The sequence below is a fragment of the Arachis ipaensis genome, chromosome B7 (genome assembly GCF_059453495.1).
Source record: "Arachis ipaensis isolate K30076 ecotype BB chromosome B7, ASM5945349v1, whole genome shotgun sequence".
NCBI classification, from domain to species: domain Eukaryota; kingdom Viridiplantae; phylum Streptophyta; class Magnoliopsida; order Fabales; family Fabaceae; genus Arachis; species Arachis ipaensis.
Window position 1 is genome coordinate 38,758,514 of NC_142442.1, and position 72,089 is coordinate 38,830,602.

Sequence of the window (72,089 nt, forward strand, 5' to 3'; positions counted from 1 at the left end):
AGGGTCATACTTCCGTTCCACCCAAATTCATAAGATAAAGAGAGAAAACAATTCTTAAATTATAAATCCATACATGAATTAAAATAGAAAAAGAAATAAAATTAATCCATACAAATAGACAGAGCTCCTAACCTTAACAATGGAGGTTTAGTTGCTCATGGTTCAGAGTAGAAAACTAGGATTATGGAATGTAAATTGGTATAGAATTGGGAGTCCTCATTTGGGAAGAAAAGTTTCTTCCTTTTATATCTAATCCTAATAATTTAAAATCTAATATCTAAAACTAAAAAAATAATATCTTTTCCTAAAAATATTATTTGAATTTAAATTAGAATTAGTTAACAAGTCTTTAGTTGATGGGTGGGGACCACTAGTTTTGTCCATTCTGCAGCTTCTAATATGTGTTTTCTGGGCTGGAAACTGGGTCAAAACACCCCAAAAATCGTCCCGAGCATTTTTCTACGTTTTCTGTACGTGGCGCATGTCACGCGTACGCGTCAGTCACGCGTACGCGTCGATGGTCTTCTTCGCGAGTCACGCGGACGCGTCGGTCACGCGCACGCGTCGCTATGCAAATCTTCAAATCACGCGTATGCGTTAGTCACGCGCACGCGTCGCCATGGAAAGCTCCTATTCATGCGCACGTGTCAGTCATGCGTACGCGTCAGTCACGCGAACGCGTCGCTCCTCGCTGCCATCTTCTTCAATTCTTGTGCTGCAGAAACTCTATTAAATCCCGCCGAATGTTACCTAAAATAAATAAAATTACAAAAGACTCAAAGTAGCATCCATATTGGCTAAAAGATAATTAATTCTTTATTAAACTCAACAATTTTGATACAAATTCACTAGGAAAAGATGGGAAAAATGCTTACGCATCAGCCACACATGCAAAGACATACAAAGATGGAAGTACTAATGAATATGACCCGATGTGCATCTTCAAAGCTCAAGATCGATTCATTTTTGTCAAAAATTCACTTTGCATCTCTGAAAGCTGCTACACATATAGAAGCTGAGATAATATTAGAATAACATTAATAATTTTATCATGAAATGTAACTGCAATGTTGATTCATGTAAATTGATTTGGGTTTTTTTTTTCTAGATTGTCACTGACATGTGCCTGATCCTGAACCAACAAAACAATAAAAGATTTTAAGAAGAAATATACTGTCTTCCCCCTCATATTGTGGTATGCTGTACTTCAATGAAATTTGGGTGTATTTTTATAATCTTTTGGGTGTATTAGATATTTTATTTGGTGTTTCACAAATGTTGCAGAACATGACCATTGAAAATCATCCAGATGAAAAATTCTTACAGCCTAAAACTAGAAAGCCATTTAAAGTCCAAGACTACCCAATATTTATACCCTTTTTGGACCTCAAAAAATTAGCATCACATCGATATGAAAGTTTTCGTTTCTAAAACTTCTTATCACAATTCTTTGGTTATGTGCCAATTAAACTAAAACACTGTTCAATGTGGACATGCTTCAGATTTTTGCACTTGTTTGCTATTCAGAGTATTGGTGGATATGGGTAGCTGACGTAAGAAAGAAAAATTTTATATACTTGACCCGTATCACAAGGAGTGTCCCTCCAAAGTCAAAATGAAGCTAAATACGTTTGTTGTAAGTTGTTTCTATATTTTGTGTTTTAATATTTGGGTGTATTTCTGTTCAAAATAAGGTGTAGTTTGTGATCCTTTGGGTGTATTTCTTTATTAAATTTATTCTTATATTTTGCTTTGTTTTTTGCTTTTAGGGATATGTAATTTTGAGAATGAGGGTATATGCTGGGGCACCTCTAAAAAAAAAGGATCATGAAATTGAACCACCATACATTAACATCTCAGGTCAAAAAACAAGGTATAAATCTTTCACTCTGAAAATTAACCTTTTCTATATTAATTTGCTAATTTATTTTTATTTTTCAGCTATGATTGTGCTATTTATGTAATGAAATGGCTTGAAATAATTCAACCTGAAAACATTAAAAGAAGGAAGTATGAGTGGGACAATTGGACTCAAGTAATTGTGTTTAAAACTATATAACTCTTTATTACTTTACTAAATTAATATAGTTTATTAAAAAGAATATTCTTTTAAATTGTAGGAGGAGATGGACCACTTTAGAGTAGAATTTGCTTCCCGGATTCTATTTCATGAAATGAATCAAGACAGAGCTGAAGCCATTAGGGGAAGTGAAGCAGTAAGATTGTCCAAGCCATCCTCACTATTATTGAGTCTATATTGTCAGATACATTCATATGATATTGACAATGATTAATCTAAGTGTTATGTATTCTTGGAATAGTTTGAACACTTGTTATAAACTTTTGCAAATATAAATTTTTTTTCCATAATTAAATGTCTCTGCTGTATTCAAAAGCTCTAAATTACAGGTTCTAAAAAAATGAAGGAAAACAACACCAAACCTGTTATACACACAAAAAATTGAATTTTACACCCAAATAATTTTACTATACATCCAAAATTCTATTCCCTAATGCTGGATCCCTAAAACCTAAACCCTAAACCCTTAAACCCCTAAACTGTAAAACCCTACATCATAAACCCTAAACCTTAAACTCCAAACTCTAAACCCTAAAATCTTAAACCCTAAACACTAAACTATAAAAACTAAACAAAACACTAATTTCTAACATAAATAGCAGCATCTGAAAAATATAAAAAAAATTTGATTTTTACATCCAAAAAATTGAATTTTACACTCAAATATTTTCATTATACACCCAAAATTCTATCCCCTGCTGCTGGATCCCTAAAATCCTACACCATAAACCCTAAACCCTAAAACCCTAAACCCTAAACCCTAAACCCTAAACCCTGAACCCTAAAACCCTAAACCCTAAATCCTAAACCCTAAAACCCTAAATTCTAAACCCTAAACCCTAAATCTTAAACCATCAAAACTAAACAAAACACTAATTTTTAACATAAACAGCAGCATATGAAAAATATAAAAAAAATGATTTTTACACAAAAAAATTGAATTTTACATCCAAATATTTTCATTATACAACCAAAATTCTATCCATTACTGTTGGATCCCTAAAACCCTACACCATAAACCCTAAACCCTAAAACCCTAAACCTCTAACCACTAAACTCCTAATCCCTAAACCCTAAACCCTAAACCCTAAAACCCTAAACCCTAAACCCTAAACCTTAAACCATAAAAACTAAACAAAACACTAATTTCTAACATAAACAGTAGCATCTGAAAAATATAAAAAAATTGAATTTTACACTCAAATATTTTCATTATACACCCAAAATTCTATCCCCTGCTGTTGGATCCCTAAAATCCTACACCATAAACCTTAAATCCTAAACACTAAAATCCTAAATCCTAAACCCTAAACCCTAAACCCTAAACCCTAAACTACTAAACCCTAAACTCTAAACCTTAAACCATAAAAACTAAACAAAACAATAATTTCTAACATAAACAGCAGCATCTAAAAAATATAAAAGTAAAATGTCAAACACAAAAAAATTCAGAAATACAACAAAAAAATTGAGCGTTACACCAATATCCTGTAATTATACACCCAAAAAACTATCCCCTACTGCTGGTTCCTTGAACTGATAATTCATAACATCTCTGTGATATTGGCTGGAATTTGGTCGCACCACTGATGCAGCATCAAAAAGGTTTAACTGGAAATAATAAACTCGCATATTAGCAAAACTATTACCAAAAAAATTAAACTCAATCACCACTTATTTAAAGAACATCATTTTTACCTCGTTTAGAGCTTTCATTTTCTTCTTCTTTGAGGCATTTGCAATATGTTTGTCTAATTTTAAACCTAGCCTATTTTTTGGACGTCCTCTTGTTTGAACCCTTGGAGGGCTTTGAAGCTTGTTAACGGATTCCAAGTTGGCATTTTCATGAGATAATGAACATGTCCCCTTCCTTTTGGCTTTCAGTTCTTCCATCTCAACCATGACGTTATCGTAGGCATGGTGCAGAATGGAAGTCAGCTCCTTGGATTCTGATGCATATTCGCATATATTTTGCGAACGAAACACCAATTCGTCAAACTTCTTGCTTCTTGCCTCCAATAGTGGCTCGTCGTGGCTGCTCTTGATGTGTGTGTGTCGCCTCTTTACCTTCTTGCTCCATCGTTCCAATATATATCTCAGTGACACTTGGGTTACTCGTTCAAAGCTTATCACGCTTAGGGTGTGATGGCACAATATCCCTCTTGACTCGAATAATAAGCACTGGCATTTCACTTGGGCTGCTACTGAGTCGTAAGTAACCGCAAACTTGTTGAATATTGAGCTGGAAACTTGTTTTCCAACTTTGTATACTGAATAGCCTAGAGCAGAGTTCATTAATCTTGTGATGCAATTCACCTTCCCTCTAAATTGTACTTGGACTTCCCTAAACTTTTGGTGAATGTACACATGTTGAAACTGAGCTTCTATGGAGGATTTTGTTGCACATGGTATAACGGTGTGAAAATCTACAGCATCGGATTCTCTCTCTCTTTGCTCCCTGCTTTCGAGGCAATTATCGTATTATTTGAGAAATTAGATAAGTGAGCTGTTCTGGGTAATGAACTTGTTAAAAAATGAATGCATGCTCTCACTCCTTTGTGTGCTTCTCATCCCGGCCCAGAAGTGGTGATCCAGATAATTAGAACCCATATATGACGGTCTTCGTAAAGATCTGCAAAATACACCCAAATCAGACTATATTACACCCAAAAACATGCAATTTACACCTCTGCTATAGATTTTAAACATCATCACCTAAAAGCTACTTGTTGTCCACAAGACCATACTTCAGTAAACAATCATTCCAATTCCTATCAAATGACTCTTTGGTATGAGAGTTTCAAACAACTTAGCTCATTTCTTGTTCGATTTCTGTGTGTCCCTTGTAGCTGTTTAATTTGCTTGGAATCTTCTTCGTGATGTGCCAAATACACCAACGGTGAATTGTTGTAGGCATACAAGCCTCTATAGCCCTTTTCATTGACGCGCATTGATCAGTGAGAATCCCTTTCGAAGCATTTCCTCCCATGCAACGAAGCCAACATTGAAATAACCATTTGAATGATTCAATATCTTCATTTTTCATCAAAGCGCATCCAAGAAGTGTTGACTAACCGTGGTGATTCACCCCGACAAAAGAACCACAAACTAAATTATACCTGATACAAATTACGAGGAAACATAATTAAAATCATTACATACACCCAAATAATGATTTTATACACCCAAAAACATCCAATATACACCTTTGCAGTAAATTCATAAAACAACACACAAAACAGAATTAAAATCATTAAATACACCCAAATAATAATTTTATTCACCCAAAAACATCCAATATACACCTCTGTAGCAGATTCATAAAACAACATTAATTTAGCATGTTACCTGTTTGTATTGTAGGTGGTGTCGAATGAAATAACATCTTTGAAATACTCAAAGGCAGCTCTGCTCCTTGCATCGGCCCAAAAAGCCAGCTTAATCGACTGATCGTCCTCGAGTTCGAGCTCAAAAAAGAAATTCCGATTCTTCTCTTTCATTCTTAATAAGTATTTCCCGAATTCTTTTGCATCTTCTTGTTCCGAAATATTCCGTCCGCACTTCTCTCGTGATGTAATTCCTCATGTCTTTTTCGATAAAATTTAACTCGCGGTGACCCCCAGCTGCCGCAACAAATGATTGATAAGTTTTGCTTGGTCTGATACTAACTTTCTCGTTATTCTTTATTGTACGACGAACAAACATGCTTAGTTCTCTGTGCTGTTTGAGTATCTCTGCTTGAGTTGGACAACAAGAATGTGAATGATGCAACACGACCTTCGAAATAATCCAAGCACCAACATCCTTCAATGTGTGTATATAAATTCTTGTAGGACAATTTAAACCAGCTATGGGATTTGTCTTCTCGGTCAGAGATATTTTGGATTTCCATTTTCCCTCCCTGCTACATGTAATCAATTGATTATTAATTTCGTTTCCCTTTTTATTTGTGCTCCGAACTCTTGTAGAAAAATCTGCAGCCTTCGCATAGTCCTTATAAAAATTTTTAGCATCTTCAAGGGTATTAAAAGTCATTCCAACCTTGGGAACAAAGTAGTCATCAACAACACAGAGGGGCTGCAAAATACACCCAAAAATACACCATGTTAAAAACAAGGATATACTATAGAGTTTCTGCACGTCATAAAAAATAATAATTCAACTAAAATACACCCAAATATTCTTGATCTACACCCGAATGACAACAACTCAACTAAAATAATAAGAAAAGGCATAAACTGTAAATACACCCAAACTTCTCTAAAATACACCCAAATAGTTCTGATCTATACCCGAACGTCTGGTATAAAATACACAAAATTAATAAAAACTAATACATTAGATTCAATTCACAGTCAATGTTCATGCATTAATTTCACAATCAATGTTCATGCATTATTCAGCTAGACAATCATAAATGACTAACTGCATCAAATTCATATTCAATAATTAACTGAAAATAAATCACACCTCAGGAACTTCATTCGATTCAAATTCAAAATCCACTTCGCCCTAGTTCAGCTGATAATCTGAAGTTGAATCATCTATTATCTTCAAAACGATTTCAAAGTTTGATTTCAGAAATCATGGAAATCGAGAAAAACGAAGCAAGAAAACAGAAAGAGAAACGCACGTAAATGACGAAAGAGAAACCAGTGAAAAATGCACGTAAACAACGAATGAAAAGGCAAAGAGAAACGCACGAACGAGATCGAACAAAGAAGGCAAAAAATTCGAAAAAGAAACTGAAATTCTTTGAAAAAAGAAAGTTATATATTCGCGCGTTAATTAATTTAAAAGTCTGTTAAAAAGGCGTGTGAAACACATATGTCACAAGAGGCGTGTTTGAGGATATATATATATATATATATATATATATATATATATATATGAATGAGAAGATGATAGAACAGAAAGAGAAGGAGGAAGATAAAAATAGAAGAAAAAAATAATGAGGATAATGAGAACGACAACCATGATAATAGAAAAAAAAGAAAAACAAAAGATTTAGTTATATAAAATGTTTAATTGTTTATAGTCAGGGACGAACATACAGGGCGAGTGGAGGCCTCGGCCCTCCAATTTTTTTAAAAAAAGATTAATAGTAATAAATTATTAAGTATGATTTAATTTTTTTAAATGTATTTAATATTCAGTCTAATATAAATAAAAGTCCAGCCTGACTTAAATATTAATGATTTTTAATATCTAAAAAAGTAAGTAATAATATTTAAAAAATCTGAAAAGATATTGTTACTAATATTTTTTAATTAAATAAAATTTTTTAAATCACATAAAGTAGATTTTTTTTCTTTTTATGTGCATCCTTTTTGATTCATTTGGTGTTAATTCTCTCTGTTTCAACTATTACAATTGAGAGATCTTTTTCAGCAATAAATATTGTGAAGAATAACTCATAAACAAAATGAAATGTTAATTTCTTGCTAATTGTCTTTTAATTATATTGAAAAGAAAATTGCTGAAAATTTGACACAGATTCTATTATCAATAAATTTTATGATACGAAGAATCGACCACTTCGTTAATAAAAAGTACATACATATTTTTTGTACTTTAAAATATATTCTCTATCGATATATTTTTTGTAATATATTTTATATTATATAATTTTTTGTATAATTTTTTAATATTATATATGTTATTACCCTCCAGAATAATATTTCTGGATCCGTCCCTGTCTATAGTATTTACTTATCTAATATTTTTATTAAATTAAATACATCGATAATAATTTTTTTTTCACAATCATTTATAATTTTTTTAAATAATTATTTTTTTTTAAAATAACTACTTTAGAAACACGACAATATATAATTTGATCAAAATCAAACTTACTAAAATATTAATTTTTTTTTAATTTCTAAAATTTAAACAGAAAATTATTGATTTAGGAGACCAAATTATTATATTGGGATTTAGAATTTTTAAATTTTGAATTCTACTTTAGAGAATAAAATATGATGTATCATTATTTATTTTATAGATGAAATTAAAAAAAATATAAAAAAATATTTAATAATAAGAGATCTCACTTTATTTTCTAAAATAAAAATCTAAAATTTAGACGATCCAAATTTATTATCTTAAACAATCTTACTCTTGTAAGTTGTAACTAGAAGTTATTAGTTATTACACACATCTTGAAAAGAAGAAAAAAAAAAAAAAAAAGAAAAATGAAACACCCACACAATCTACGGCGTACACATGTCGCACATCATCTTGATTTACATTTTGTTTCTCATGCACTACCAAAAGACAAGTATGATAGCAGCATGAATATGCATATGCTTCTTTTTCATGTCCTTTGATCATCAACCACCTAATGGATCGGATCTTAACCATAACACTGCAACGCTCTCCTAATGCCACGCTTTTCAAGACTCAATCCCCTTTCCTCATACGCAATCCCTTCTTTTCAAACAAATTCTAAGCACTTCAATTTTAAGTGTTTCTTCTTCTCCTTTCATCAATAGACACATGATTTTTCCCTTTCGTCAAAAATGGAAGTTACTCCTGCTAATTTCGTGATTGCGTTCTTCTCATTTTGTTTTACAGCGTTTTTCACGTTTTTGTAAGTACTCCCGAACAATGTTTTAATTTATATTTTGAATATTAATTTTTTCAGTTATTGTTCCTTTTTTATGCCTTTGTGCTATGAATGCAAGGTTTACAAATTTTTAATGGATTGAATTAAATTCAAATTCTTGTTGCACGTTTTAAAATTGGGGAATCAATTTAACTGATAAATTTGTTGCTAGTAAGTGTGCATGTGTGTAAGCAATGATTGTTCCTCATTGGCATGAAATGGATTATGGGAAGGAAAATCCATGTGATTTTTAGGCTTAATGATGGTCCTTTTTTTCTTGTTGAAGAGACTTCCTACAATTGAAGGGAAAGATTGTTATTAGTTTTTGGGAATCAAAGTTTGGATTGGTGGAAAGTGAAGATATTGCATATGGAAAAGTGAAAATGGATGTGTAAAATTTACATGCATAAGACTCTGTACTAAGCTGATTGCAGTAGATATCTGGGTTACTTTGGTCTTCCCATGGCTTAACAAGATTTACATTGAGAGACGAAGTTTTCTTTTCCCTACAAAGTATTTTTTTTCTCTTGATAGTTGGAACAAAATTCTGAAGATTTGAAAGAGTGGTTTTGTTGGAAAAAGAAGAATTTGACAAGGAGTTTGAGCAGTCATGTGTTTAATTAATAGGATCATTGCTTGTTTTATGAAGTTGTCTGAACATTGTCCTTCATAAGGTCTTCCATTTCATGTATCAAATTCCTTGTACAAGAGTCTTTAAAGTTCGTAGAGATTCATGAATCATGACTAATTGATCATGTAGGCCTGGGAATTTCTTTATTTTCTTAAATAGTTATGCATCAATTTACATACTAGGCTTCAAGGTTTAATATTGAACGTTCAAATGTCATTATGTTGTTTATCTTGTAATTAGTGTTTCATGCAAGGACCATGTTGTTACCTGATTATGATGATGCATCCACTGCAGATTTGTTTGTGCATTCTCGGTTTGGATTGTGAGTAAGATTTTGGGTGCAAGAGTTGGATTTCGTGTTGGTGGATGTAATCGTATAAGAGACATTGTCGTGAGGTTTAATAAGGTTATTCTTCTTCGCCTTAACTCACTAGCTTATTATCATAGTAACAATTTTGATGCCAAGGGTAATTGATGTATATTGACTGAAGAAATTAAATAACATTTTCCTCTAATCTCTCCAAGTTTCATCTGAAATGTAATATTTCCTAGGCTATCAAATCTTTGATGAAATAGCTATGATGAGCTTAGTTCCTATTTGGCCAAGATTCTTCCTTCTATTAACTAATTTTTTATAAAACAGTGTGCAATAAAAGTTGGTTTTGCTGCATTTTGTATAGAATTAATTTCTAATTATCATCATCTAAGTAATTAAAAATCATATCCTAAAACAAAGCACTTTCCTGTGGAACTATTAAATTTTTTTATTTTTATTTATAACTCATTCATGTCTCGACACTCCATGAGTGGAGAATTATTACAATAATTGGACTCATCAGTTGATACTAAGAGAAGACAGATAAATTCACATTTTCAAAAATTAAAAACTCTAAAATAAAACAAAGAAATGTAGTATTTTACTCAAAAAAATACCAAACTCTTAAATAATTCTGACTTTAGTTCGTGACATTCCTTCTAACTAATGTTTTTGTTGTGTGACATAGATTGAGAATACTACCACTGAAAGTGGTTCTAAACTTCTAATTATCCCTTCCCAAATTTATTCATACATGGAGTATTGTGCAATGTCCATCCTTATTATGAGACGCTTGGCTCAATTGATTTGTTTTAATTATTCTCCAAATCCTAAATTATGCTTCTTTTATTCTAATGATTTATTTTATTTTATTTTACCTTTTTTTTTGAACCAGAATTGTGTCTACAAAATCTGATGCATTATTATGTTGATTTATGACATGAACAGGGTGCTGTGGAATCTGTATATGTTAGTGAAATTAAAATCATCTTGCGTCATTCCTTGGTTGAACATGTTGCCGGTGTTAGTTCTTTGGATCCAAAATTGCAACTATCAATATGCAAGTTAGAAGTTGTTACGAGACCTTCTATTAAAAGCCCTGCAAAGAAGAAAACTCAGAAGTCCCGTGCTCGTAGTTCAAGCAAGGGAAAGGGAAAGGGAAAGGGGAATAAAAAGTGGATAATGATAAGCAACATTGCCAAATATTTGTCTGTTTGTGTGACAGATATAGTTCTAAAGGTATGCATTTATATCATTACAATTTCCTTTTAGTTTGCCCAAATTCATGTTGACTGTAGTATTTTTAACACTGCTGTGTGTGTATATATCAAAATTTATTAGTAGAATTATTTTCTTTGCCAGGTAAAATAAAATTTTAAAATATCATGTGTACTTTTATATTTAAACTTGCTTGTATTTTTTTTGTTTAGACCTTTTTAGACGCTTGTCTTTGGGTCACTCAGAGTCTCTTTTAAATGACACAGACACCTAAATTTGCACTTGAGATAAGGGAGTTGAATGTGGATATATCTAAAGATCAAGGGTCTGAAACAAAATTGTTTGTTAGGGTAAACATTTTGCCCATTGGTGTTCGTATTCATGGGCCTCAAATGGGTGATCAATTGTCCAATCCTACAAGAAAAGGGTACATAGCTCCTAACCAAGCATCTGCTACAGCTGCAGAAAAGTCTTCTGGTTCTTTTATGTGTGAAAAATTCAACGTTTCATGTGAATTTGATCATAATAGGTACTATTCTTTCCGATATACTTTTTAATAGAAAATATTAATCTTTCACTTCTTGGATATGTGGATGAAAAATAGGAAGTGGACTTGTGTGTAAGACAAGAACAAGTTGATATGAAAGGAGATCAAAGGGAAAAAGTAATAGTTTCTTTTTTTTCAAATAAATGTTCTACAAGGGTCTACAACATATAACATAGAGAAACTATTACCTAATAAACATTAATTTACTTGATGATTGTTTGCCTGAACTTTGGTTTAAATATTGTTATCATATATTTTCTTAGATATATTATTCTTAGTTTGCAAGTCTTTAAACTATTTTTGTGAGGACATTAAGTTAACTCATTTGTCAATTCTAATATGAAAATGTTTTACTTGATAAAGTATCAATCAATTTCAATATCCTTGGTTTTGTTATATTGCAATGGATTCTGACTATGAACAATGCTAGTTGTTGATTTTGTTGTCAGATAAATATTGATGGGAGCTTCATATTTTAGTCTTGGGGTCATCTAATATGGTTTTTAAGTACTTCATATTCTTGGGAGTTTCAATTTGTTAGCAAATGAATTTTGAGTGCTTTTTCAAGAGGATGAGCATGTTTTGAAACGCCTCATATTGACTAGAATTGCATACACCAATGAGTACCAGTTTGAGTGCTACTCATTAAAAAAACAAAGTCCAGCTTTTTCAGATGTTGCCATTGTAGTGAGCTTATTTAATTTTATATTTAAATACTTTAATTTTTCTTTTTTCTTAATATTTAATTTTATCCATCCATTGCTCCTTAACTATTCTCTTTCTTTTATCCTTTGGAGACAGTGAAGTAGGTACCATTATTAAGAATGTGGATATTTCTATTGGAGAGATCATGGTGAATTTGAATGAGGGGATTCTGGTTAAGAAAAAGAGTTCTTTGGAATCTCACTCTACCCCTGATATAAGTACAACACCAAGTGAAGATTCTATAAGCATACAAGAGCCATTAAGTAAGCAGCAAAAACTTGCGGCCAACATTTCTAAATTTCCTGAGAAGGTTTGGTTTTGATTTTTTTTTTTATACTTATTTGGTAACCTTTTTGCATTTTTTTTTAAATCACGATGTGCATTTCTAAGCCTTATATACTAGAAGAAAATATATATAAGTTTGATAAACAACTTCTCTGTTTATGTGGGGTAGAATTCTTGCAACTATCCTCAGATAATAAAAAAGACAAAAACATATTAAAATCTTAGAGAATACATCAATATATAATATATGAGGTGCATTTTACTTCAACTATCCTTACTTTAACAATTTCTTTAATTATCATTCATGTTTAAATATTTCATTATTATCTACCTTGCCAAAATATCTAGAGATTAGAGAGCTGGAAAATGTATTATCCTCCCTGTGGACAATCATTAGTTCATATTTTTTATTTAAACCTATGATCATTTTTTGTACTCTTCTTTTTCCATTTATTAAAAGTAAAATTTAGTTGGTATCTTGAAGTGAGTGTTGGGTTTGCCTTATAACCATAGATTATTCTATGATTACAAGTTATAGGAAAAGAAAAGAAGCTAATTGTTTGTGGAAGTCTGCTATATAGCTTTGGTTGTAGTATAATTCTCACACCTAAATGATTTGTTATTCATAAAAGTTTAACATGTTTAACATAGGGAAATAGTAAAAAGTCTTTTAGAGGAACCTTACTTTTAAATATGTTGATATTAGAGGCTTTGATTCATTAATAGTTCTTTTTGGTTTGTTCTTGCATTTAAAATGTAGATATCATGTTTTGGATATCTTTTCTTAGCTTGAGACAAGTCTTCGGTCTTTTCACCATAAACATCTTTTTGATATAGTCTCTCTTTCAAAATATGCTAGATGTTTTCTAGGTTATTTAGTTTCACCATATTATTATATCTAGTAGTAGCTCATCATGTTTTTCATGAAAGGGTAAATAACACATAGACTATTTGGTTAGAAATCTCAACTAGTTACAAAGTTGTATTTTTTGAAAATACGAGTTGTAGGTTGTCCCTTCTTCTAACTAAACATTTTTTCCTAGTTGTATTGTGTTGGCTCTGTATTTTTGAAAATGCCAAACATTGTCTCTCTTAGGTGCTTTGGCTTGACTCTTAGTATGGTTTTGTTTTTTTCTATTCTATCAACTCACATATAAGCCTGAATGCGGGTGTAACTATTTTATGGAATTTGCGCCTTTTCTTTGGTTCTTCCCTTCTTGTTTTTGTCGTTCCAAATAGTAGAATAAATGAACTATTAAACTCCTAACCGTTTTTTCTCATTAAAAAGTTCTCTTGTTTATGACAAACAATTCCATAGACTTCGATTTTTCTTTTCTGTTTTTTTGCCCTTCTTTTATGTTGAATTGCATGGGTAATTTTTTTTTGGCCTTTTGACAACTTGCTCAAACATTATACTTCTTCTATCCATCTATAAGTGTCTTCTTTAGGCAAATTAAGTCAATTTTTTCTGTTTGAGGCCATTTCGTGATCAATCTTGATTCAAAAACTTTAAAAGACATTATACATAGACAATGTGAATACATTCTTTATTAGTTGCCATGCTGTGGATAACTCTAATTTTTATGGTTGTCTAATTTCCCCCAAAACAAGAGACATTTCCTTTTTAAACACTGATTTTGCTTAGGGAAAAATGTGAATTCTTGCAAGTTACTCAAAATAACCTTTTTTATTGTAAGATATAAAAACATTTATGTTTCTTTAATTAAAATTTTTTAGAGAATTAATCTTGGCCAAGATATTAGAGCCTTTATGATTAAGTAGTCTTGAGTTGGGTTCTTGTTCCCCTAGTTCTTCTAAATAAAAGTTAAATATCGAAACTAGGGAAGATAGTTCTTGGCCTTTGGTACTTCATGCCTAATAAGTTTTTGCAATTGGGATGTGTTTAAATATAAATGCATGTGTATACCTTTACCTAATAACTCATGCCTTGGTATCTTGCTTTTGTTTATTTCGTTAATTTAATTTGGCAATTTTAGACCCTCTTGAAAGTAAGAGCACTTGTTTGCTTTACCATCTATCAATTTTTGTTTTAAAAAATTATATATAGTGGTTATTAAAATAATTTTAATGTCAATTATTGAATTATAATGTCATTGATAGGTCAGCTTCAACCTGCCAAAAGTGGATGTAAAATTTACCCATCGGGAACATGGTATTTTAGTTGAAAACAGTATCACGAGTATCCAATTGAACATCAACAAATTTCGATCCATTGAGGATGTTGGCGAGATCACACAAGTTGATGTCCAACTGGTGTTTACTGAAATTCATGTATGGAGTATGTTTATTAATTATTAAAGTTCTTGTGATATGATTTTTCTCTTTTCATCTTGTTTCTGGCTAACAGTTTTCTTTTGTACGATTGATACTACAGCTACTTAGAGAAGCTGGTTCTTCAATGTTGGAGATATCCAAGTTGGATCTAATATTTTTTGTGTATGTTCCAGTACAGGCAAGTAATTTGCACTCCACATAAGCATCTTCTGTGCTTGCAAAAATGGTACTTTTTTGTGTTTAATCAATCTATTAAGTAGAAGCACATGAAATTCCTACCAAGGTGAGAGTATGCTTCTAGGCTCTTTGAACATCTACAAAAGTACTTATAGGTCATCGACTAAAATGGCTCTCCCATTAATGGTAGGATTCAATATAGTCCTTTTGGTATGAAATATACTTCATAACAAAACCATAGTTTAGTCCCTAATAAAATTTTGTTCACCATATTAGTCTTCCAACAATGTTAGTCATAAAATTGGCCCTAAATTAATTGAAAACAATTATCACATTATTCATGTAAATAATATTTTTACCATATTAGTTATGGTTATGGATTAATGTGATAGAAATCTAATATTTGAATGTTACAAGATTAGAAAAGTTGATCTATTCACATGGATTGCCTTCAGTAAGTATCTATTAGTCTCTCTAAATTGAATGAAAAACATTATAATTTCCATAAGCATATTTTACCAAGGGTCAGGATTAGCTTACAATTACATTAAGTGTAAGTCTTGTTAACTTGTACCATTAAATAACTTTTGTTCTGTTTTTTTCCAAGAATTGTGAGTTTTATCAATCTAATATTTAAGTTAAGATATTTCACCACATAGATCAATTTAAAATTTTATAAAATTTGGAAGCTGTTTAATTTTCATCTTACCACTTTATTGATGTATAATCCAACACTAAAAGTTATTTTACTGTATAACTAAACAAAATTTACAATGAGAGTAAACAGATCCTTACCTTTTAAAATTTATATATGTACATAATTAATTACAAATCAAAATGAATAAACTAATTATCACGAAAGTACTACTACTTAATTTCCATTATGTTTATTCAAGTTTTGATCGATCTACTATGTTTATTTTATAACCATCCACTAACTGCTTTAAAATTAGCATATTTTAGTCTTTTATGAATTATAACTTATGTTTAATAGTAACAGACAAGAGCTTATTTAAACTTTATAACACACAAAAAAAAGGATTGTGAGGTTTATAAATCCTCTCACCTCATTTTTACTTAGAGGATTCTAACTTTATCAAAAGATTTCATATTTTGCATTTAACTACTCTATTGCCATAAAGTACAGACTAGTTCTTGCTGACTAGCCTCATTGGTTTTCTTAGAAGGAAGAAAGACAAAAAATGAGGGTATTTAACTGAAGCATAACTCTCTTGGTTTTAATGAAAAGCATTCTAATAAGGAAACTATAAAATATGTGATTCCGAATCATGGAGCATGATCACTTTAGGGGGATATTTATTTTTCTGATTGTTTTTTGTGTGTCTTTCTTTCTATAGGTTCTTGTTTTGCTAATTTTTTTAACAAGGATCATTCATCCTTCATATCTTTGCATACCCTTTCCTTTTTAATAATACTTATTATTGTTCTATTTGTAAACAAAAGTACATGTGTAATCTAATTCTTGCAACTTTTCCCTTTTGGGTTCCATGTGTTATGGTGTTGTTCAATATATATTATATATTGTAGATTTACGATTCTTTGTAGTTTTTGGGTACACTGATCCTTCAATTTGGTTTTTTTGTTTTTTTTTTTCAGTCATTGTCACCTATTAGAGCTGAAATTGAAATTAATCTCGAAGGTTTTCAATGCAATATCCTAACTAACAGGTTAAGGCATTGGTTGCTTCTCCATTTGTCCAAGAAGAAAAGAATGGTTCTTCAAGAAGATTCTTCTGTTGTAAAACCAAAACCAAAACCAAAAACAAAATCTACTGATAAAATGGCTATCAAGTGGAAATGTACGGTGTCAGTTCCTGAGGTGACAATAATGCTTTTTGATATGGCTGGATCTCCGGCGTACTATGTGAGTGCTTATGAATATGGTTATCACTATTTCATAAAATAGAAACTTTTTAAATGTTGAAACATTATCTTGAAAATTATTAGATTTCTCACATTTTGTAATTAACAACCAATTTCATTTCAAATATGACTTTTTGGATGTCTTGGGTGCGTTGGTCAGTCCTGAATTAAATGACTTGTTTAAGAAATAAAAAAGATTCGGATCAAGTATTATTGAGAACAATTCATGCATCGGGTACATAGATATAATTTGAGTTTTGTTGAGAACAATTCATGAATCTAAGTTTATTGAGCATGTGTTTAATGTGTGGCATTAGAAACATGAAGTCTTAGATAGACAAGTATACTTAATCATGAAAGTATGCGTGCAATATGTATATATTTTCTAATAACAACTATATAAATAGTGTTTCTAGTTTATTTACTCCAACAAGCAAGGGCTTATTCAACATAACACGATATAGCCAAAGGATCATTTTCTATTATTGTGAGCTTATTGCAGTTGTTGTTTTCCTTTTCATGTATTGCTCTACATTTTCAAGCTCCAAAGGATCATTTTCTGTTGCTGGATTTTAGTTTTCTTTAAAGGGCATTAATTGATAATTTTTATTGTAGGAAATTAAGTTACTCGGTGGTTTGTGTTTGATTTTTTTTTTTTTTTTACATTTATTTAGCTCCTTAAATCTCCACTAATGTTTATTCAAGATATGCTGTTTTGGATGACGTTATCTTTTAATACGTCTTAGCCATATTTGTTAGCTTAAAGATTTTTGTCAAAACATTCATTGGCAAGCATCCATTTACTATTTTCAAAATCTAGGGTTGCTTACAATCATCGCATCTAGTTGCAAACAACATTTCACATATGGGGACTACTGTACACTTTGAACTTGGTGAAATAAATCTTAGCTTGGATGATGAATATAAAAAGTGCCTGGAAGAAAGCTTTCTTGGCATGGAAACAAACTCTGGCTCCATTATGCAAATTACAAAGGTCAGTTTGGACTGGGACAAAATGGACACGAAATCCTCCGAAGAAGACAGTTCTAAGGGTATGCAAAGTTTATCAGTTACTATAAATAATGTGCGAGTTGTTGTATCTGTAAAGCGTGTAGAACCATTAATAGCAGTAGCAATGCCCTTGCAAGCATTATTAAAAAGCTTATCTGCTTCAAAGAAGAAATCAACTCAGATCACAAAGCCTCCTCCACCAAAACCTCCGTCTGGAAAGGGAGCTAAATTGGTGAAATGCAATCTGGAACAATGTTCACTGTATATATTTGGGGAGACCGAATTGGAAAATGCAGTTATTCCAGATCCCAAGCGAGTCAATTATGGTTCACAAGGTGGTAGGATTGTAATAACCGAATCAGCTGATGGTACCCTGCGCACTGCAAGCGTAATGTCCAATAGTGAATACCCAAAGCTTAAGTACTCTATCTCTCTTGAAATTGTTCATACAAAGTTGTGTTTAAATAAGGAAAAACAATCCACTCAAATAGAACTTGAAAGGACTCGATCCAATTATGAGGAATACATAGAGGAAAATGATAGGCCAGTGACAAAGGTGGCTTTATTTGATATGCAGAATGCCAAGTTTCTACAACGCTCAGGTGGCGTTAAAGAGAATAGTACCAGGTCACTTTTTAGTGTTACTGACATTACTGTGAGGTGGGAGCCCGATTTACAAATATCACTGATGGATTTTGTTCTTCGATTGAAATCTGTAATGCATAATAGCAAGCTTCAGGAGCAAGGTAATGAGAATGTTGAAGATTTGTCTAAAGCTAAAGATGCTCCAATACCAGAACCAAGACATGTTGAGAAGAAGAAGAAGAAAGAACAAATTTTTGCAGTTGATGTAGAAATGCTAAATATATCTGCTGGGTTGGGAGATGGAGTTGAAGCAACAGTTAAGGTGCAATCAATTTTCTCTGAGAATGCTCGCATAGGAGTGCTCCTCGAAGGACTTATGTTTGGTTTTAATGGGGCTAGAATCATCAAGAGTAGTCGAATGCAAATTTCACGAATTCCTAGTAAATCTATTAGCTCATCTATTGGCCCAACCTTGGATTGGGTAATTCAAGGACTTGATATCCAAATTTGTATGCCATATAGACTGCAACTCCGAGCTATTGATGATGCTCTTGAGGATATGTTGAGAGCTTTGAAGCTAATTATTGCTGCTAAGACTAGTATAATTTTTCCTGTGAAGAAAGAGAGTTCTAAAGTCAAGAAACCTAGTTCAGGGGTAAAGTTTGGATGCCTAAAGCTTTTCATACGCAAGCTAACTTTTGATATTGAGGAAGAACCTATCCAAGGATGGCTCGATGAACATTATCATCTGCTAAAAAGGGAAGTGGGCGAGCTAGCTGTTCGGATGAACTTCCTTGATGAATTTGTATCAAAGGCCAATCAAGGGTCGAAATCTAATAATGATGATACTACTACTGTTAATTCTTCTCAAGGAAAGAATGTTGATGGTAATGATATTGAAGTTAATGCAAGTGACTCTTCAACTATTAATTCTATGAGGGAAGAAATTTATAAACAATCATTCCAACAATACTATCAGGCATGTCAGAGCCTAGTGTTATCAGAAGGTTCAGGTGCTTATAAAGATGCTGGCTTTCAAGTTGGTTTCAAACCGAGTGCTTCAAGGATTTCCCTTTTGACGTTATCTGCATCAGACTTGGATGTAACCTTGACAAAAATTGATGGTGGAGAAGATGGGATGATTGAACTTCTAAAGAAGCTTGATCCTATCATTCTTAAACATAATATACCATTTTCGCGAATGTTTGGAGCAAACATTGTCTTACGCACTGCTTCTCTTGTCGCCCAGATTCGTGATTACACATATCCTCTTTTCTCTGGAAGTTCTGGCAGATGTGAAGGCAGCGTTGTCTTAGCTCAGCAGGTAATATTGACAATCCTGATTTCTTTCATCATTCTTTATATCTTTTTCATTAAGTTGATTTCATATTTTTACCACCAAGTTAAGGTTTAATAGGTTCTTTTAATGCTATTTCAACTAATAGCTTATGGTGTTTTACAAATTGGAACTTCTATAATAAATGGTCCAAAATTCAGTTCATACCATTCTCATCCTTCAAATAAAATGTGATTGGGGGATCTGTATATCTCACAAGTATATATAAAAATAATTTCAAAAATATAGTTAGAATACTTAGAAATAAATGACTATGTAACTAAATTAAAAATACTATTTATTTATGATAAATAAAAGAACCAACAATAGGAAAACAAAGATAAATAATTTATATTCAAACTTTATCAAAACCATATAAACTTGTAATAATATTTGAAAATTCTTCCATTTTAGTATATGGTTTTTATGTTTACTCTTTTTCATTATAGTGTTCACTATATTCATTAGCTACTTTCCTTTTCCTTCGCAAATAATCTCTTTATCTAGCATTCCTTTTTTTGTGATATTATTATGGTTGCGATTAAATAGACACTCAAAATTACAAACAACATACTCTTAACTGACAAAAAGTTTGAGTATTTATTTACCTTTAGCTTATTAACTTGGAATTTTATCTAGATATGAACTTTAAATATCATGCTATTGCTATTGTAGAATGCACTTCCTTAATTACATTAGGGATCACTAATGAGGCCAATTGACAGTTATGGAAAAATAGTAGTAGTCTCTATTTTTTGGAGCCTCAGACAAAATAATGTAGAGCAAGAGAACACCAACTTGAAATATAAAAGTGTCAATATTTAATGGCACATTTTTAATCTTAGAAATTGTATAATTGATAATTGATAAATGAATTATATAGGGATAAATATTGGAGCTCGATATTTAGTTATAAAGAAATTATGTCTTGTTGGAATAATAATGGTTATGAAATATGAAAAAATAAATAATTAACTAAAAAAACAAGATACTAGCTAGTTTAACCATTGTCTTTTTGTCCACATAACCATTAGTGCTCAATTGAACCCTCACAAAAATTAGTACAAATTTGCTAATAAATTGATATGTTTAGCTGCCAATATTTTATAGTGTAACTTTTTATTTGAAACTTTTAAATAAAATTTAAAATACTACAGAATATACGACATATTTGTGCATGATTTGCACTTCAAACTGATAGGACTTAAATGAGTGGGCATGTTAGATATAAAACATGTTCTTGTTCTTTCATAAACTTTTGGAAGAAGGATCCATGATAAAGGATCCTAATTATGTAATAAATATGAAAATGAAATATTGTTTCATATTACTTGCAACTGAAAAGAAATAAGTTTGCTACCACTTTAACTCAATATGATTTTCAGTTGGGAGATTGTCTACTTGATATTCAATCTGATCATATTTCTATTGTTTCAACTAGGCAACCTTCTTTCAACCTCAAATGCTTCAGGATGTTTACGTTGGAAAATGGAGAAAGGTTTCCATGCTTCGATCACTTACTGGTACTACTCCACCAATGAAGTCATATTTAAATTTGCCAATACATTTTCAAAAGGGTGAAGTGTCATTTGGTGTGGGTTATGAACCCGTTTTCGCTGATATTAGTTATGCTTTCACAGTAGTAATGCGAAGGGCTAATCTAAGTGTCATAAAACCTGGTCCACTTATTTTGCCACCAAAAAAAGAGAAGAGTTTACCGTGGTGGGATGACATGAGAAACTATATCCACGGAAAAGTCTCTTTAACGTTATCTGAAACAAAATTTCATCTTTTGGCAACTTCAAATCCTTATGAAAAGCTTGATAAACTTGAAATTGTAACAAGCTCTATGGAAATTCATCAGTCAGATGGTAAAATTTATGCTTCTGCCAAAGATTTCAAGGTTCTAGTGAGCAGTTTGGAAAACTTGGCAAGTAAGCAAGGTTCTGAAATTCCAGCAGGTGTGTCTGGTGCATTTTTGGAAGCTCCATTCTTTATTCTTGATGTTAGAATGGATTGGGATTGTGACTCTGGGGACCCCATGAATCATTTCTTATTTGCACTTCCAGCTGAGGGAAAGACTCGGGAGAAAGTATTTGACCCATTTAGATCCACCAATTGGTCCCTTCGGATGGACATATATTTCAGCTCCTTTCTTCCTTCGTTTGAGAAACAATCCTCATCCTCAATGGCTGGAACCAATACCCGTCCTTCTCATAATGTTTCACCTGCTTACACAATTATCAAACTTGGTGCTCATGATCTTGCATGGCTTGTGAAATTTGGTAACGTGATGTACCTCCCTCCACATAAGTTACGTTTGTTCTCGCGTTTCCCTCGTTTTGGAGTTCCAAGGATTCTTAGATCTGGTAATCTTGCAATGGATAAAGTGATGACTGAATTTATGATCCGTATAGATTCCACACCAACTTGCATAAAGAACATCCCTTTCCATGATGACGATCTGGCCAAAGGATTAACCCTCACGATGAATAAGATGAAGTTTGAAGTATGTTTTAGTAGGGGTAGGCAGAAGTATGATTTTGAAAGCATTCGTGACCTTTTGTCAATTGTTTATGAAGGTGTCGACTTACACATGCCCAAAGCTTTTATAGATAAAGAAAACTCCACTAGCATTGCTAAATTACTAAACATAATACCAAAAACCTCTCAACCTTCAGCTGCATCTAAGGACAAAGCTAACTCTAAAGAAGGTGACATTGTCATACAAAAGAATAATGATGACGGGTTCATATTATCTTGTGATTACTTCATTATAAGGAGGCAGTCTCCAAAGATTGATCCTGCTAGATTACTAGCCTGGCAAGAAGCAGGAAAAAAATATGTTCAGCCAACCAATGTTCGGGGTCAACCTGAAAAAAGAAATGAAAGTGATGAGCATGAGCAGTCTGACCCAAGCGATGATGATGGTTACAGTGTGATAATAGATGACAATTGTCGTCGTGTGTTTGTGTATTGCCTTAAGATTTTATGGAACATTGAAAACAGAGATGCTGTTTGCTCCTGGATTGCTTGTCTAGCTAAAGCTGCTGCACCTTCCAAACCTTCTCCATCTCGACAGTATGCACGGAGAAAGCTTCTTGAGAAAACCAAACAACATGATGTGAGTACTAATGCAAACCAACAAGATCAGGGGGCTGAAAACCAGCAAAATAATGGAGCGAAAACCCATCAAGATGCAGTTGGAGTAGTTGAAAGCAATAAAGAATCAGAAGCTGAAACCCATCATGATGCTGCGATTGGAACTAAAACTAATAAGGATGATAGAGTTCAAGAAAACCATCAAGAGGAGATTTCTAAATGCCCTCCCGCTAGTAATATATCAGACTCTTCCTCTTTTCAAACCACTGAGACTTCTGGATCACTTCCAAAGCCACCAGATTTGACTAAGGTGGACAACTTGACACCTGGTGAGTATCATATATATATTGCTGATAACCTTTTGCTTGAGTAATTATGTTATTTCACTAATTCATTTATTTCCAGCAAAAAAGGAAAATACAGAAGATTCAACAGAAGGGACTCGACATTTCATGGTGAATGTTATTGAGCCACAATTTAATCTGCACTCAGAGGATGCAAATGTAAGTCCCAATTATTTATGCATTTTGAATTGAGTTAAATGGCCAAAATTGGTTTGCTTAAGGAAAATTCATTCCCATGACTAGAAACTTTAATTGATATTAACACGATATATATTTTCTCTTTTATTTTTGATTATTTCGAAAGATCTTACTTTTAGAAGTAGCAGCCAACTCTGCTTTTTTGTTAAGATCTATTTGAATTTGGTTCGTGTAATATATTCAATTTCTCATTAAAAAGTCCAAGCTTTTAGCCCACATGTTGTTTTCTTTTTTCCAAGGGATGTGTTAAAGTATGAAATCATTAATGTGCTTATACCTAGTATAAGCTTTTGGAAGAAATCATTCTTTCCATTGTCATAGGAATTTCTAAAATTTATCAGTCATGACAAAAGACAAATTGCAATATGAGTGATAAGAAAGAGATATATTCAAGATAAGTATCAAAGAATACCAATGGAGGAACAATAAAGGATTTCTAAATTATAAGAAACTTTACTATAGAATAATGGACATATAAGTCACTGAGGATGACCAATAGACCATGTTAAGATTATAAATTTTATGTAGTAAATGAAGAAAAGAAAGAGTAAAGATGATTAATATCAAAGTTGATATAGTATATTTTGTAGAGATGGGATGTAATATACAATATAATGTATTAAGCCTTTTTTATAATATCTATAATCCCTATTCCTAAATTACTGAAGAAATGAATAAACAAATCCTGAAATGTAGAAAAAAATATAGAAAAATATGGAGATCAATCCTAGAAGACTAATTCGTATCATAACTTTTCAGGGTAGATTTTTACTTGCTGCTGTTAGTGGTCGTGTCTTGGCCCAATCATTTCAATCGGTCCTTCAAGTTGGTCAGGAAATGATTGAGCAACAACTTAGCACTAAAGAACTGCCTACTGTTGTACCTGAAATCGCTTGGAAAAGAACGGAGATGTCTGTTATGTTGGAGCATGTGCAGGCCCATGTTGCGCCAACAGATGTTGATCTTGGTGCTGGAGTACAATGGCTTCCAAAAATTCTTAGAGGTTCTCCAAAAGTAATGCGTACAGGTGCTCTTCTTGAGAGAGTTTTTATGCCTTGTGATATGTACTTCCAATACACGAGGCACAAAGGATGTACAAACGAACTCAAGGTATCTTTTTCCCCACCTAGATATTAAATGCCTGAAATTTCAAGGGTTAATTTAGTTCCTTAGGTTACATCTCATAAGACAATTTATTCTAAACGGTTAATCATTAGGTAACCATTACAATTTTGTTAACTTGTCGTATTAATTGACACATTAGTGTGCCATGTGGCATGCACACCACATGGCATAAATGAATCTTTTTTTGAAGTTTTATGGATCGAAACAAAACAGGCTTGCTACTTAATTGACCAAATTAGGCCTTTACTCTGTAACGTGTACATATATCTTAGAATTAATCATATGTATATCATGCATCTTTTAATAATTCCGGCAAGATAGAATGATTTGATTCCTAGGTAATTTGATGTTCGCGAGTTCTTTCCTCATGTTCAATTGTGCATGTACATGTATAAATATATACATATGTAACACTATATTTTAAATTCAACTGGACTAGAATTCATACGCAATACACTCGTACCTTGCTTGTTCACTTCAAGGAACCCTTAAATCTTCCTCGATGACATTCTTGTCAATCAAATGTTGTCTTCCATAATCAAGTGTCTCATTTTGTATTGTTTCCCAAATAAGATATCCAATTGAATTGAGTGGGCCTAGCACAATAAGAGACTTATAATACACCCCTTCCATGCATAAAGACAGATAAATGCTTGTGACCCAACTAACAAACTTGTAATAAGCCTTCATATAGGAATTGTGTAAGAACTTAACTAGAAAAATTAACATCGATGGATAATAGTTGTCAAATAGTATTTAATTAAGTAAAAAAATTATGTCTGTAATTTGTTGACAAGTTTTGCATCCTTGCTGCAGGTGAAGCCCTTGAAAGAGGTTAAATTCAATTCTCACAATATAACAGCAATAATGACATCTCGCCAATTTCAAGTCATGATGGATGTACTAAGCAATCTTCTTTTTGCACGCATTCCAAAGTATGATCCATTTCTATGTCAAAAAATTTCTTATCTGGACACATGTTTAGCAATCATCATGGGCATACTCACATAACAGTTTTGGGGGAGTGTTTAAAACCTTGAATAACGTTAATAGAATCCACTTTTATTGTGAGTATGTCTAAGGATGTTTTTGTGTGCAAGAATCTCCCTCTACCTTTATACTCCTTGATCCTTTCTATGTTTAATAAATATTGTATACTCTTATAGCATGTTTAGTTTGTGCTTTAGGTACTCATTCTTATGTTTTTTTATATAACTTTTGATACTATAAATAAAATGGTTTGAATATTCCTAGAGCATGCATTAAATATGCTCTAGTTTCATATAAGAATTTTTTTTTGCTTGCCACAGTAAAAAAAACTATGCACCAAATTATTGGTAATTCACTTTTGAATTAATGTATTTAAATACAAATTATTGATCAAAAGATGTATCAAATTTTCAAAGTATTCTATGTGATGTTTCTCTATCTGTTTACCTACTTTACATACTGATGTATGTTTATATCTTTTATTACTGTGTCAAACTTAATAGTACCATAAAATTTGGTTGTTGAAACTTATATGTGCTGTGTAGCTAGGATCACTATTATTTTTTGGGGTTACTTTACGTCACCCATTACATATTTGTGTCATGTTTTCTTTTTGCAGTCCTTGATGTTTGAGGACACTACAAAATTCCTCTTTGAAAACTTTTATATTGATTTCCTCTATTGTTCATTTTCTATGTTATTTTTTGTGAAATATGCTTCTTATTGATGGATTTGATATTTAATAATACATAACCTGGGTAGATTAGTTATGTAATTATATATATTTTGATGCTCTTTTTCCTTTAAATAAAATTCAAGATATTTTCTATTTATATGAAAAGTTTCTTCAAAAAAAAATTGAGTATATTATTGTACACAATTTAGGCCTCAAAAAAGTAGCCTATCACTTTCTGTTGAAGATGATGATATTGTGGAAGAGGAAGCAGCAGATGAGGTGGTTCCTGATGGGATTGAAGAGGTTGAACTTGAAAAAATCAATCTTGAAGTGGTAGAGAGAAAACAGAGGTTGCTTATTGATGATATAGGGAAATTATCTCTTTGGTGCGACAATATTGGTGACCAGACTCTAGAAAAGGAAGATGAGTGCTGGATGATAGATGGTGGGATACCTTTGTTGGTAAGTAAATCTTATTAATAATCCATAGAATTTCGTGACCTGGTAGCTTGACTCCAATTATAAATGTTTGTCTTTTAAATTTAGGTTTTTTCTATTAACTAAATTTGTTTTACAGATCTTATTATTCCATATGGTATAGACGTATATTAATTGTCATTTTAAAGAAATTTTCTTTGTTAAATATATTTGATAATCTCATATTTCAATTTAATATTTATTAAGTATTTTTTACCTTTAGTCTCCACATAATGTTGAAGACAACAAATAATAAAATATCATAAATAAATAAATTTTTATTATTTTTATATATAATTTTGTAATCAATTCTTGATTTTGAATTTCTTTATTAGTATACATATGATTAAAGTCACAAATATGGTCAATTTTAGGGAACAATAATTTGAATCTTGACAACATATGTACTTGTGCATATTTTTGTGAAGAACAAATTTCCATTTGTAATCGAAGTAGTCCTATTCTGCTGGCAGATCCAAGAATTGAGAAAAGAACTTGTAGTTGCAAAGAAAGCAAGGAAGGAAGCATATGCATCTCTAAGAGTTGCTCTGCAAAAAGCTGCCCAATTGCAACTAATGGAAAAGGAAAAAAAGAGCAAAAGTCCCTCCCATGCCATGCACTTATCTTTGCAAATCAATAAAGTTGTTTGGAGCATGCTTATTCATGGTAAATCCTTTGCTGAAGTTGAGATTAATGACATGGTAAGTTCTTTTCTGCAAGCTTTAATGTGTGTCTCATTCTATAATTTAGTTTGTTCACTGAAAAATATTTTTAAATGTGAACTTCTATCATAATATCAAATAGAAATAGGTTAATGATTGAATGACTCTTCTTTAGTGTGCTCATTTGCACTCATCACTTTATTATAATAAGATTGGGTGAAAATAAGGGAAGAGGCACTCTTCATTCTATGGTGATAAGTCAACTAGAATATTGATAGAACAACTTATTTTGTGTGTATTCATTTGGAGACTCATCACCTCGCCATATATGGAATGTGGTCAAAGTGGAAACCGTATCCTATCAAATAAGGAGGAATCAATGAGTTCCCAAATGAGTTTACACAATAGGAGAGTTGCAATGGGATAAGTGGTATAACTGGCTAGATTTAAATGAACTATGATTACAAGACACTTTAGTGAATGTGGTGGGATGGCCAAGAACGAACAATGTGTCCCTCTCCACTCAAAAGTTTCATTTTTTTAATTCACCAAATTGGGAACTCAATGGAGGGGAAGGGAGGGTTGAACAAGAGTATGTAACTATTGAAAGAAGTCATCCATTTTTTCATTGCATAACCAAATAAGGGAATCCATTCCTTTTACTTTGTTTTTCTACCATCCTGTTAGTGTCTTCTTCCCATTGTATCAAAATCTTCCAAACATATCCTTAAAGTCTTGCTTTTTATGTATATGTACTAAATAAATTTTAAATGCAAAAAGATTTGAATTTTCTCATTCAACTTCCTTAGGTGGACTACAAAACCTAAGCTACTGTAATGTCTTATTCTTGATTGTTATGAGGGAAAGGGACAGTAGAATACTTACACAGATCTTCCTTTATTTTCATGTTCGTGTTTTCTAACTTCTAAAATTCATTTTTTCTTTTGTCTGAATTTTCAAGAATATGCTAATTCGATTTCTTTTTTCTGCTAACCACTTAGATTTACGACTTTGACCGGGATTTCAAGGATGTGGGCATTTCTCATTTCACAACAAAATACTTTGTTTTCAGAAATTGTCTGGCTAATGCCAAGTCTGATACAGTTTTGGCAGCTTGGAATCCTCCGTCTGAATGGGGAAAGTATGTACTTTTCTCTGGAATTTTCTTGTACCTATTGGTGCTTACAAGACAACTTTCTAGGGTATACTATTTTACTGGGCAAGATTTAGTTGTTGCAGTATTAGTTTTGTCATTCCAGTAATTATCTTAGTCATTTGATATAACTTAATTTTTAATAATTGAAAAGAATTGTCTTGGAATAAAGAGACATAACTAGAGAAAGTAAGGAGTATAAGGCATACTTCTAATGCAAAAATCATAACAAAAAATAAAGAATTCAAAATCAATGTAATAGAGCTTTTCCAACATGTTTTTTTGATAATTTTTCTAATGTTTCTATTTTCTTTACCATCTCTTAAGCCTGGATAAAACTATTTTCACAAATCCAAGCTTTCTAGAGAATGAATACTTCTTTTGTTATCTTTTATATGTTACTTTCACTTTTGGGGACATTCTTGGTAATTATATCCAGCTACATATGTATAAAAAGGTGAATATGATGATAGACAACTAGAATATCGATAATAGAAAAATGATTTGCCATTAAATTTTGCTTGACCTTCACAATTGGTACTTGTGTAAACATTTCCTCAACATTTTAAACAATCGAAACATTTGAATTCTATGTTATAGAATTAGATTAAGCGTTTGAAACATAAATAGATATTAATAAAATGTGCTCATTAACCTGTAAGTTCATGTGCACAGATAGTTGTAATATATTTGTAGTAAACATTACAGTATTACTACAATCATTTTCTAGTTGTACATAAAGGCTTAATGAACTTCCAAATTAATACAAGCAATTCAAGGAATATCTTTATATATTTTCTTAGAATCCACTTAGGTATAAACGATAACAAATAAAATTCCAATGCCTTACTTTTCATGTTTTCCTTATTTTCGAATATGTTTGCTTCCACCAGAAAAGTGATGCTTAGGCTTGATGCAAGACAAGGACAACCAAAGGATGGAAAAGCTCCCTTTGAACTTTTTCAGGTAAGTGTTTCCTTCAGGTTCTTTTGTTTTAAAATACTAGAGATAGATTAAATGAACAGATTGGTAACATAATTATTTTTGAGTCATAAATTCTGTTAGTTGTCAATATATCTAACACATTAAATGGTTCCAAATCATCAACAAATCACAACATTATAAATTAGCCACATATAAGCATTCAGTTTTCAAGCATCCAAAACATCTATTATCCACAATCAAGTCCTAGTAATATAGATGAACACTTCATATATGAATATACACATAACTTAATACACCTTAGAACATCATAAATCCTTTACCCGAACCCATAGGAGCCTCTTAATATGGTCTATGGCTAGTTATAAACTACACGGTCATGTTCTTTCTAACAAGTCTTCATAAGATAAGCCTTACGAGTTATTCTTACACATACCATATGGAGCTGGAGGGAATAAATACACCACTATCTATCCTAAGTTGATTTATCGCAAACTTCACAATCATTGTTGGTTGACTTTATAATGAGTTCATTAGATGCTCACTTGAGCATTATCATCACGTGATTGAGAGTCTAGAAGATTCCTACTAAGATAATGTAATTTACATGTGTTAAGAATCAGGATAAAATTAAATCATAGCAAAGAGTTTTAAATATGACCTTGCTGTCCTCTTTCCAAACCTAGTCTTATTTTCTCCATCCAACCACTTTTCATCTCTTGCATTTTCTACATTTTTGTTCTTTTCCCTAAGTTTGCTACACTATTCATCCACAGTCGTTTCCACTACACATCCACTGCCTCCTCTAGCATCTGCTGCCTCAATGATCACCTCGTCGTGCTTCTGTCTTCGATCCATCTATCACTGCTATGTTGTTTTAATCATTTCGTTCAAGTCTATTACTTAAAGATGAGAGAATGAGAGTATCCCTAAGAGTTAAATCCTAATAATAAACTCTAATGCTGCATTCTGCAAAACTGTCCGCTGCTAACCCCACTTGGGTAAGTTTTAGGAATCCTGGCATGGAGAGAATTGTTGAAATAGAGAATTCACAAGCTTGCAAATGGAGAGAATTGTTGGATAAGTGGTTCTGGAACTACTGTTTTGCACCCTTTTTTTTTTGGCAAAATTATAATTTTTATTAGCTTTCAAAAGACATTGAAACCACCTTAAATGGACTCTGCTAACTGTTATGGTCCCATTAGTGGAAAGATATCATGATTTGTAACATTATTGCTACCAGTTTTTTTCGGCAAATTTTGCCTAGGAATCCTTGAGAACTAGCTAAGATGACCAACATGAAAGTTATGCTGCCTGATTTCCCCTTTTCAATGAATCCAAGTTTGTTCCAGTTTAATTATTGTGACTCCTTTTGAATGGATCCTACCTTAATCAATGTCTTGTATTTCAAGATAAAGCTCAAAGAAAACAAAACAAAATACATTATGGGCACCGGTTGAAAAAGTACTTTGGCAACCCTGAACCTAAATGATTTATTTTCTACGGTAAATTGACCAGTATACATTCACCTCCCTTGTTTTAAACAGATCCTTATACACATGCTTGTCACATGTGTATTAATATTCTTTTTATTTTATTTTGTTTTATTCAATTAGAATGACAAAAATGCCCTTCATAACAATGTTAAAAGAAACAAAGTTTTTGTGATTCTTCTGCTTTCTTGATGAGTTTTATATGCATAGAGATTGTCGGGTTAAAAGTGACTTTTTTTTTTCAACCTATTTTTAATGCCATTTCAATTTGATGATGCAATAAAGGGGAGGTGAATGTATACTAGTCAAATAGAGGGTGGTGTGTAATTTTGATAAACTTTAAGGAGTGTGAGTGTAACTTACCATTTATTTTATTGTTTGGTTTCGTACATTGTATCAGTTATAACCAACTAATATCATTCTTCACTTTCCTTAACTTATCATTATCTCTTGCTTTAAACTACTCATTTATGTGTAGCAAATAGATTTAGTAACTTATTAGGAACTAATCCTAATAGATTTAGTAACTTATTAGCAAATCAACTACAATTTTAAAATTTTCATTGATCTTTCCTAGTAGAGGCTTAAGATGGTTTTCCTTTCAAGGAAACATAGAAAAGGTACACCCATATCTCTCCTTGTCATTTGCTATTGCATGGAAAAGCTTTTTCTCATGCAGATGTAATTTCCATCACTTTGGCCAAAATATGACGTTATTTTTAACCTACCTTGTATAATTGCTTTTGTTTTTGTTGAGGAGGGTGGGATGGGAAGGGATGAGAAGCATACAATAATTGTTGCAATATGAATTGCTCTAATAACTATTGGTAAAGAAATGACTAATTGATAACTTTTGCATTCCCTAGAATATTCCATTCATTTGTTGTGTCTAGAATTGAGAATCTATTGAGTACAAAAGCATTTCAATCAAAATTGTTATTTATGAGACATTTTGTTGAACTTGACTCTTGCAGTTTGTTTACTATAGTTTACTTTTACATTATAGGTAGATATCTACCCCCTTAAGATCCATTTAACAGAGACAATGTACACAATGATGTGGGGGTATTTCTTTCCAGAAGAAGAACAACGTGATTCTCAACGTCGAAAGGTTAGTTAAGGATCTTGCAAACTTTATCTCACCAACAGTAATAAAATTCATGGTTTGTCATCAGTTAATAATGATTATCCGTACAGGAGGTTTGGAAGGTTTCAGCAACAGCTGGTGCAAGGCGTGCAAAGAAAGGTGATACCTCATCCTCAGCCCAAGCCGATTCAACTCAGGTGACTATTTAATAAAATGTCCAGTTCGTGTCTCTCAAGTAATAATGTTAATATAATTAGGGTCTGAAATATGGGTACTCTTAAAGGCCATTGATACTAGTATCTACCTAATATGGATACTTGAATACTTGTTGATCAAATATTATATTGAAAAAATATATCTAAATATAAATTAATCTTCATGAAACATTAAATGTTGCAAAATATACTTGATTTATGATTTAATTATCTTTTTTGTTAGAGTTATGCTCGCGTACTTGTACCTATTTTTCTGCAAAATTTTCATTCTCGTACAACTAGTACAAGTACCACGTCCATATCTATGCAACATTGTAAGTAATGCTAATTTAATCTACATCGTTCGGGTAACCAAGGAAGGTTTTAGCTTCTTTTCTCATGTTTTTCCTATTATCCAAGTTTATATGTTTTTGCATGGTAGATTTGTCATAAGGAGTTTGGTAACGTGCTTGTAGGCATCCAAAGCTAAAAATACAAAGGAAGAAATATTGGCCGACTCTAGTGAGGATGAGGCACCTAAAAGCAAAACTAAAGGTTCTAAGCCTAGTGACGAGAAGAAGCCAAAAAAGATGATGGTTTTTCATGAAATCAAGATTAGCCAGGTTAGTGGTTGTTGGACGCGGTTTGAAAAGTTGTCACTTGCCATCTTCCATCTGGTCACTTGTTATCTTGCATTCTTTCTTGTAGGTTGAGTTATCGGTTACATATGAAGGATCAAGATTCGCCGTAAGTGATCTGAGATTACTAATGGATCAATTTCATCGGGTAGAGTTTGTTGGGAGTTGGCAAAGACTCTTCTCACGAGTTAAGAAGCATGTCATCTGGGGAGTCCTGAAATCTGTGACTGGAATGCAGGTGATTTTTTCCTTCTTAGTTTATCTTGATAACATATTTGGTAGAAGAATTGGTTTTGATATTCGGAATGTGATTTTCGGTCATTTGCTTTTTGAAGCATTTGATGTAACACCCTATCACACAAGGCCTCACGCTGCAGTTGTAAGTTAAGGGTGACGAGACATTACGATACCTAAAAACAAAGAAACATACGTAGTATATGAAGGAATATAGTTTAACTAGGAGCCTGTGAAGGAAAGATAAACCAAAGCGACAACCAGTATCACACTCAAAACGTTAAAGCAAGAAAACTTCGTGTAGAGAAACAACAAAGATATATATATATATATATATATATATATATTGTTTCTACAAAATAAAATCTCTAGAGGAAAGTATACAAATACATGTTTAACAATGGAGAAATATGCTAAGTACAGGATAAACTTCAAAAATAAAAGTCTTCTTCACTTCACCAACGAGTCCTGCACTCTCAGCGGGATGCGTCACGTCCTGTTATCTGAAAAATCAACAATTTTCACAACGTGTGAGAACCTAAAGGTTCCAGTAGAGTAATAATTTCAAATAGAGACTATGTAAAACTACATGAACCCACTAGGCATTCCTAGTCTCCAAACCCACAAGGTTCAAGCCTAGGTTTCTTCCTAATCCAAATATGGTTAAGTTACTAAATCTCAGTTCCATATCCACCTCTAATTTCAACCATTTCCTATATATTACTATCCAAATCCCAATACCACAATTGTTCGGTCCAGCATTCAGTTCAATTTTAATCACAAACATTAATCAATACGAGGTTAATTCGCTATGCTTAGCATTTTCTAATCTATCACCGATCTCATTCATTTCCATAGTCATAATCATCATTAATCCCAAGTCTCATGTCTCAACAGTGAAATCATACACAAACAGTAAACGTTACAAAGCAAACACAAGTAGAGAACAAGTATGGCAAGTATTTCAATTAGTAATTAACAGAAATATATAGTTAGGCAAACCCAAACAAATATGCACACTCAAACAATAGCAAACAAATGCACATTATGCATGCCTGTCCTACGGGCTATGAGCTTACGTGTTGGTTAAACTGTCAGAACCTGACACATCCGGTAGCCAACTCGGATATTGTTTATCGGTTGCGCATTCCCAGGAAGAACATAAACGAAAGAGAGTGTCTTTCCACCTTCTCCTGGAGGAAATTATGAAGGAGTGTACCTTTTCACATTGAAGGAGTGTGCTTTTCCACCTTGTAACCAGAGAGAGATGTGGGAGAATTAATCGAATAAGAGTGCCTTTCCACATTCCCTACATCCCCCAAACACATTCTTTCGATCTCAAGTGAGCGTTACGTATCGCTGTCCTCGCTGAGCCGTACTTATTGATTCAAGTGGGCATTAAGTATCACCGTCCCCACTTCGAGGTTCGTCCCTTCCATGAGCGTTACGTATCGCTGTCCTCATGGGAAACCCTCCTTTAGGTCTCAAGTGGGCGTTACATATCGTCATCCCCACTGAGCCTTATGCACATTATCTCAAGTAAGCGTTACGTATCGCCGTCCTCACGAGATCGTGCTCAACATCAAATCTCAATCACAATCATGACACAAGAGAGGGAATCCTTCATCCTCAACTTGCCTATCACAGTAAAAGAGGAAATCCTTCATCATCAACTTGCCTAATCCGTGAGCGGTACAATGCCACCGTCCTCACCGTGGGCGGGACAAAATCACTATCCCCATAATGACACAACAAACACGAACAAGCAAGATACAACCGCCGTCCTTGTCTGGTGCCGGTGCCGGTCCCAAACCAATACACAAGCGGGATAAGACCACCATCCTTGCCAATCAAGAATCATTGTCAATTCTCAAACACCCAAGCGGGAGAATACCTAGACCTTGCCATGTAAGCAGGACAAACCGCCGTCCTTGTCAATCCAGCCATTCAGGCCACAATCAATCGATATCAATGTCTTTTTAACAATTTCACAAGTTATTAAATTCATTAACCTCAGCTCTTTATCAAATACTCAATTTCGTTCTTTTATGAGCGGAATAACACCACCATCCTCACTGTGGATGGTGGGACAAGGCTATTAACCCGAAGCAAGTAGGACAAACCACAACCCTTGCATCTTACCTAGGCAATTAATCAATAATCATTAACTTTAATCAATTTCACAACTTATTAGATTTATTAACCCCATCTTTTATCAGTTACCAATTTCATTATCACGTGAGTGGGATAACGCCACTATTCTCACTGTAGGCGGGATAAAACCACCATTTTCGCATAGTAGTTTACACACTGAGCAAGCGGAATGACACCATCGTCCTTGCCAGGCAAGAAATCAATATCACGTCTTAAACCAATTGACAATTCCATCCAGTCTCGGAAGATTCAACCTAACATAACCCTATTCATTTATTAGCTACTTTAATCTCATTATTCTGTGAGCGGAATGAGATCACTGTCCTCACTGCGAGCGGGACAAACCTCCATCCTCGCAATATTTCATCCGGTTAACTAAATGTTTATCCGTGAATAGTTCAATTTAATCTGTCATATCATTTCCCAATGTATTCAAGGCTTATCAGTTAGTTATTCGACTCCATACGGAGGTTAAAGGGGGTTATAAACATGTTGGGAAGGTTAAATAGTTCAAAAACAACATTTTGGCCAAAACTGGGTAGTTGTGCGTACGCATGCCTCGTGCGTACGTGCGGAACCTGAGTCTGGTTTCGCGAACACAAATCCAGGGTCATGCATATGCACCAAGCATGCGTACGCGTGGAACTTGCTACTGCCCTAAGTTCTGCAACTTTGTATAATTCAGTTTTTAACCCCAATTTTCAAACGTTCAAAACTTTTGCTACAAAATTCGTTTTTCTTCCGTTCTTGGACGGTTTTAAAGCTCTCATCATCATCTTTAATTTAAGACATGTTTCACTCAATTCTGAACTTCGAGCGCCAAGTTATGGCCGGTCGAAATTGGTCAATACTCTGTTTTTACCAAATTCTGCATAATGCTCATTTTGATTATTTCTTAATTTATTTTATTTCAAAACCAACATAATCCAACCTTCAAACACCTTCTATACTAAATCATTAATTCTCAAGTCCCATCCTAGCCATTCAAGGCATAAAACCATCAAATTCCCATCAATTAACCAATTCCCATCTTTCATCAATTTTCACTTAAAATTATAACCAAATTATCATCAAACCTCAATTTCATACCACAACATATTATCATTCAATCATCAATCAACACTAATCATTCACACAACATCCATCAGTATTGAACAATATCTTAGGGACATTTAACCTAGGTTTTCACATAATTTTATATAATGTCTACCCGAAACTAAAACCCATAACTTTTACGGTGGTCTCAACCTCAGAAAATCTTTTCTCCGGCAATTCCAACTCCAACCGGTCCAAGCCCCACCAAAATCCTCACCAATGATGATCATCAACTCAATCTCGCACCGATCCCAAGCCAAGCAAATTTGCTCCGCGCCAAATTCAAGCAAAACAATTCCTAATTCATCTAATCACATGAATTCCTCATAGTTCAAGTCTAGGTTTTCGCATATAGTGAAAAAATTTGGGGGATTGAGATTCCTTACCTCGTCTCACGTAACCTTGGGTTGAAACTCCATTAGAACACAAGATTGAACCTCCCCTAAACATCAAAAATCGAAATTTTCTCAACACCTCAACCCAAAACGCAAAATTGAAGAGAAATGGAAAATGGAGCAAGGATTTCGAAGTTTCTTACCACAATATTTAGATATTATCGAAGAGGGAGCCGAGACGAATGCATAGTCATAAACGGGTCATCAATCAGAGCTATGGTTTGGAAGTTATGTGGATTTTAGTGAAGTGATGAATAGTAACATTTAGGGCATCACTCTCTTCCTCTCTTCCCTCTTTGTGCTGAATGTATTTGAGTTAATGAAGGGGGAGTATGCTGAAATGGATTAAGTGAAGGGCTTATATATTATGGGTTTGGTCCCAACATGGGTCCGTTTGCAATTTTAAACTCGTTGGTCCCACCTTAGGCCAAAATCTTTAAAATAAAAGTCCGAATTTTTATTCTAAATGTTTCAAGTTTCCAAAATGTTTCAAGTATATTTAGAAGAATACTTGACAATTGGTAGTAGACATGGTGGGTTAGGTGACCCAATGCACAGTAATGGTGGATGGCAATGAGGGTAGTTTTTGTATTTTCATAAGCGAAATCATTCTCTTACCAAACACCCTTCAGTAGCCATACTCTTGATATTTATGTTATTCACACCAACCATTGCAACATCCGAAAACATTCTATTGCCAAAACTCTTTCTTGTGATCCCATTTAAAATGTTCTATTCCTATTAAGAAAAGTCTAGATTTATTTTATGGTAATATTTACCATTTTCTAACATTGTACTAAATACATTTTTATGCCTTTTGGTAAATGGTTCATGCAGGTTAAGAAATTTAAAGACAAAGGTCAAATTCAGCCCAGTGCAGCTAGTGGTCCAGAGATAAGGGAAAAAGACAATTCATCAGTAAAATCTGACCAGTCAGGTTTTCCGCGTCCAGCTGATGGAGCAGGTGATGGGTTTGTAACATCCATTAAAGGTCTATTTCACACTCAAAAGAAAAAAGCAAAGGCATTTGTGAACAAGACAAAGAAAGGTGAAGGAGAACAAGAGGCACAGGGATCAGATGTCAGTGAAAATGAAGCTGAAGCTTCTACATTTGCTAGGCAGCTTACGATTGTGAAAGCTAAAAAGCTTATTAAGCGACACACTCAAAAGCTCCAAGCTAAAGGACACAAAGGTTTTATTCTCATGTCTTTTTCCTACTATTTAATATTTTTTTTCTTTCTTTTTACTACTTAGACTTTCCGGTATGCTCGATCAGGGCATGAAAATGGGATAGAAGTTTTCATAGATGATTTTCATGTTAAAATTCTACTTTGTTGATAAGTTTAATGATTGAAATATTGCCAATCTTTTACAGCTTCATTCTCGAAAGAATCATTTCCACCAGCATCAGCATTGCAAACATCAACATCTCCTCAACAAGTGATTGACTCATTAGCATATGACAGTGATTCCTCAAGTGCATCTGAAGCCTATGAAGCATTAAGTGAATTGAACAAGCTTTAAGTTACCTAAATGGAAAGTCTTATTTTTCATCTAAGCAAGAAGCACAATGCGTTTGATCATTCACAATCAGCATGCATACTCAGAGGATGAACTTGTTGAAAGAATACTATGGACTCAAATTTTGGATTATTCTTCATTGAACTACTTGTATTCATAGTTCATACCATTTCTTAACATCTACCACTACTTGCTGTTCATCAACAACTTTGTGATCATCTCTTCTGGTTGCATATTCACGTAGGTTCCAATATATATGCAATTTTGGCAGCTTAATATTTTAGAAGATAGGAGTTGTTTTGGCATGATTGTGTAGATACAATAATTTGAACAATATAGACTGCTTACAAGCTAATGCAATTTAAATAAAAATAGGGGAAAAGAAAGGAAAATTCACTGTTAACAAAGAATTTAACTCCTAAAATTTACACAAGTTGGTATATGAGAAAGTGAATTCCCATCCGTATGAACATCTATATTTATAATATATAAAAGAAAAAACCAAAACAATCTATTTATCAATTTATGTATTTATAATAAATAAAAAGAGAAACCAAGATAGATTGAGAATCAATCTCAAACACCTATGATTTTTCTATTGTGCCACATTATATTTTTCTCTAAGGTGGCATAGCCTACTTTTTTTTTCTATGTATTATGACTTAGAATTTTTTTTTTCCATCTTACTATCTTGACAATTATTTCCTTTAGTTACTCTATGTTTTTTATGTTTATATTTTTATCTTTAATAGGTGTAAATGAATTATAAAAGTTATTTTATGATCTCATTTTACTCACTTTTAATATCTATTATCTATTATAATATATTAAAGGAGAGTCCAAAGTAGTATTATAGTGGATGAATGACATAAGATTTAAGTTTTATATAAAATTGCCATGTCATCTATTGCAACAACATAGAAAAAACATCTATTTTAGAACTACGTTTAGAATATCATAGAGAATAGCATCTATATAATTAATTTAGTATTAATCTCATAGTTTCATATACTAAACTATCTAATTCTACAAAAAAAATTATAAAAATTTTAATTCATATCAATTATCTAAATTCTAATATGGCATATTTTATTTGAAAAATAAATTTTATTTGTAAGAATCTATTTGTGTATTTTCTACTATCTATCTATCTGTTAATTTATTATAATATATAAAAAGAAAAATTAAGTAATAACACAATAAACTCTTGGCATATTAGATAACTTTTAATATTATTATAAAAATATTTTAGTGAAATTGTCATTTTATAATTTTTCTATTCTCACATCACTTTTTATCCTTCCTATGTGTTACGGATCCGGCCCACGGATCCTACACCCAGAACGATCTCCGAACCCGGTTACCAGGGTCCGACCCCCTTCGCCCTTCCAGAAGGCCCGGAACCAGCCCACTAGAGCTCCTAACCAACTTTCGAATTCAAACGTCTCCCTTATCTTAGCCAAATGAGATAAGATAAGATAAGATAATTCAAACGTCTCCCTTATCTTAGCCAAATAAGATAAGATAAGATATTCACCATCACCTATAAATAGAGGACCCAGATCCCTCCAGGTATTCATTCATTCATCACACCTTATACCTCTTAGATCCATTCTGACTTGGGCGTCGGAGTGTCTTTGCAGGTACTACCCCCCAATTGCTCCAGGCAAGTGATCCGGCATCTGCCTCAACCCGCAAGTTCTCGATCCATCTCTCAACCCGTACCAGAGACATCTTGTACATTGGCGCCGTCTGTGGGGACTTTGCAACGTTGTGGCGGCATGACGGATAACCCAGAAGAGCAATCATCAAACTCAGATTTCTTGCGTGTAACTGAGAGCAAAAAGGAATAATGTTTCCTTACCTTGCATCACCTTTGCATATTTATGCATCCTTTCGCCATACTCCAACGGCGAAATCCCAAAGGAATAATGTTTCCTTACCTTGCATCACCTTTGCATATTTGTGCATCCTTTCGCCCTACTCCAACGGCGAAATCCCAAAGGAATAATGTTTCCTTAACTTGCATCACCTTTGCAGGGATAACACACCTTCGCCCTACTCCAACGGCGAAATCCCAAAGGAATAATGTTTCCTTAACTTGCATCACCCTTTATGCACCCTCGCCCTACTCCAACGGTGAAATTCCAAATCCTCTGAGCCCAAAGTCTCGCCTCCCTTTAGTGGGACACCTCCACCTCTTGGACCCTCTCATTCACCACTCCCTCATCCGTCTCTCCAAGCGCCATGGCCCCATCTTCTCCCTCTACTTCGACTCCATGCCCACCGAGGTTGCTTCTTCTTTTGAACTCTTCAAGCTCTTCCTCCAAACCCACGAGGTCACCTTTTTCAACACTAGGTTCCAAACCTCTGTCATCCGCCGCCTCACCTGTGACAACTCTGTCGCCATGACATCATGAACGACCTCCTTAAATGCTACCACCGTGGCCAAGCTCAGACCTCTCAGGAGCCAATAGATCAAGAAAGTTCTCAAGGTTCTTGCACAGATACGGGGGACAGCCAAATCGTGGCGGCATAACGGAGGATAATAAACGCGGCACATCGCCAACCAACCCAGCAACAACCAAGAGATGACAACCGTCCTCCCACTGAAGCCCGGCCACCCGATGGCCTGGGAGAGAAGGCGGTCCAGATAATCCAAGAGTTGTGCCTCAGGGTGCAAAACCTCAAAGGTCGAGTCACACCCAAAGAACGGTACCACCCGGAGCATACAAGCCAAGCGACTTCCAGGACCAAATCTCATCGCGATACCAAGAACACCAAGCCCCCTGAGTAACAACACTGCAAACAGTACAATCGCAGTGTTTTCCTAGACCCGAAACACCGACGCGGAGAAGACGACCGACGGCACCATCGAGAGGCCAAACGAGCAGGAAACATGCACGTGATAATGGAAGCCATCCCGTTCACAGAAAAATCCTTGAGAGCCAAACTCCTGAAGGACTTCAACAAGCCCACTGACATGAAATAGGACGGGACCAACGATCCCCGAGAACACCTAACGGCCTTCGAGGCTAGGATGAACCTGGAAGGAGCCGCCGACATGATCCGGTGTAAGGCCTTCTCGATAACCTTAGCTGGCCCTGCGATCAAATGGTTCAACGCCCTCCCCAACGGATCCATAACTGGCTTCCACGATATCTCACGGAAGTTCATGGCCCAATTCACCACCAGAATCACCAAAGCTAAACACCCCATCAGCTTATTAGGGGTCACACAGAAACAAGACGAATCCACACGAAAATACCTGGACCGCTTCAACGATGAATGCCTAACGATTGATGGACTCACGGATTCCGTCGCAAGCCTCTGTTTAACCAACGGGCTCATGAACGAAGACTTCCGCAAACACCTCACCACCAAGCCAGTATGGACCATGCACGAGATCCAAAACGTCGCTAGAGACTACATAAATGACGAAGAGGTCAGCCAGGTCGTCGCCACCAATAAACGGCAACACGGCAACACCCCATACGGCAACCCGACTTCCTGCCATAATCCGATGCCCAGAGAAAGTCAAAGAGACCAACCCAAACAAACCGACCACCCAGGATCGGGAAATTCTCGAACTACACCCCCTGACAGCCCCGATTATCGAGATATACCACCAGATAGCGGATCGGGGTATTATCCTGAAAGCCCGACAACTCAGAGAAAGAACGGGCGGCAACAATACCCTTTACTGCGACTACCACCGAGGTTACGGGCATAGGACACAAGACTGTTTCGACCTTAAAGATGCTCTCAAACAAGTTATAAGAGACGGCAAACCCCCAGAGTTCGCCAAAATCATCAGAGAACCAAAATGCGCGAAAAAAGACAGGTCGCCTGAGAGGGAAGGACGCAACCTGAGAACACAAAAACAACCTCCCAGGGAAAGTCCAGAAGACGACCCGGCCATAGTAGTAAATGTCATCACAGGCAAGGATGTGTCAGGCAAGTCAAGATCAACACTAAAAAAGGACCTCAAAGTCTTGGCCGTCAGAGATCAAGCCCCAGCTACCACAGCCGACAAAATGATAACTTTCTTGCCCGAGGATTGCCAGCACAGCACCTCGGCCGAAGACGCACCTTTCGTCATCTCGGCGAGAATTGGAACAGGACTAGTTCAGAGAATACTGGTGGACACCGGCGCAGACTCCAACATCCTCTTCCGAGGTGCCTTCGACAAGCTCGGGCTCCGCAACGAAAATCTCCAAACACATCGCAACGGTGTCACGGGACTCGGAGACAACTTCCTCAAGCCAGACGGTTCCATCATTCTTCCCCTTACCATAGGGACGGGAAGCCAGAGGAAGACAATCCTGTCCAAGTTCGTGGTCCTCAAGAACTCCACCGCTTATAACGTCATCCTCGGAAGGAAAACAATCAACGACCTCTCCGCCGTCATCTTTACCAAATACCTTCTAAATGAAGTTCATGGCAGAAGATGGCTCCGTCAGAACCATCCACGGAGACCGGGAAACCGCGGTAGAATACGACAACATCATCCTAGCCCTACGCAAGAGATCCCGAGACGCGGCAGGAATCTTCCTTTCCGATCTCGATGCACACCAAAATCTACGCAGAACTATGGGAGGAAACGACAAAGAAGCAAAGTAGGTGCTTGCAGACAAGGTCAGGAGTATAGCACACCTACGTGAGCTAGTCCTAAAATAGAGAATAAAAGGTACAATGGCAGCACGGTACGACGAGACTTCGGACCAGGAGACCTCGTCTTATGACAAAACAACATCGGTCTACCCACTCCCAATAAAACGGATATCCAAATAACAAAACGGGTATCCAAATAACAAAAATAGCGGCCCGGGGATCGATCACACCGAGGCCAACAAAATAGATATCCAAATAATAAAACGGATATCCAAATAAGTAAACGGCTACCCGGGAATCGACCACCCCGAAGCCAAGAAAATGGATATCCAAATAATAAAACGGATATCCAAATAAGTAAATGGCTACCCGGGAATCGATCACCCCGAGGCCAACAAAACGGATATCCAAATAATAAACCGGATATCCAAATAAGTAAACGGCTACCCGGGAATCGATCACCCTGAAGCCAACAAAACGGATATCCAAATAATAAAACGGATATCCAAATAAGTAAACGGCTACCCGGGAATCGATCACCCCGAAGCCAACAAAACGGATATCCAAATAATAAAACGAATATCCAAATAAGTAAACGGCTACCCGGGAATCGACCACCCCGAAGCCAATAAATGGATATCCAAATAAGTAAACGGCTACCCGGGAATCGATCACCCCGAGGCCAACAAAACGGATATCCAAATAAGCAAACGGCTACCCGGGAATCGATCACCCCGAAGCCAATAAAATGGATATCGAAATAATAAAACGGATATCCAAATAAGTAAACGGCTACCCGGGAATCGATCACCCCGAGGCCAACAAAACGGATATCCAAATAATAAAACGAATATCCAAATAAGTAAACGGCTACTCGGGAATCGATCAGCCCGAGGCCAACAAAACGGATATTCAAATAATAAAACGGATATCCAAATAAGTAAACGGCTACCCGGGAATCGATCACCCCGAAGCCAATAAAACGGATATCCAAATAATAAAACGGATATCCAAATAAGTAAATGGCTACCCGGGAATCGATCAACCGAGGCCAATAAAACGGATATCCAAATAACAAAATGGATATCCAAATAACAAAAATAGTGACTCGTAAATCGATCACCCGCAAAGCCAACAAAACGGGAATCCAAATAAGCTAAATAAACAAAGTCTTGAAATCGGCCCACCAAGAGGCCTAAAATAAGTTCACAATAACGGCCCAAAAAAGGCCACACAAAACAAGCATGAGCTGACGGTCTTCCAACTCGCGAAAAGCCATACTGACCAACATCCTACCAATTGGTGCACGATGACGTCACGCCTTTTTCAGGCCCCTCACAGCCTCCCGAACTACAGAGAATCGGACTCTCCAATGACTTAGCATTGAGACCAAGAAAGCATACTCTCATGCTCCGGGGGCAACTGTTCCAGACCCGATCTCTGGGCCCTTCTTCGGAACGGTCATCAAACCCGGCATGTGATGAGACGCCCAAACAACGCGCTCCTGGCCTGACCATGAAACGGCTAGGAACTCCCCAAATCCTCGACCTCGATCGGAAAAACCAAACAACAATCTCCTTGCCAAACCACAATGGCGAGGAAAATGTTTCTCCAGCGATGAGATCGAGCACCCTCACTCTCTCGCTCCGAGGGCAACTGTTACGGATCCGGCCCACGGATCCTACACCCAGAACGGTCTCCGAACCCGGTTACCAGGGTCCGACCCCCTTCGCCCTTCCAGAAGGCCCGGAACCAGCCCACTAGAGCTCCTAACCAACTTTCGAATTCAAACGTCTCCCTTATCTTAGCCAAATGAGATAAGATAAGATAAGATAATTCAAACGTCTCCCTTATCTTAGCCAAATAAGATAAGATAAGATATTCACCATCACCTATAAATAGAGGACCCAGGTCCCTCCAGGTATTCATTCATTCATCACACCTTATACCTCTTAGATCCATTCTGACTTGAGCGTCGGAGTGTCTTTGCAGGTACTACCCCCCAATTGTTCCAGGCAAGTGATCCGGCATCTGCCTCAACCCGCAAGTTCTCGATCCATCTCTCAACCCGTACCAGAGACATCTTGTACACTATGTAATATTTAACCTTACCTTTAAATATTCTTTTTTTACTCTTAATTTCTATGTAGGTTACTCTATGCCTTTAGTAGTAACGTTATTTCTTTCAAGATATAAATTATTTAATAAAACTTAATTTATTTTCTCTTTTTATTCTCACTTCTATTCATATTTATTATGTAAATCAATATTTATTTCACACATTTTTTATCTCCTCTCACATATCTTATGTATCTCACTCCTTTTCCTTTATCTTTGCTAATGTTTTGTACAATTATTTGAAAAATTTGATTGATGACTAAGTTTTTATTTTAGTTAGTTTACAAAATAATTTTCTCATTATATGTTAGATGATGAACTCCTAAAACACTAAAATATATAATATTTTTACAATATCTTTAAGTTTTATTTTTTTATTTAATTGTGTTTATCAATTATATATTATTTTTGTCACTTATATATCACCTATTTTTTTAACAATTTTTATTTTTTAATATTATTTAGTTGTAATAATAATATTAAAAATATATAATATCATGATTCATGAAAAGGTGGATATTATTTTTAATTATTGAAACATTATATTCATATTTGCATTACATTTATTCTTGCATTATAGTATTTAAGTTTGCAATATATATTAGGTGATGAATTTCTCCAAACATTAAAATATTTAATATGCTTACAATTGTATTTAAATTTAATATTAGTTTTTAAAAAAATTAAAAAAATTTTACATATAAAAGTTAAATAATTTTGAATTTAAATCTAATTGCTGTTAATGGAATGCCATTGTGAACGATTGTATAATCAATGGAGTGAAGTGACACTACAACAGTTGCTTAACATATAGGATGGAGGAGAGGAAGTATTTAAAGAAGAGTTTGCCATCTATTGTGGAAAAATGAATCGCTAAGTGTTAACTTAAATCATAAACGTGGTCATATATTTGCTCGAATTGTGAAAGTGTTATATATTATGATGAGAAATGATTGGAGAATTAAATTGTACTGATCTTAATTATCCTTTTAGTTCTATATAATTGACGCTCGTCAATTTTTTTTTATCTCATTAATATATATTTTTCTCTAATAATTGATTCTTTATTTCTATTTTACCCACACATTTGATTTCATATCATAGCTTATTTCATTTGTTCTTAGTCTTTAATTTCCAAACATTTTATCATTATTTTCATGTACTTAATTTAAAAGGACAGGATTACACGCATAACCTTTGTCTCATGTTAAATTAGGTCAACAACCCATAATACTACCTTTTGGATTATTACTAATAATTTTCTTTTTATTTTTTTAGCATCTATTGATTAATTAATGTTCTATAGTAGTAAGTTTAACATCATTGTTATTAGGATTTGTTTGGTGAATAATAAGCAATAATTTTAATTTGTGACAATTTAAAATAAAAAAAAATAATAGCATTATGCTAGTCCAAGTAGGCAAGTACTAACTTATTAAGAAAAAAGAATAAAGACCAAATCTTAATGATAATATTCATATGAATAATATTAACTTTTTACATAGATTGATAATAATATAGATAATTTCTACGATGATATAATTTAGTTTTATATTTACACAAAATAAATAAACTTGAATTAAAGAATTTCAAATTAAACTTCTTAATTAATGAATATTTTAAACCTAATTATATAAAAACAATTAATATTATTCTTTTTTGTAATATTTTATTACCATTAATAATTTAATAATATTATAATTAATTAATTATGGATAAAATAAGAATAAAAAAATAATAATAAGAAAAGAGAAACACATCTTAATAATTGAATAAAATTTTGATGAATATTAATTTTATAGAATCAGAAGGATAATTAAGTTCACTATTTAGTCCCCAATCATTTCTCATATGTTATCTCATCATTTTGTCTAAAACTCACTGTGACATTTATATTCCCTGGAGGTGTAAAAGAGGATTTGCAATATATTAAAAGAGAAATCAGGATAGTTTGAAAATCATCTTTTGACATTTGTCATTTTTTCATTTTACTACATAAGACTTTTTTAATGAAGAATGCTAGGGGTCAGTAATTTTGGTGTTTTGTAACCATCAATTGGCCATCAATAATATTTTTAATAGTGTAAGATTACATCTAATGGTAGGAGATCACTCACTTTTGTTTTTAATGATTAAGTGCTGATCAGAAAACACAAAAATTACTGTTCCTAGACTTTTCTTTTTTTAATAGGTGACATAATTTTATCTTTCGTATTATGTCATAAGATTTTTATTATATTTTTATCCACTCATAACCCCTATTTTTGTATTATGTCATAGGATTGTTTTTTCATTCTCATGTTTTCTAAATATTTATTTCTCTTTAAATTATTCTATGTATTCAATCCTAATCTATTACTATCTATTAAGATCCAAGCATCCCATGTACACAATGCTCAAAACATATTTTGAAAGAGTAAAGAAGACATCCGAGTCTCTCCGTGGCACTCATCGCTTGTATGCGAGACGACATCGACATTTGCGTCCCAGCACATAAAATGACATTGAGGAAGGAAAACCAAGTCACGAGGAACCTGCAGAGGAAGAAAGGGTGGTGGTTGATTTTGACGAGAGCAATATCGAAGGAGTCCAAAACTGTAAACTGAGCATTATTGGGAGATTAGTAACGAAAAAAGCATTAATATTGCGTGTGCCGTGGCGGAGTTTAGTTCAGACAAGGGGCCATGGCCTCCAAACTTTTTATAAAAAAATTAGTAGTATTTTTTAAAAGATAAAAAATAATTCAATTGGTTTAAATACTTTATTATGACTTAAAATACCCAATAAGTTCAATAAGTAATACTTTCTCTACCTTTAACTTCAAATATAAAAAATTAGATATTTATTTAATTTAATTTTTTATATGATAAAAAATAATAGAATATTCAATAAGTATTAATATTATTGTATTTGTATAAATTGATAAAAAAATTCAATAAATATTATAAATTTTAATATTTGTCATTCTAACCTCTTCTTTACATATTCTACAAGATATATATTCAAATTTTTATATAAAATAATAATAAAAAATTAAAGAATTGATGATTTTTTTAAGAGGAAGGTTAATATTTAAGAAGAAGAACATATAATTTTTACAATATCAACACCTGTAGATAGTTCTTCTACTTTAATGAATTACGAAAAAAGTGAGATACAATCTTCAAAAGTTCAAAAAGTTACATCTAATGAGTTTGACCTTAATTTTTTGGAACGAGACCCTGAAAAACGGCTTTAAATTTGGCAATATCACCCAAACCGGAGAAATGAGATTAGACGAGCTTATCTTAAATAGGGTCCATATCAAAAATATTTTGACAATTATCTTCTATGTGGCCCCCCAAATTTTGTTTCAAGTTCCGCCACTGATTGCGTGGGTTAAGTCGACACTGGAGAACATTTGGAGAAGACTCGAGGGACTAAGGGTGGTGGAATTAAAACCAAAACTCTTTCAATTCTACATGGAAAAAAGGCTACAACACATTCTGCAAGGGAGCCCATGACTATTTAAAAATGCTTAGTTAATATTGAAGAGGTGGGAGTAAGATGGAAACTAACGAAGGCTGGGTTGGACATAGTATAGCTAAAGGTCCAGATTTAGGGGCTTCCTGAGCACCGCAAGACAACAAAGCTGGGATTGAAGGAGTATGCCTTGTTTGAGTCACCAAAAGGCACGACCTAATTTCTCAAAGCTACTATAATTCTAAATATACAAAACCCAATCTTGAGAGGGACCAAAGTAGGGAATAAGGGTCTGAGGTATTTCTAGGTTGACTTTAGGTATGAGAAGCTTCCTTCCTTTTGTTACTATTGTGGAATGTTAGGACATAAAGAAGGTAATTGTAGGTTGGTAGGAAAAGATGAAGATAAAGGGGTGAACAGAAGCAAGGATCTAGGACCATGGCTAAGAGCAAAATACTAAGGTATAAGAGTGAAAAATCAGAAAGAACAAGGAAACTACAAAAACCAAAACAATAAAAAACTTAAAGTTAGAAACCAAAACCACAACATGTCTGGAATTCTAATGAAGAAAATGACATGCTTGACAATGACAGACTCCAATAGGTCAAACACTGGAAAAAACAAGAGCCAGGACCTTACGGTGAGTACCCAGGACACCTCTTTGGTAGGGAGGGAGAAAGGGGACCTAAAACGGAGAAATCCCAGAAAGCTATCCCGAAATTTGAACAAACAACCATTATCCAAGCTGAAAAATCATAATTTGAGCAACATAAAGACTTAAGAAACAAGAAAAAGAGGAAACAAGGGGAGAAAGAGAGTGGGGAAGAAGAGAAGATGGAGAAAAAGAGGAACCCCAAACATGAAAACAAGGGCCTTCAGGAGATTACTAACATAGGAAAATAAAAGGAAGCAAATGGGAGGAAGACATGGAAGTGACAAACAAGGGATGTTATGAAAGGGAAAGAAAATGGGAAGCCAGGAGTAATGAAGAGGAAATTATAAGAAATAATTGATATGGAGCTTGATCAGACCGAATCAACTATAAAAAAGTTTTCGAGCCAATAAGAAACCCTAATAGCAGAGGCTGCGGTGCAACCCTGCCAAGAACAATAAGATTTATAAGTTAGAATTGCCGTGGATTTAGGAACCCATAGGCAATTAGAGCTTTGAATAAGCTCTTACGATAGAAAGGACCCAACCTTGTGTTTCTTATGGAAACATAGCGTAAATGAAGGAAATGGCGAGACTCAGATATAGAGGGAGATTATGTAATATAATGAGAGTGGACTGGGATGGTGAAGGAAGACAGAGAATGAGAGGATTAACGGTAATATAGGATAAGATGCTGGAAGTGGGCATTACCTCTATACATCAAAAAATACATTGACCTGAGAATTAAATTGGAAGGTAGCAATCAAGTATGCACGCGACAGGTTTCTACAGTTTCCTAGAAGTGTTGAATAAGGAAGCAAACTAGAATTTGCTAAACTCGTTGGGAAGAGCAGAGAATATGCCATAGATGGTCTTTGGGGACTTCAACCAAGTCCTAAGCCAAGGGGAGAAAAGCGGGGGTAATCTAGTGACATTCTCACATGCATGTCTAAGGCTTTCAACAAGTTATCCAAACTCATGACCTACTAGATTTAGGGTTTGTAGGACTCTCTTTCACGTGGACCAAACGTGGGAGCATAATATACAAGAAAGACTGGACAGGGCCTTAGCAAACATCGACTGGAAGGAGCATCTAGAAAGATATAAGTTGGATCATTGCCCTATCATGGTGGACCTTTTGGGAAGAGTAATAGGAGAAGAAACAAACCACACTTGTTTAGATTTGAAAAATGTTGGCTCCAAAAAGAAGAGTGTGGGAATGTGATTAGAAGAGCCTGGGAAGAAAGTGAAGGGCATATTCACAAAAAAAAATCAGGCACTGCAGTGGAAAGTTGGACTCTTAGGAAAAAGTTAATTTTGGAGCAGTCCCAAAACATATAAGAAAGATCCAAAACATGCTTTCTACTCTAGATGCTCGTCCACATACTCATGAGGTGATTAAAAGGAACAAAGTTGGGGAAAAGGAACTGGATGAGCTATTAAAAGTGTAAGAAACCTGGTGGGCCCAACGCTCTAAAATGAACTGGTTGAGAAACGGAGATAAAAACACGAAGTTCTTCCATAGGAAAGCATCTCAGAGGAAGCAAAAAAACTGCATTGATAGCATTGTTGATGAAGCGGGCATAGTGAATGAAGAAGATGGAAAAAGAGAAAAGGTAATCCTAGATTTCTTTGGTAATTTTTTCCTTTCAGAGGATGTTGAGAAAGCTGAAAATGTTGTAGAGGTAGTAAGGGAAAGAGTAAACTAGGAAATGGCTAATTTCCTAAATATGGACTTTACAAAAGAAGAAATACCATAAGCCTTTAACCAAATTCATCCAACGAAAGCCCCTGGACCTTACGGTATGCCGACCCTCTTCTACTAAAGGATCTGAAAAGTAATGGGTGAAGAAGTGTCTCAAGTGGCCTACAAATCCTAATCCACAATGCTAATCCAACCCCAATTAACTCAACCTTCATTTGTCTTATCCCTAAAATACACAAACCGAAACATACCAAAGACTTTAGCCCAATATCCCTTTGCAACATTTTGTTCGAATTGATGATTAAAACCATTGCAAATAGGCTGAAGCAGGTGTTGCCGGAGATGGTGGGCGAGTTTCAAAGTGCCTTTGTGCCAAACCGGTGGTTAATAACAGATAATGGTTTAATTGCCTTCAAAATTTTCCACTACATGAAGAAGAAGACTCAAGGGCAGAAGAATTTTCTTGGAATGAAATTGGACATGATTAAGGCCTACGATAGAGTCGAGTGGGAGTTCTTAAATCTCATGCTTATCTCAACGGGGTTTCCGGACAAAAGGGTAACGTTGATTTGGAGATGTGTAAGCATTGTCTCTTTCTCTATTTAGATAAATAGCATCCCTAGTAGATCCTTCTAGCCAACTAGAGGCCCAAGGCAAGGCCCCATTGTCGCCTTGCCTTTTTATTTTGTGCATTGAGGTGTTCTCGGGCTTACTGACGAAAGCACAAAACAACCACTACATTAGGGGCATTCAAGTAGCAAGGACAGTGTAGAAAATATCACATCTCTTCTTTGTGGATGATAACATCCTATTTTTTGAATGTTTTAGATATTCGCATTTCCTATCAAAAAGTATTTGGACAACGTATCAACCTTGACAAGTCAGAGATCTCATTTTGCCAAAATGTGCCACCTACCAGACAGATGATCATTGAAGATTGGCTTAGTTTAAAGGAAGTGAAGAGTCACTCCAAGTATTTTGGACTACCTACTTTTGTGGGAAGGTCTAAGAAAGAGGTCTTTAACTATGTTCAGGAGAAAGTGAGAAAGAAGCTTATTGGCTGAAAGGAGAAATGTTTATCAAGAACGAGGAAAGAGGTGTTTGTAAAGTCGGTTGTCCAAGCTATCCCAAGTTATATTATGGGTTGTTTCATGCTATCAAAAGGTCTCTACAATCATTTGGATTCTATGATAAATCAGTTCTATTGAGGATATAAAAAAAGGCAAAGAAATGTTCACTAGGGTAACTAGGTCAGATTATGCAGTCCAAAGAAGGAAGGAGGTCTGAGTTTTAGAAACTTTGAAGCTTTCAACCAAGCACTGCTGGCAAAGCAAGCATGGAGGATCATCAAGAACCTTGAGTCACTGGCGGCAAGGACTTTGGGAGCAAAGTACTTTAAGAGAAAAGTCTTTTTGGATGTTGAGATAGGTTTTGCCCCAAGCTACTCTTGGAGAAGTATTTGAAACTCGAAGTGGGTGATGCAGATGGGGGGAGGGGTTATGGAGAATAGAGGATGGAAGAATAGTAAAAATTTGGGAGAATCTGTACATTTGAATCCAAAATGGCTTCAAAGTCTGAAGTCAAAGACTTGATTGGCAGATGGATGTGGTGGTTAGGGAGCTAATGAATTCTGAGGGTAGTGGCTGGAGCGAAAACTTGATCAAGAAAACTTTTCTTAACTTCGAAGTAGAACAAATTCTAAAGATAAGGATTCCAATGACACAGCAAGAAGACTCTTTCTCTTGGAAGTTCTCAAGGCAAGGTGAATACCAAGTCTAAGGCGCATATCACAAGATAAGGAAAATGATTAAGGGCAAGAATACTAGTGAGAGAGGAGTCTAAACTAAAGAACCAAATTGGAGTGTACTATGGAAGCTCAATATTCACCCAAGAATTTTAAATTTTGTGTGGAGGTTGATGAGAAATTCTCTACCAACAAGGCTTAATTTGTAAAGAAGAGGAACGAGGTGCCTAGCTCTTTGCTAGAGATGTTACCAAAAAGAAGAATTTAATATGAATTTGTTTAGAGATTGTGAATTTTCACAAAGAATTTGGTTTTTAATATCTTTCACGTTAAGTCCAAAGACGGAAAACCAGGTAAGTCTGCAATCCTGAACTAGGAATATGCTAAAAATCCTAGATAAAGAACAAAGAGAATTTTTTTGCACTTGTTTGTATTCTATCTAGAAAATTAGAAATGTTCTGGTTTTTGAAGAGAAAAGATATGATGTGCTGGAAGAGATGGAACTTGCGAACAAGTTCTTTGATGACTTTTGTAACATTCTACCCTTAAAAGCCTTATGCTTAAGTCATAAAACAAGGGTTTGGTGCTACGATACTAGGTTGAAATATAATTACTTATGTATAAAAGAAGATATTAAGCTAGAAACCTGTAAGAGGATTTTAAACTTTGGATAAAAGAGAAATCGCCACTCAATAATATGCGTAAGCGCATTGGAAAAGATAGATAATTAAAAGTTTAAAGAAAGAATAAGATTAAAGAGACATATATATAAGTATATATAAATATCTACTAGTCTCGGCCGCGAAGACTAATCTGACTAGAGTTACAACAGTAAAACATTTGATATACATAACCTATCTTTCCAAGAATACATCATAAGCCTTTATAAACAAGTCTTTAAAATAAATAAATACATCACGTAAGTTTTTCCAAAAGAAAGAGAGATTCTAAATATCAAAACAGAAACAAAAGTCTTTTTCGCCATCTTTCAAATAAGACCCCGCTCACTGAGGAGTGCTGGGACTTGCATCTGAAAAATAGAAATAATATATGGGTGAGAACCCAACCCAAGGAGATTTCTAGTAGGGTAAAAGTGTCAAATCGATACAATATACGGTAACAGAAACTCTTTAAGCAATCTTAATCTTCCACATCTCATTAATCCAAGCCTAGGATTCTCACTAAACCAAAACATAGTAACTTACCTAAGGGATTCTAAACTATCCATTTATTCTCAATTTTCTACAAACCTCCAAATTACCACATCAGGAATGAATCCTCGTCACCACCGCCAACATAAGGAATCTCTCAGTTATTCAAACACATATAAAGCAATACAAGGAATACACAAATAGAGAGAACAGATAGAGCAATTAGATCAAATAGCATATAAATACAGTTATTCAACAAGACAAACAAAATACAAGATGCACACTCAATCAATACACACAAATGCAAATGATGCTTGTCTGTCCTATGGCCAATGAACTCATCTGTCGGTTATACAGCCAAACCCAACATGTCTAGTAGCAAATCCTGTATAGTCTTTCAGTGTGCACATCCCCAAGAGGTATTCACTTTTCTTGGAAGAATCATCCGAAAAGGTATAGTGTCCAGCCACATCTTACGACAGAGAATCCATAAAGTTTCAAATTTTAACTCGGAGCAAGTGGAGTAAACTATTGCATTTAGCCAGAAAATTCAAATCTCAATTATAGAGAAAAATCTTATAAAAAAATTGAATTATTCAGGTTTAATGGAATAAAATGTTTATGTGTTTCAAAATTTATTGCTCTATTTTTAACTACAATTCCTAATATATATATATGTTTTATTATACAAAATATATAATTATGTCATACAAAATATATAATTATGTCATACAATTTTATGTTGATTATTAATTTTACATTATTTTTCTATAATTGATTTGATATATAAAAAGGATTGGTAAACAAATTTAGATGAACTATTTACAAAGTTAAATGTTAAATAATAATTTATTTAAGCAATTGAATAAAACATCAAGGATCTTTTATTTTTATAAATTAAATAAATATAATAATTACCAAAATAAATAATTTTAAAAATATTTATCGAAATAAATATTTCTTTCTTATCTCGTTTATACTGTAAACGAGATAATTTTACATGTATCTTGTTTACACTGTAAACGAGATAAGAGAGGGGTATGCGACATGTGATATGTAATTTTTTTTTTAAAAAAAATTTGAAAATAATAAAAAATATTAATAATATCAATAATCCAAACTTTTGGCATGCAATTGGTACATAAAAAAGTTGGTAGAAAAGATTAAAATGGATATGTTTGATTAATTTTAGTCCATTTTAAATAATAGAGATTAACACGTTTATTTGGAAACCATTAAACTGCCCACTATTAATACGGTTACTTCTTTTCTAACTATCCACTATTTAAAAATTTAAAATATAATTTAAATACACGTGATTTATTTAATGACCCAGTTAATGTATGTCACTACTTTATTGGTATATAATATGAAATCTTTTTATTTAAATTATATTTCAAATTTTTATGTACTCCCATGCAACAAATAAAATTTATATGTACTCCCGTATAAAAAACGAAATACATGCAAAATTATCTAGTGTAAATGAGATAAGAGAGGAATATTTATTTCGATAAATATTTTTAAGAAGAGGGTCACTAGAGTTGAGTTGAACAAGAGACTCAGGCATAAACAACAGAAAAAAAGAAGCAGAAGCTAAGAAGTTGGAGGATTTGTCAAAAGAAAATGACAGGTAGTATGAATTGATCTTTTTATGGATGAAATACTTTTAAAAAATTTTTATATATCTGTTTGATTAATACATTTGAAGCTAATAATCTTTTAAAAAGTTACATCTTTTTTACCAAAAGTCCCTTCAGCATAGTCATCAAGACTTTCGATAAAATCTAGTTCACCGTCCCCTTCGACATTGCCATCAAGGCCAGAGAACTAAAAAATCAAATATTATTGATAAAAATGTTATGAATCACAATTACATCTATATTGATTTACAAAACTAGCTAACAATTAACTCAAACTAGATATGTGCAACCTAAATAGGGCAATTAGATATGTGCAACCATTACATGTTCTTCCTCCTTTAAGCAAATCCTCCTCCATCCATTAACAACCTTAAAATAGGGCACAATTTCTACATTGAAAAATAATTAAAATAGTATAACTATCATGGATAATAACTTAAAAGAGTTTAAAATAGTCAATTAAATATTTTCTATATTAGTAAAAATTGAATTAGACTAACTAATTGAGAGTAAAGAAATGACTTACGATGATCAAATTATATCAAAAATTCTTTTTCTTAGCTTTTTTCCTTTAGCCAATTCTTCTTGATGTAAAAAATGTTTCTGAGCAATAACTGGCAATTTGACTAGGAGTTTTTGTTTTTACATAATATTCTGAAATTCTTTTCCAATGTGAACCTTCTTCTTGGTACCCTCTAAGAAATAACCTACCAAAATATAATTTTTGAAATAACTATTAACAAATTTTATACTAAAAATTTTTAAACAAAAACATAAACTATTTAATTAGTAACGATATTTTTAGATATCAAACAAATTTTTTTTCTTTTTTGGTCTTCAGTCCAACTAGAAACCTTATTATGCTAACCACGTTCAAAACAAAAGTAAATTTAGCAATCAACAAAAATTGCTTTAGAACTCGCTCAAATTGCTAGTTATTGATACACAAAAATACTGATGTATGAAACCTTTAATTAACAAGAGAGCAGTGAAATCGATCTTACAAAAAAGAGGTGCTAGACTTATATATTGTAGACAACATACAATCATCATTGACAAGTTAGAGATATATCTAAATCAAGAGAAGTGCTCCTATATGTTGATACTAGTTGCTTCACTTTTTTTTTTGTAAATACCAATATTCAACTAGATAATAAATAAATAAATAAATAAATAAATAAATAAATAAGAGGTAAAAAGAAGTAATATAATAATAAAAACCTATGTTCATATGGGTCCAATGATATCCTGTCTTTGTTGGTGCTGCCTCCTTCTCTATGATCGGCATTACCTCCTCCCTGCCATGATAGAAATAAACAAAATATTTGATAATCAATGAATTTCATGTAAACAAAAATATTTATATATTTGATCATCTCCAATTTAAAATATTTTATTTATTCCAAAAACAAATCAAAAGAAAAAAAAACGTTCATTGTTTATACGGTTTGTTCATAAAACTTATAAGAAAAAGGAAACATAGAATAAGCAAATAAAAAGAAAGAAAAAATACGAGAAATAAACCTTGCAAAATAAGAGAATGAAAACATTGAGAATATCGACCTGTGATGTTGATGATTAGTCGAATAAGGCTGTAATGATGGTGGTGGTGTTGCATTGATGATAGGGATGGAGAGAGGGTTGTGTTCCATCATGATGGTCATGTTATCAAATGCAGCATTGAGAGGAGTTTTTGAAGGATAACCGTAATGGATGGAATTGATGTCGTTTATTAGCTTCTGAAAGCGTTCTTGCAGCTGTGCCAGGGTCCTGCCGGAGAGACGAGCAGCCACGGCCTCCCAGCAGTTGTGTATAACATCCTGAAAACAACTGGTAATAATTGATTGAAAGGCTTTGTTCTCCTCCCAAGTCCAGACCGGAGGTTGAGGTTGAAGTGGTTGATGACCACCGACATCGGGAATCAGCTCTAACATGTTCCTCGTATCCCACTCAGTCTGAGGCTGAGGCTGAGGTGGTGGATAACCACACATGTCAGCAAAAAACTCATCCGTCACCATCCTTACTATATCCGTCTGAGATTGAGGCTGAGGGTGAGAAAGAAGCCGAGGCCGAGACCGAGACCGAGACCAAGGTTGAGGCCGAGGCTGAGACCAAGGCTGAAGCTGAGGCTGAGACGGTAGCTGAGGTGGTTGATTACCACACATGTCAATGACAAACGACTGAGGCTCAGATTGAAGTGGCCAATACCAAGGCTGAGGCTGAGACGGTAGTTGAGGTGGTTGATTACCACACACGTCAATGGCACATGACTGAGGCTGAGATTGAAGTGGTTGATAACCAGATAATGGGCTTCTATAATAGTGCTATGTCATCTTCATAGCTTCGGGCAAACACTCATCAATAACCGGCTGAGGTGGTTGATTACCACTCACGTCCATGGCACACGACTGGGGCTGGGGATCACCTACATTGGCGGCAACAATCTTGTTTTCGTCCCTATTCCAGACGAGCTCAAGTAGAGGCGGAGACTCAAGCTGAAACTACGGTGGTTCATCGGCATCCAGGTCGGTCATATCCAACGGGTCTACAATATCCCACGGATTCATTATTGCAGAATTTGATTGCTCTTCACTCGTTCTTCTTCTTCTTCTTCTTGGTTTCCTATTTCTTCTTCTTCTTTCTTGGTTTCCTATTTTTAGATAATAGTGTTTATGTAAGCTTCACTTTCTAAGATAGAGTGTGTTAATTTAATTTATATTACATTATGGATAAAAATTAAAAGATTTTATTTTCAAATTTTAGTTTTAAAATTTCATTCTAAAATCTTTATCTTTTTGTATTATGTAAATTTAGATAGTTTAATTTAAACAAAAGACTCTCAAAACAGAAGGCATTAAATATTGATTTAAATTAAATATAAGTTTAAATGTAAAATCAAAATCCAAATATAATATTATAGTGAGGCATTATGTAAGCTTCACTTTTTAAGATAGAGTGTGTCAATTTAATTTATATTACATTATGGATAAAAATTAAAGATTTCATTTTTAAATTTCAATTTTAAAATTTTATTCTAGGATTTCTATCTTTTTGTAATATATAAATTTAGATAGTTTTAATTTAAACAAAAGACTCTCAGAAAGCATTAAATATTGATTTAAATTTTGTTTTAATAAATATAAATTTAAATATAAAACCAAAATTCAAATATAATATTGTAGTGAGGCCGTACGCGTTAAAGTAGTAAAATGGACAGACATAGTGAAGATATTGAAGGAGTACTTAATCTTAAAGTCTAAAATCAAGGTGTTAAAAATATTTTTACTCTAAAATTAATATTTTAATCCAATTTTTTAAATTACAAATTATCTTCTTCTTTTTTTGGATAAACGGGACTGAATGTAAACTCCGCAAAATTAGCAGATAATTAACAGAAAAATTAAATTTTAATTAAAAAATAAAAAATATAAATCTAATATCAAAATAGAATAGAGCTTTTTAAAACGAGAATTTTGACACCAATTTTAAAGGATTTGGCCCAAGATTGGACAAAATAGGCCGAACCGAGCGAACCGGGCTCGTATTGGGCCCAAGGCCCAGCCAAATATATTTAAAACATGAGCTTCAACTCATTACCCTTCTTCTTCATCACTTCCACGCTGCACCATGAAAAGAGAGAAGGAAAGAGATTCTCAAACCCTAGCTCAATCTTTAAACCAAGATAACTTTTGATCCGGAGCTCCGATCGCCGCACCGTTTTTGACCACGCGACCGCAGTGACAAGCTCTACAAAGCCTAGTACCTTTTAAAGTGAGAAAATAAAAATCCTAGCCCCTATTCTCTCTTCTTCAATTTGGGAATATTAAGGTTTTGGGTGTTAAGTTTTTGAATAAATTGATGTTATAGGATCAAATTGAGTTGAAGAATGAGTGGGCTTTGGTTCGATTGAGGCACATACAAGGTAAGATTCATAAACCCTAGCCAATTTCGGTTCTAGTATGTTAAATGTAAATTTTGAGTATGTATGGTGATATATATGAAATTAGGTGTATAAGTGTATATGTTGGAAACTTGGTGGTGATTGGAGCTAAGATTTTGGTTGGTTTCTCAAAGCTTAAGGGGCTGTGTTGTGACTTGTGAGGCTGCCTTGGGTAAAATATAGTGATCAGCCAAGGTATGGTTTAGGTTTTACGCATTTAACATATAAGGTTTTGTGAAAACTTAGGTTAGAGAACTATAGGATAAGTTGAAATGGTTTTATACCTTAAATGACTAGTCTTGTGATGTTGATGGTAAATTGATGGTTATGTTTGTGTTGGAATTAATGAGTATGTGTTATGAGAATTAATAATGGTAAGTTGAAGGTGTTGTTGGAGTATGTTAAAGAGATTTTGTGGTTATGGCTTGTTGATTGGTTAATAATGATTTATGGGTGTTTATTTTGGATTGATTGGTATTGTTATGATGAATAATGTTGTGATAATGATTGAAGAATTTTATGATGATAATAATATGTGAAATTGAAATAATATGTTGGTTGTGAGTAAAATATGTAAAATTGAGAAAATATGATATTATTGAGCTAAGTTTGCAAGAATTATTGTGCTATGGTTAAGGACTAGTTATATTGATGGATATGAATGTACTGAGGTGAATGGGAATGAATTTTGGAAAGAAAACGAGGTTTGAAGTTCCTTTTTTTAAAAACTTGGTTTTTGGCCAAACTTCCACGATTTATAACTGGAGTTTTAAATTTTGGATGGAAGTGGAAATTGTCCCAACTCAAAGATGGTTTTGAAAGCTTTTGAATGATATAAATTTTGTGAAAAACGGAATTTTGTAGCAAAAGTTATGAACGTCGTAAGTTTAGGTACGAGTTAGGTGATTATGCAGAAGAATACAGGGCATTATGCAGCTTTCTGGATGAGTTATATTTTTTTGATCAACGTACGTCTACGCGCACGCATGATAAGGGAATGCGCGTGATGAGCCAACATGCATGCGCGAATAACCCATGCATGCGCGTGATGATCTAACATGCATGACCACGCGTACGCGTGACATGCTGTTCTCACCTACGCATACGCATGGTAAGGGAATGCGCGCACGTGCTACTCTTTCATACTACCACGAGTACGCGTGGCCCACGCGCACGCGTGTCCTCCGTTTTCTGCAAAACTGGTTTATGTGTTTTAAAATCAATTTCAGACTTCCAAACCTCTTTTTTCATTCTCTTAGTCATAATAAGTGATATTAAGCCTAGTGATTAGTTGGAGCTAGGAAATAGAGATAACTTGGAAGTGAAGCTAAGGTTAAAAATGATGGATTGTATAAGAAGGTGTATATATGAATGAATTATGATGTTAAGGCTTGAATGATTGATTTCCTACATTATGAAATGTGTGAGGTAAGTAAGAGAATAATATAATGTATGCTCAATGAGTTAAGTGAGATTGAGAATGAAAACAATAAATTGTAAGAAATGATTGAATAACTTGAGCTTGGGGCGTAGTCCCCATGTCAGCCGTGATTTTTCCCGTGGTTATTATTAAGCTTGGGGTATTGTTTTTTCCATGTCAGTTTGGAGTGTTGTCTCTTCTCCCCACGCCAGCTTGGGATTCGTCCCATGGATATTATTGAGCTTGGGGTTGTTCTCTTCCCCATGTCAGCTTGGGGATTCTCTCCATGGTGTATTTTTGAGCTTGAGAATATGTCGGGATGGCTACGTAACCGACAGTTGATATCAACAGCCGTAGGACAGGCATGTATCATGTGCATTTGTTTGTTTTTTCTGCTATGCATCACTTAGGATTGCCTAACTAAATATATACCCTGCTAACTGCTATATTTGCTACTTGCACTACCTGCTTCCTACTTGTGTGTGAAACTATTCGTTTGTTTGTCTATGCTGATTCATGGATGTTGGAGGAACGGAGAAAGAGTGGAGCGGTTTGGTGGTTATGTTAGGTTTAAAAGTGAGTAAGTTTAGGGTACTTAGATTACCTACCCCTTTCTATGGCTTCTGCTTAGAGATTAAGTTTTATAATTACATGATGGAGTTCTAGGATTGCCTTTGGCATTTCAAGGACCTTATTTATTATATGCGTGGCACCTTTACCATGCTAGAACCCTTAGTTCTCATCCCATACTGTGTTGCTATTTTTAGATGCAGGTCGAGCGGCACCTCGGTAGGTGTCTGGAGTTTCTGCAACGAAGTGGTTTACTTTGGGACCTCCTTTTGTTACTCTGATGTATATATATGTGTATAGTTTCTCTTCTTGTATGTAACGATACTTTGTTTATGTACCTCTTAGAGGTTTTATGGAGAACTAGGGTTTTGAACATGTTCTTTTGGGTTATTATTATGTATATATATGTACGTATATGTTCTCTGGCCAGCCTTAGCTTCACAGGCTGAGTTAGGAACTTGTGTTACCTTGTATTATTGACCCTCTACTTGTGTCGTCTGTATATATTTGTTTTTGAACTTTAATTTTCTTTTCATGCAAGTAACCACATTTTCTGATATTTAGGAACTATACAAGCTGAATGACAACATTCACAAGAAGAAAAATCAAAGTGCATTATGGGAAGGAATTCAACTTAGTCTTGTGATAGAGAGAGAACGAAGAATATCGAGTCAAGTAAATCTCAACTAACTTCTGGAGAGTGTAGATTCCGGAAGTGAACAACTCCACTCACAGCGAATTTCTCAAGTTTGGAATTTACATAAGTACGCCTAGACAAGGCTCATGCAAGTATGAAATAGTATTGGGAAAGTAATCGATCCATTGTGAATGTCGAAAAGCTTATCGAGTAATCGCGAATTATTTATAATTATTTCGTAGGACCAAATGATGAGAGCTGAAAGAGTTGGGAATTTGTGGGAGATTACGAGTAGGCTTACGATGAGATTGACTCTAGTTTGTTTGATGACATAGTAAGGATTGAATTCGTGATTGATAGTGGTGAAAGTTGATTGCGTGTGAGTTGAGAACAAGTACACGTTTTCAAGTTAAAATATGAAGCTGAGGCATAGAGGATTCGAATAATTTGAAAGGACTATCTACTCCAATTGTTAAAAGGGCTTCCAAATTTAAACAAAACTATGAACTAAGAAGTAGAATCGGGAGAGTTACCAAATAGCCAACGATGATGTTGAAGTAAGCTCGAGTAATGAGTATGGAAATGCTTAGCTACTGACTTGTGATGTAACCATGGTACACAGACGATTTGACAAAAGCGATATTGTAATTGACTTTTAGATTGGACTGTAGTAAGTTGACTATCAAAAGTGTTTCTGTTGTTATCTTCCTCTTCCTCTGACATCATCGGTATTTCACACTGAGAACGCTTAATCAAATGGACTCCGTTCTTACTACTCACTTCATCTAGCTCTCCAAGTTTTATCGACTTTAACAATGTTATTGTACGTAATGTATTCAAGGATGTTTCGGTCTCTGTCTCAAATTCTTATTGCTACTCACCCTCACTCGCCACTTGAGTAATCTACAGCTAAAAGCTAAATCCGTGTCATGCTTCTTCCTTGAAGTTTTGGGTTGTGAAGTTTAACACAATTCTAGTTTATTTTAAGTATGGATAAGTGCGATGTCTCACATTCTATATGCAAATAAAATTTTAGGTATCAGTTTCAGTTTACCTCTTCCTTCTTGTGACCCACCGTCACCTTGGGCTCTCGTACGTGGACAAACTATTGCTCTACGCCTCTGATTCGCTTATTTCTAGAAGCCTTGATAATTCGTCCATCGCTAACTAGAAACTTCACTAAACTCTACAAGCTTTGATGGCAATACTCTACTCAGAACGATTTAGTTTGGTTCAAGGTCCTATACTAGGTTTGACATTTCACTGCTAGGTCTTTCTTCACTATCTTAGGCTATGAGTAATTGATGAGCGGATATTTTATACGCTTTTTGGGGATAATTTCATATAGTTTTGAGTATGTTCTAGTTAGTTTTTAGTTTATTTCCAGTAGTTTTTAGGAAAAATTCATATTTCTGGACTTTACTATGAGTTGTGTGTTTTTCTGTAATTTCAGGTATTTTTCTGGCTGAAATTGAAGGAGCTGAGCAAAAATCTAATTCAGGCTGAAAAAGGACTACTGATGCTGTTGGATTCTGACCTCCCTGCACTCAAAATGGATTTTCTGGAGCTACAGAACTCAAAATGGCATGCTTCCAATTGCATTGGAAAGTAGACATCCAGGGCTTTCCAGAAATATATAATAGTCCATACTTTGCACAAGGATAGATGACATAAATCGGCGTTCAACGCCAGTCCTCTGCCCAATTCTGGCGTCCAGCGCCAGAAAAGGATCAAAAACTGGAGTTGAACGCCCAAACTGGCACAAAAACTGGCGTTCAACTCCACAAATGGCCTCTGCACGTGAATTGCTTAAAGTCTCAGCCCCAGCACACACCAAGTGGGCCCCAGCACACCAAGTGGGCCCCAGAAGTGGATCTCTGCATCATCCATCATAGTCCACTCATATTTTGTAACCCTAGGCTACTGGTTTAGTATTTAAACAACTTTTAGAGACTTATTTTGTATCTCATGACATTTCAGATCTAAACTTTGTATTCTCTGACGGCATGAGTCTCTAAACCCCATTGTTGGGGGTGAGGAGCTCTGCTGTGTCTCGATGAATTAATGCAAGTATTTCGGTTTTCCATTCAAACACGCTTGTTCCTATCTAAGATGTTCATTCGCGCTTAACTGTGATGGAGGTGATGAGCTGTGACACTCATCACCTTCCTCAAATCATGAACGTGTGCCTGACAACCACCTCCGTTCTATATACGATTGAATGAGTATCTCTTAGATTCCTTAATCAGAATCTCCGTGGTATAAGCTAGAACTGATGGCAGCATTCATGAGAATCCGGAAAGTCTAAACCTTGTCTGTGGTATTCCGAGTAGGATTCAAGGATTGAATGACTGTGACGAGCTTCAGACTCTTGAAGGTTGGGCGTTAGTGACAGACGCAAAAGGATAGTAAATCCTATTCCAACCGGATCGAGAACCAATCGGTGATTAGCCGTGCTGTGACAGAGCGCGTGAGCGTAGTTTTCACTGGGAGGACGGAAGGTAGCCATTGACAACGGTGATCCACCAACACACAGCTTGCCATAGGGGGACGTGCGTGTGTGAACAAGAAGACAGAGGAAAGCAGAGATTCAGAAGACAAAGCATCTCCAAAACTCCAACATATTCTCCATTACTGCACAACAAGTAATTTTTAATTTATGCTCTACTGGTTACTCACAATTCAATTGATAAACATAATTGACTTCCTGACTAAGATTTACAAGATAACCATAGATTGCTTCAAACCAACAATCTCCGTGGGATTCGACCCTTACTCACGTAAGGTATTACTTGGACGACCCAGTGCACTTGCTGGTTAGTGGTACGCGTTGTGAAAAGTGTGATTCGCAATTCGTGCACCAAGTTTTTGGCGCCGTTGCCGGGGATTGTTCGTGTTTGAACAACTGACGGATTATTTTGTTGCTTAGATTAGGAAAAATTTTTTCTTTTTTGGTTTAGAGTCTTTTATTATATATCCCTTCTTAAAATACTTTAAACTTATAGCTCAGTTATTTAGAACGTGGTGTTTATGTTCATAATAATTGGCTATCATATTTTTTTTAAAAAAAAAACCTTTTTCAAAAATAATTTTTCTATTAAATCCTGTGCCAAACTTTAAGTTTGGTGTTTTCAAAAATAATCTTTCTTAAAATTTTTGAAGGTCCCATAACTCATTTGGCTAGAGCGTTAATCTGTGTTCTTGGTAATTGGGTTAGAATCTTTTATACTCTTTTCAAAACCTTCTTTTTCAAAAATATTTTTTTCTATTAAATCTTGTGCCAAACTTTAAGTTTGGTGTTTTCTTGTTGATTTCCCTTTGATTTTCGAAAATTTTGGTTTGGTTTTCTAAAAATTTTAAGTTTGGTGTTCTTCCTTCATGTTCTTGTGTTCTTGTGAGTTTTCAAAGTGTTCTTGAGTTTCCTTGTGTCTTGATCTTAAAATTTTTAAGTTTGGTGTTCCTTGGTGTTTTCCCTCCAAAATTTTCAAAAACAAGGAGCATTAGATCTAAAAATTTTAAATCTTGTACTATCTTATTATTTTTCTCTCTCCTCACTAAATTCAAAAATATCTTTTCAAAATATCTCTTCTAACTTCCTAACTTCTTATCTTTTCAAAATTTGTTTCAACTAACTAACTAACTTTTTGTTTGTTTCTTAACTTTTTCAAAACTACCTAACTAACTCTCTCTCTCTAATTTTCGAAAATATCTTCCCTCTTTTTCAAAAATTTCCTTTTTTTTAACTAATTATTTTTTTATTTTTTTTTACGAAAAAAAAAATTTTTTTTTTTACTTCAAAATTCAAATTCTTTTTAGTTATTTTATTTTATTTAAGTATCTACTTCTTATAAAATAAAATAAATAAAAAGTTAAATCAGTCCAAGTTATATCCATAGATCCATCATGGACATAAGTGGAAATGAACAGTCCAGGAGGACTCTGGGGTCATATTCTAACCCCTCTACTGCTTCATATGGAAGTAGCATCTGCATACCCTCCATTGGAGTCAGTAGCTTTGAGTTGAATCCTCAGCTCATTATCATGGTGCAGCAAAGTTGCCAGTATTCCGGTCTTCCACAGGAAGAACCTACAGAGTTTCTGGCACAATTTTTACAAATTGCTGACACAGTACATGATAAGGAAATAGATCAGGATGTCTACAGACTATTACTGTTTCCATTTGCTGTAAAAGATCAAGCCAAGAGGTGGTTAAATAACCAACCTAAGGCCAGCATAAGAACATGGAAACAGCTGACAGAAAAATTCCTGAATCAATATTTCCCTCCAAAAAGGATGACACAGCTAAGGCTGGACATCCAAGGCTTTAAACAAGGAGATAATGAATCTCTTTATGATGCCTGGGAGAGATACAGAGAGATGCTACGAAAATGCCCCTCTGAAATGTTTTCAAAGTGGGTTCAGTTAGACATCTTCTACTATGGGCTTGCAGAAGGAGCTCAGATGTCTTTAGATTACTCAGCTGGCGGATCTATCCATATGAGAAAGACAATTGAAGAAGCTCAAGAGCTCATTGATACAGTTGCCAGGAATCAGCATCTGTATCTAAGCAGCAACCCTTCCATGAATGAAGAGGTTAAAACAGTAACTGCTGAATTCAGTACTGTAAAACAAGCTGCTGAATTCAATCAGCAATTAGATTTTCTAACAAAACAGCTAGCTGAATTCAAAGACAGGTTACAGGAGACAAGGATAGCTAATATACATATGGACGAACAGTTTAAGCAAACAAAGCAGCAGCTATCAAAGCAAATAGCAGAAGAATGCCAAGCAGTTCAATTAAGAAGTGGGAAAACATTAAATACCCCACCTCAAGGCATCAAAAATTCAAGAAATGAGCGACCCACCAAAGATTCCCCTGAGGACAGTAAGAGCCCAGGGAAAAATAATTCTGGCACTAAAACACCAGAAAATGGGTGGAAGGCTGGCGCTGAACGCCCAGACCATGCCCAAAACTGGCGTTCAGCGCCAGAAACAAGGCAGGATTGGCGTTCAACGCCAGAAATGGGCAAGAATCTGGCGTTGAACGCCCAAAGGGGGCATAATCCAGCGTTGAACGCCCAAAATGGGCACATTTCTGGCGTTCAGGCGCCAGGAGCAGACAGTGAGTTGGCGTCTAACGTCACTCCAGCTTCTGACTCTGGTACTCAATTGCCAGTGAGGGATCAGACACACACAAGTGCTGATAACAACCCCTCTAAAAAGGCTTCTTTAACCACTAAGGTTGAGGAATATAAAGCCAAGATACCTTATCCTCAAAAACTCCGGAAAGAGGAGCAGGATAAGCAATTTGCTCGCTTTGCAGATTATCTAAGGACTCTTGAAATAAAGATTCCTTTTGCAGAGGCACTTGAGCAAATACCTTCTTATGCCAAGTTCATGAAAGAGATCTTGAGTCATAAAAAGGAGTGGAGAGAAACAGAAAGAGTTCTCCTCACTGAAGAATGCAGTGCAGTCATTCTGAAAAGCTTTCCTGAAAAGCTTAAAGACCCTGGGAGTTTTCTGATACCATGCATATTGGAAGGTGATTGCACCAAGACAGCCTTATGCGATCTTGGGGCAAGCATCAACCTAATACCTGCATCCACTATCAGGAAGCTTGGCTTAACTGAAGAAGTTAAACCAACCCGGATATGTCTCCAACTTGCTGATGGTTCCACTAAATACCCATCAGGCGTGATTGAGGACATGATTGTCAGAGTTGGGCCATTCGCCTTTCCCACTGACTTTGTTGTGCTGGAAATGGAGGAGCACAAGAGTGCCACTCTCATTCTAGGAAGACCCTTCCTAGCAACTGGACGATCCCTCATTGACGTCCAACAGGGGGAAATAACCCTGAGAGTCAACGATGACGAGTTCAAGTTGAACGCTGTCAAAGCCATGCAGCATCCAGACACATCAACAGACTGCATGAAAGTTGACCTTATTGACTCTTTGGTAGAAGAGATCAACATGGCTGAGAGTCTCGAATCAGAGTTGGAAGACATCTTTAAAGATGTTCAGCCTGATTTGGAGGATTCAGGGGACATGAAAGAGCCTCTGAACTTTCTTCTGAAAGAGGAAAAACCTCCTAAACCAGAGCTCAAGCCACTGCCACCATCCTTGAAATATGCATTTCTAGGAGAAGGTGACACCTTTCCAGTGATCATAAGCTCTGCTTTAAATTCACAGGAAGAGGAAGCACTTATTCAAGTGCTAAGGACATACAAGACAGCTCTTGGGTGGTCCATAGGTGACCTTAAGGGCATAAGCCCAGCTAGATACATGCACAAAATCCTACTGGAGGATAATGCCAAACCAGTGGTTCAACCACAGAGGCGGCTAAATCCAGCCATGAAGGAAGTGGTGCAGAAAGAGGTCACCAAATTACTAGAGGCTGGGATTATTTATCCCATTTCTGATAGCCCCTGGGTGAGCCCTGTTCAAGTCGTCCCAAAAAAGGGAGGCATGACAGTGATTCATAATGAAAAAAATGAACTGGTTCCTACAAGAACAGTTACAGGGTGGCGCATGTGTATTGACTACAGAAGGCTCAATACAGCCACCAGAAAGGATCATTTTCCTTTACCATTCATAGACCAGATGCTAGAGAGACTAGCAGGTCATGATTATTACTGCTTTTTGGATGGCTACTCAGGCTATAACCAGATTGCAGTAGATCCCCAGGATCAAGAGAAAACAGCATTCACATGTCCATCCGGAGTGTTTGCTTATAGAAGGATGCCTTTTGGGCTATGCAATGCACCTGCAACCTTCCAGAGATGCATGCTCTCTATTTTCTCTGATATGGTGGAAAAATTTCTGGAAGTCTTCATGGATGACTTCTCAGTATATGGAGACTCATTCAGCTCCTGTCTTGATCACCTGAAACTTGTTCTGAAAAGATGCCAAGAAACCAACCTAGTTTTAAACTGGGAAAAGTGTCACTTCATGGTGACTGAAGGAATTGTTCTTGGGCATAAAATCTCAAACAAGGGAATAGAGGTGGATCAAGCAAAAATAGAGGTAATTGAAAAATTACCACCACCTGCCAATGTTAAGGCAATCAGAAGCTTTCTGGGGCATGCAGGATTCTATAGGAGGTTTATAAAGGATTTTTCAAAAATCGCAAAACCTCTAAGCAATCTGCTAGCTGCTGACACATCATTTGTGTTTGACACAGCATGCCTGCAGGCGTTTGAAACGCTGAAAGCTAAGCTGGTCACAGCACCAGTAATTTCTGCACCAGACTGGACATTGCCATTTGAGTTAATGTGTGATGCCAGTGATCATGTCATTGGTGCAGTATTGGGACAGAGGCATGACAAGCTTCTGCATGTCATTTATTATGCCAGTCGCGTTCTAAATGATGCCCAGAAAAATTACACAACCACAGAAAAAGAACTACTTGCAGTGGTTTACGCCATTGACAAGTTCAGATCGTACTTAGTAGGATCAAAAGTGATTGTGTATACTGACCATGCTGCTCTTAAATATCTACTCACAAAGCAGGATTCAAAACACAGGCTCATCAGATGGGTATTGCTTCTGCAAGAGTTTGATATAGAAATAAGAGACAGAAAAGGGATAGTGAACCAAGTGGCTGATCATCTGTCCCGGATAGAGCCAGTGAAAGGGACGTCCCTCCCCTTTCTTGAGATCTCTGAGACGTTCCCTGATGAGCATCTATTTGCCATTCAGGAAGAACCATGGTTTGCCGATATTGCAAACTATAAAGCTGCAAGGTTCATACCCAAGGAGTACAATAGAATACGAAAGAAGAAATTAGTTACTGATGCAAAGTACTACTTGTGGGATGAACCCTATCTCTTTAAGAGATGTGCAGACGGAATTATCCGTAGGTGTGTCCCCAGAGAGGAAGCACAGAGAATCCTATGGCATTGCCATGGATCTCAATATGGAGGCCATTTCGGAGGTGAACGAACAGCCACCAAGGTCCTCCAATGTGGCTTCTATTGGCCCACACTCTATAAAGATTCCCGAGAGTTTGTACGTAATTGTGACAGTTGCCAAAGAGCTGGTAACCTGCCTCATGGTTACGCCATGCCTCAACAAAGGATCTTGGAAATAGAGTTGTTTGATGTATGGGGAATTGACTTCATGGGACCTTTCCCACCATCATACTCAAACACTTATATTCTGGTGGCAGTTGACTATGTATCAAAATGGGTTGAGGCTATTGCCACACCCACCAATGATACTAAAACAGTGCTGAAGTTCCTCCAGAAACATATTTTCAGCAGGTTTGGTGTCCCTAGAGTGTTAATCAGTGATGGGGGCACTCACTTCTGGAATAAACAGCTTTACTCTGCCATGGTTAGGTATGGAATTCGCCACAAAGTGGCCACACCATATCATCCACAAACCAATGGGCAAGCTGAAGTCTCTAACAGAGAATTAAAGAGAATCCTGGAACGGACAGTAAATACCCGTAGAAAGGATTGGGCAAGGAGCTTGGATGATGCTCTGTGGGCTTACAGAACAGCATTCAAGACCCCTATAGGGACCTCTCCAAACCAACTCGTGTATGGTAAGGCATGCCACTTGCCCGTGGAACTAGAACATAAGGCCTACTGGGCAACCAGATTCCTAAACTTTGATGCCAAATTAGCTGGAGAAAAACGATTGCTCCAGCTAAATGAGCTAGAGGAATTCAGATTCACAGCTTTCGAAAATGCCAAGCTTTATAAAGAAAAATAAAAAAAATGGCATGACAAAAAGCTGTCATCTAGAATCTTTGAACCAGGACAAAAGGTCCTGTTGTTTAACTCTAGACTCAGGCTATTCCCCGGGAAACTGAAATCCCGGTGGAGGGGACCATACGTGATTACAAGTGTGTCACCATATGGTTATGTGGAGCTTCAAGATATTGATTCTGATAAGAAGTTCATTGTCAATGGACAGAGAATCAAGCATTATCTTGAAGGCAACACTGAGCAAGAATGCTCAAGGCTGAAGCTAGATTAAAAGCTCAGCAAGGTCCAGCTAAAGACAATAAAGAAGCGCTTGCTGGGAGGCAACCCAGCCGTGGGGCAACAATCTTCTAAGCATTTTGCCCTATTTCTATCTTTATTTTTTATATAGAGTTCATTGACAACAAGGTAAATAATCATTTACAGAAGACCTCGGCACACAAAACAGAGTAAAAGAGCTCAATGGCAAGAAAACGCCAGTAAAGGGGCATTTTGGGCGTTCAGCGCCCAAAATGGGCATCCACTGGGCGCTGAACGCCAGTAATGGCAGCATTTGGGCGTTCAACGCCAGAAATGGCCACCCACTGGGCGTTGAACGCCAAGAATGGCAGCAACTGGGCGCTGAACGCCCAGGAGATCAGCATTTGGGCACTGAACGCCCAAAACAGGCAGTGTTTGGGCGTTCAAACGCCAGGAGGACAGGGAGGAGCCAAATCCAGTAATCCCACACGTATTTCCATTCTAATTTATAATTTTATGATTCAATACATGATTTTATTTACATAAACATGTCAAGAACCCTGATTTCTAAAAATCCTACCCTCAAAATATCAAATGTATCTTAATTCATAAGCACACACCCTCTTTGCAAAATCAATCCAACTCTTTTAAAATCTTTTCCAAAAACAAATCTATCTTTTTCACCCAAAAATCTTTTCAATATCTTTTTCATATTATCTTTTTCAAAAACCCAGATTTATCTTTTTCAAAAATCTATCCTATCTTTTCAAAATCAAACTATATCTTCTATCTTATCTTTTTCAACTCAATCTTTTTATCTTATCTCTTCCAATTTTTCGAAAATCCACCCCCCACCCCTTTAAATTGGGTTCGGCCCCTCCTCCTCCATCAACAAGTGCACCTCGATCTCCTTCTATCCCTCTCCTTTCTTTTCTTTTGCTTGAGGGCAAGCAAACCTCTAAGTTTGGTGTGTTTATCCGAGATCACTAAGATCATGGCTCCCAAAGGAAAACAATCCACTCCAAGAGGCAAGAAAGAGAGCGTTCCAAAACCACTTTGGAATCAAGGGAAGTTTTTATCTAAAGAACATTCAGACCATTATCTTAAAGTAATGGGTCTGAGATCAGTGATCCCGGAAGTGAGATTCGATCTGAAAGAAGATGAATATCCGGAGATCCAGGAGCAAATTCGAATCAGGAACTGGGAAGTCCTAGCTAATCCTGAAACGAAAGTAGGAAGGAACATGGTCCAGGAGTTCTATGCTAATATGTGGCAGACTGACAAGCAAAGACTATCTGGAACAGCCTGCTACGAATTTCGGACCATG

General features: G+C 35.0%; 2 protein-coding genes and 1 pseudogene across 8 annotated transcripts; 2 read left to right on the forward strand and 1 right to left on the reverse strand.

The window, feature by feature from the left end:
- Positions 1 to 1,287: 1,287 nt before the first annotated feature.
- Positions 1,288 to 2,294, forward strand: LOC148550894 (uncharacterized). The gene is made up of 4 exons (XM_088493058.1): positions 1,288 to 1,413; positions 1,770 to 1,873; positions 1,942 to 2,035; positions 2,121 to 2,294. The coding sequence occupies exons 1-4, from the start codon at positions 1,288 to 1,290 to the stop codon at positions 2,292 to 2,294; spliced, it is 498 nt and encodes a 165-aa protein (XP_088349184.1).
- Positions 2,295 to 8,407: 6,113 nt separating this feature from the next.
- On the forward strand, positions 8,408 to 38,429 carry LOC107609328 (protein SABRE-like). 7 transcript variants are annotated; one of them, XM_016311242.3, is made up of 23 exons: positions 8,408 to 8,672; positions 9,613 to 9,724; positions 10,583 to 10,873; positions 11,119 to 11,381; positions 12,201 to 12,414; positions 14,511 to 14,681; positions 14,785 to 14,862; positions 16,479 to 16,745; positions 17,565 to 19,664; positions 21,118 to 23,107; positions 23,184 to 23,281; positions 24,080 to 24,430; positions 25,262 to 25,380; positions 26,321 to 26,573; positions 27,062 to 27,289; positions 28,252 to 28,391; positions 29,297 to 29,369; positions 31,845 to 31,949; positions 32,036 to 32,122; positions 32,596 to 32,742; positions 32,828 to 32,995; positions 37,473 to 37,827; positions 38,011 to 38,429. In XM_016311242.3, exons 1-23 carry the CDS (start codon positions 8,602 to 8,604, stop codon positions 38,157 to 38,159), a joined length of 7,830 nt encoding a protein of 2,609 aa, XP_016166728.1. In that variant the 5' UTR covers positions 8,408 to 8,601; the 3' UTR covers positions 38,160 to 38,429. The 7 variants fall into 7 exon arrangements, 3 of the variants coding, with proteins under 3 accessions (XP_016166728.1, XP_020963295.1, XP_020963296.1); XR_015892360.1 differs by lacking the exon at positions 28,252 to 28,391; XM_021107636.2 differs by lacking the exons at positions 8,408 to 8,672; positions 9,613 to 9,724 and having other exon boundaries at positions 10,749 to 10,873; positions 11,202 to 11,381.
- A 16,894-nt stretch (positions 38,430 to 55,323) lies between these two features.
- Positions 55,324 to 57,811, reverse strand: LOC148550895 (uncharacterized; annotated as a pseudogene).
- Between the last annotated feature and the right edge of the window lie 14,278 nt (positions 57,812 to 72,089).

Coding starts and splice junctions, on each gene's coding strand:
- LOC107609328 (XM_016311242.3), top strand. CDS start 8,602: ATGGAAGTTACTCCTGCTAATTTCGTGATTGCGTTCTTCTCATTTTGT. Junction 12,415..14,510: donor TTTCTAAATTTCCTGAGAAG/GTTTGGTTTTGA, acceptor TGTCATTGATAG/GTCAGCTTCAACCTGCCAAA. Junction 23,108..23,183: donor GGTGGACAACTTGACACCTG/GTGAGTATCATA, acceptor ATTTATTTCCAG/CAAAAAAGGAAAATACAGAA.
- LOC148550894 (XM_088493058.1), top strand. CDS start 1,288: ATGACCATTGAAAATCATCCAGATGAAAAATTCTTACAGCCTAAAACT. Junction 1,414..1,769: donor AATTAGCATCACATCGATAT/GAAAGTTTTCGT, acceptor TTTTGCTTTTAG/GGATATGTAATTTTGAGAAT. Junction 1,874..1,941: donor ATCTCAGGTCAAAAAACAAG/GTATAAATCTTT, acceptor TTTATTTTTCAG/CTATGATTGTGCTATTTATG.